Source organism: Elephas maximus, chromosome 12, assembly GCF_024166365.1.
Source record: "Elephas maximus indicus isolate mEleMax1 chromosome 12, mEleMax1 primary haplotype, whole genome shotgun sequence".
Taxonomy (NCBI): domain Eukaryota; kingdom Metazoa; phylum Chordata; class Mammalia; order Proboscidea; family Elephantidae; genus Elephas; species Elephas maximus.
Genome location: NC_064830.1, coordinates 90,100,433 through 90,166,897, shown reverse-complemented (window position 1 = coordinate 90,166,897; position 66,465 = coordinate 90,100,433). Strand labels below are relative to the sequence as shown.

General features: G+C 43.0%; 1 protein-coding gene, 1 long non-coding RNA gene and 1 pseudogene across 3 annotated transcripts; all 3 read left to right on the top strand.

Annotated features, from left to right (window-relative positions):
* Positions 1–119: 119 nt before the first annotated feature.
* Positions 120–3,903, top strand: BCL7C (BAF chromatin remodeling complex subunit BCL7C). Its single transcript, XM_049904531.1, has 6 exons — positions 120–444; positions 956–1,034; positions 1,367–1,475; positions 1,568–1,729; positions 3,146–3,231; positions 3,695–3,903. Exons 1-6 carry the CDS (start codon positions 353–355, stop codon positions 3,818–3,820), a joined length of 654 nt encoding a protein of 217 aa, XP_049760488.1. The 5' UTR covers positions 120–352; the 3' UTR covers positions 3,821–3,903.
* A 6,683-nt stretch (positions 3,904–10,586) lies between these two features.
* Positions 10,587–47,785, top strand: LOC126087258 (uncharacterized). 2 transcript variants are annotated; one of them, XR_007519694.1, is made up of 3 exons: positions 10,587–10,778; positions 10,991–11,306; positions 39,799–47,785. It is a non-coding gene; the product is annotated as an uncharacterized LOC126087258 (long non-coding RNA). The 2 variants fall into 2 exon arrangements; XR_007519693.1 differs by lacking the exon at positions 10,587–10,778 and adding an exon at positions 10,794–10,900.
* A 17,789-nt stretch (positions 47,786–65,574) lies between these two features.
* LOC126087253 (non-histone chromosomal protein HMG-14-like) overlaps positions 65,575–66,465 on the top strand; it is a 1,442-nt pseudogene continuing 551 nt past the window's right edge.

Genomic DNA, 66,465 nt, shown 5'->3' with positions numbered 1-66,465 from the left:
TCCAGTCGCCCAGCTGCCCCTAACTCTCCCTCTCGGTGGCGGGCAGGGGGCGCTGCGCGTCCGGACGCCCCGAGGGGGCGGGCCCGGGTCGGGGCGGGGCCGGCCGGGCTTCCAAACCTCGGCTCCCGCCGCCCGCGCCGCCGGGCCGCTCCGGGGACGGGCCGGGGCGGGGCGCGGCGGCAGGAAGCGGGGCGGGGATTCGCGGAGGCGTTGGGGAGCGAGGGAGGGCGCGGCCAACTCCCGGAGGGTCGGCAGGCCTGGAGAGCGGCGCCCCTGCTTGGCGCCGAGCCTGAGCCCGCCGGACGGGAGGCGGCCCCGCCACGGGCCCTGCCTCGGTCCCAGCCCCGCCAGCATGGCGGGCCGGACTGTGCGGGCCGAGACCCGGAGCCGGGCCAAGGATGACATCAAGAAGGTGATGGCGACCATCGAGAAGGTCCGGAGATGGTGAGCTCAGCGACAGGGACGCGGATGGGACATAGCAGGGCTACCGCCCCCAAATGCATTTACCCTCCCCATGCCAGCTGTAGCCCCAGGTGTTAGGCGTGTGCCCAGCTGTGCCCCGGATTGACAGGGCTCATTCTCCCTTGCCCTGGTGATCTCCAGCCGTGCCCTCCCATAGTAGGGCTCCAATTTTTGTGCCCTGCCTCCTAAAGCTGTGACTCCCTCCATCCTAAGTGTGCCCCAGGATCTTCATTGCCATGGTCCTCACCCAGGCCCAGAGCCATGCCCCCATTTTTGCAGCGCCACAGTCCCAAGCCATACCCTCCCTAGACGCACTCTCATCTATGCCCTGAGGTCTGCAGGGCTCTCTTTGGCCCTCTCACTACGCCCTATTAACAAAACTGTCCCTCCCCTCGTGCCCCTCCCCCACCTCTGCAGGTACCCCCAGATGTGTCCAGCTGGGGGGCTTTTCCCCCAAGCCTCTCTGACCCAGCTACCCCCCATCCTCCCACAGGGAGAAGCGCTGGGTGACTGTGGGCGACACTTCCCTTCGTATCTTCAAGTGGGTGCCAGTGGTGGACCCCCAGGAGGAGGTGAGCAAGCCCCCCCTCCACCAGACCCTGCATCTGTGCAACCTCAGCCAAGCTCCTGCCCACCCTGGCCTCCACATCTAGTCCCCACTCAGACCTCAAATGCAGCAGTTTAGGCAGATGTCAACAATTATTAGCCACCCCAGCCCCCTTCTTTTTCCCTGCTCCAGAGCCCAGAATTCAGAACCTAACTCAGCATGCACAACCTCTGTCACCTCAGGCAAGGCCTTTTGCTTCTCTCTGCCTCAGTTTCCTTATCTGTACGGGGTGGGAGGATTGCAAGAGCTAACCAGAAAGGCAGTTGGGGCCCTGACCCTTACCCCTCTAACCCCTAGGACCGACGACGGGCGGCTGGTGGTGCAGAAAGATCCCGTGGCCGGGAGCGGCGGGGCAGGGTCTCCAGTCCCCGAGGGGGTGGTCCTCTCATCCTGCTCGATCTCAATGGTATGTGGGGATCCTGGGATTTAGGGGGTGAGGGGCATGGAAGAGAGAACTTGGGGCCTCAGGCCCAACCCTTCTGGTTCTTGTTCCCACAGATGAGAACAGCAACCAGAGTTTTCATTCGGAAGGGTCTCTGCAAAAGGGCACCGAGCCCAGCCCTGGGGGCACCCCCCAGCCCAGCCGTCCTGAATCGCCTGCCGGACCCCAAGATGGGGTCCCAGAAGAGGCTCAGCCCCCACAGCTGGGCCAGGAGAGAGGTAGGACCAGGTGCCTCCTGGGAGCCCGCTCCTCTGATGAATCCTGTTCGCTACAAAGCTGAACCCACCAGCTTCCCTGCATGTCTGTTCCTCCTCTTTTGTTGCCTCATCAAGGAGGCTCTTCCTTGGCTTCTGTGGAAAGTTACCACCCTATCTCTAGCTACTGTGTGTCTCATTCCTCTGGCTTCTTAGGGTCTGTAGATCTCTTATCACGATCTGAAATTTCATGTAAATTTAACTTTTTATTAGTATAGTATGTTTCTCCCCCAGTCCCACCTGATAGCAGCTTCATGAAAGTTGGGCTCATATCGATCTTGTTCACTAATTGCCTCAGAACACCATGTGACACATAGTAGGTACTCAAGGAACATTCGTTGAGTGATAATCATAAAAGCAATTAACACGGTATTGATAATAGGTAATATATATTGAGTGCTTACTGTGCGCCAGGTATGCTTCTAAGCACTTTACTCACTTTATCTTTTTTAATCTTCATCACAACCCTATGGGAAGGTGTGTCGTATTACGATCCCCATTTATAGATGACGAAACCGATGCTCAGAGAAGTTACGTAAGTTGTCGAAGTCACACAGCAAGCTCCCTCTTCCATATAGCCAGTCGATGCCTGCCTTTCCCTCCCCAGGCTCTGCCTGGCTCTGGCCATCCCATCTTTCATGCACTGCTGGCTCTAGCCTCCTCAGCAGTCACCCCCATCCAGTTGCTTCCACACAACTGCCAGAGTAACTAAACCACAAGCTTGTCAGCTTCCCTGCTTCAAAGCCTTCAGTAGCTCCCCATGGCTTTTGACTCCTCCCCAGCTTGGCATTCAGGGCCCTTCGTGAACTGGCCCCTGGTAACCTCATTGTTCTCCCCCAGCAACCTCATGACATGGGCCTACTTGCTGTGACGAGTATGTGCCATGCACTCTTATGCCTTTGCTAATACAAAAGCACTAATTGATACCCGCTGAGTACTTGGTTGTGCTAAGGGCTCTACCTGTATTGTCTCACTGAATCCTCACAACAATCTCATGTGGTAACTACTGTTGTTATCCCCATTTTACAGACAGGGAAACTGAGACTTAGAGAAATTAAGTAGTTTGACCAAGGTCAGAATATGAACCCAGGCACTCCAACCCCAGAAGTTGTGCTCATTAAGCATGAATTCCTTCTGCGAAAAGTGTGCTCCACCTGTTTGCCGGATGAAATCCTACTCACCCTTCAACATCCCACATAAATGTTCCTTCCTCTGTGCTGCCTTCTGGATCACAGTAACAGTGCGGGCTCCTCCCTCATTCTCCCATACCCTCTGGCTTACGTGGTTGGTGCTTGTTGGTATTTATTTCCCTGACTGGTTTGTGTTACTGCCACAGAGTTGCTGGCTGCTCAGGGAATGTCTGTTAACTTGACCTTCCAGATCCTGGGGGCATAACTACGGGCGGCACCGATGAACCCCCGATGCTGACCAAGGAAGAGCCTGTTCCAGAATTGCTGGAAGCTGAGGTGAGAGAGGCCAGAACACTGTTCTTTTAGGTCTTCGAGGGGTTGGAAGCTTTGGGGTTAGCCAAAGGCTCGGAGGCTGTACTCCTGGGTCCAGAAGGGGAATGTAGACATAGAACACAGGTAAAAGCTTAGAGGCTGGATTCTTGGGACCAAAAAGGAGAGGATATTTTAGCGACGGCCAATGTCTTAAGCTTAATAAAGTCCCCCATAAAGTTCTGATTTTTCCCACAAGGATTATGTTGATGCATTTTTCCGAAATATCAAATATCACATTCTTTCTCCAGAATTTGTCGTTGTTGTTTTTTCTTGTGCCTTACTTAAGCTGCATCTTGGGTACCTGGCTCTGGGCTAGACTCCTGGGTCCGGGAGGGGAGTGGAGTGGAGGCTTTGGAGAAGGCAGAGGCTAGGAGGCTGGACTCCTGGGTTTGGGTGGAGCTCACGCCTGTCCGCCCTTCCTCTCCAGGCCCCTGAAGCTTACCCCGTCTTTGAGCCAGTGCCACCTGTCCCCGAGGCAGCCCAGGGTGACACAGAGGACTCGGAGGGCGCCCCCCCACTCAAGCGCATCTGCCCCAATGCCCCTGACCCCTGAGAAGCCGGCCTGCCTATCCTGCCACCCCAGGGGCCTCTTTGACTTTTTACAAATAAAGACCCTTTTATAATTTTGTGTCATGTTGTTTCCCCGTCAGGGCTGGGGAGGGTCTTTGGTGACAGTTTTGTCACATGCTCCATTTCTCAGATGGGGTCACTGAGACTCTTTGAGAGGACCTTCCTGTAGTCACACCATGAGTCAGATGTGGAGTAGGGGCTTGAGCCAGGACCTTCCTCCCTAACACTTTCCCCACTTTGTCCTGTCCTCCTTACTGCTGACCCTTTTTAACCTTCACCTCTCCTCCTGTGAGAATCCCAGGAACCTCCTTCTCAGCCCTCCCCTGGGCCCAGCAATTATCAAGCTAGGCCCAGGATTCCCATTTCACACACGAGAACACCACGGAGGCCTAGAGGGCAGAACCAGGGACTTCTGGGCCTGGGGTCACCCAACCCATTTATTGGCGTCATCTTGTCCAGATGCTCAGCAAAGAGACTGATGCAAAAGCCCAGTCCCTGCCCTTGGAAAGCCTAAGCATTGTGCCTCCCTGTCTATGCTTAGCTGTCCCTCTACCTGGAACCCCTGCCCCACACTTCTGGTTAATCCTATTAGTTCTCAGTTCAATCACCACTTCCTCTAGGAAGACTTCCCTGATGCCAGGCTCTGTCAGTTTTTCCTTTTTAGAACTCCCGCAATTCCTGTGCTTCCCTCCCTTTATTTGATCATTTGTTAGGCTGTTTTGGGATTGTTGGGAAACCCTGGTGGCATAGTGGTTAAGAGCTATGGCTGCTAACCAAAAGGTTGGCAGTTCAAAACTACCAGGCACTTCTTGGAAACCCTATAGGGCAGCTGTACCCTATCCTATGGGTCACTATCAATTGGAATCGACTTGATGGCAATGGGTTTTGGTTGGTTTTGGGACTGTTGGTTTGTGTGTATCTTGTCTACTAGGCTACGGGCTCCTGAGGGCAGAACTGGGTTCCTAGCCTTACCCAGCACAGCTCCAGGCACAGAGCAATTGTTTGGTGAATGAAGGCTTCCCTGAGGAGGTGGCACATCAGCTGAGCTCTGAGACATGAACCTCAGTGTGGTAGATCTGAAGACAGAAGCCCCTGTTCAAGTCCTGGCTCTGTTATCCACTAGCTGTGTGGCTCTAAGCAATCCATTTCCCCTCTCTGAGCATTAGTTTGTTTATCTATGCAATGGGGACAATACCTAGGCCTTGCCTGCCCCAGTGGTTTATGGGAACCTCTAAATAATATAAGGTTCTCTCATTCTGGGCCTGCAAGAGGGGTCGGAAGTCCAAAATCAGTCTCACTGGGCTAAGTCAAGATGTCAGCAAGGCTGGTTCCTTCTGGAGGCTGTAGGGGAGAGTGTTTCCTTGCCTTTTCCAGCTTCTACAGGCCACCTGCATTCCTTGGCTCTTGGCCTCTTCTTCCAACTTCAAATCCAGCAGCATAGCACCCTCAGCCTCTCTCTCTTTCCACTTCTGTTGTCACATCACCATCTCTGTCTTTGACCCTCCTGCCTCCCTCTTTAAGGACACTGTGATTACATTAAGCCCACCTGGATAATCCAGGCTAATCTCCCTCTCTTGATATCCTTAATTTAATCGCAAAGTCCTGTTTGCTATGTCTGGTAACATATTCACAGATGGCATGGACTAGGATGTGGGTATCTTCGGAGGACCATGATTCAGCCTACCACATGCATTTCCACATGCATTTTGCAGCCATTTCCTGGACATGTGGGTTATCTCATTACTCCCCTCAACTACCCCATGAGATGATGAAAGCACTCTGTAAAGTGTCTTGCATGGGTTAATGGTACAGTGTTAAGGCCCAAAATTTAGACTCAGGGTTTGAATCTCAGCATCTCCATTCATTTCCTGTGTGACTTTAAGCAAGTGCTTAACCTCTCTGTGCTTCAGTTTTTCATCTGTAACATGAGTATAGTAGTAGAATCAGCCTGGTGAAACTATTGTGAGAATTAAATGAGCCCTGGTTTGGCACATAGTAAGTGCTCAATAAATGGCAGCTGTTTTTTTTCTATTAGCCCATTTTATAGATGAGGATACTAGGGTGCTACAATAAAGGCCAGAGATCCATGTATCAGTGAGGCTAGGGAGGGAGTTCCTGGCCCTGCATGGGATGTTTATTTCTAAGCAGCCTTGATAAGCTGAGGTTTGAGTCTTTCCAATTTCAGTCCCTGCCTCTCCTGGCCACAGGAAACCCTGGTGGCATAGTGGTTAAGAGCTATAGCTGCTAACCAAAAGGTTGGCAGTTCGAATCTACCAGGCGCTCCCTGGAAACTCTATGGGGCAGTTCTGCTCTGTCCTATAGGGTCACTATGAGTTGGAATCGATTCGATGGCAATGGGTTTGTTTTCTGGCCACAGGCCCCAGATATCTGCTCTGAGCCCAGGGCTGCTCCCACTCTCTCTGTGGCCCATTCTGTATCCTCGTTTAAAAGTCACTTCTTCCACAGCCACACTCTGCTCCCCCCTAGTGCCCACACCCTTTGGAAATTCCTCCAACCCCAGCTCTCGTGCCCTGGCTGGCAGAGCTCCCCCATCCTCCTACCCCTCTGTGTCCCAACCATTCTTGATCATTCTCCTCTCCCTGATCCCTTAAATGTCTCTTGTCCTGGCCTTGCTCTTCTCTTTGCAGACACTCTTTCTGCCGGGTCCCACCTGCCCCTTGAGTTAATGCTTCCCCACCTTCTGCCTCCACATTCTGCTCCTGACTTCTAGACTTGAAGAACCAAATGTCTGCTTGACATCTCTGCACAGATATCCTCCAGAGCCTCAGCTTCATCTCCTCCCCCTCCCTGCACTCACCACCCTTTGTGCCCATAAATGGCACCCCAGTCCCAGATGTTGGCCAAGATGGGAACACCCAGGAGTCAGAGTCAATTCTTTCCACTTCATCCAACCAACTCCCATGATCGACCACGTCCTCTTGAGTCTCTCTCTTATATAATTCTGTGGTCTTTCCCTTTCTCTAATGCCTAACTGCTTTATTGGGTTTTATAGTTTTACAGTTTTAACACCCTCCTAGTGGGTATCCCTGTTTCACTCTTGCCCATCTTAAATCCATTCTCTAGTTGGCAGCTGGGCGATCTCTCAGAAACCCAAATCTGTCCAGGATGCTGCCCCTGGTTAAGACCTTCCAGTTCTCAATACCTGCAGGATAGAGCCCACACTTTTCCACTCCCACCCTGCTCCTGCACTGCTATCATTTGAACTGCTTATAATCACCGCAAACACTCTGCAGATTCTCACTTACAGGGCATTGCTCATGCTGTTTGCTTAGCCAGCAGTGCTCTTCTGGTTCCCTCTTCAGTTGGCAGATGCCTATTTGTCTTCCAAACCTCAGTTTCCCTGTGGGGTCTACTCTCCTTTCCCTTATGCTTCCCTCTACCCTTCCGTGCCATTTCATGGATCACTACATACTGTCTTGTGGTCTGTGTCCTGTGAACTCCACGAGGGTAGGGGAATTTCTTTCTTCATACTGACATATATTTATTGTATCCCTCTATGTGCTGAGCCCTGGGGATACAGCAGGAACAAAACATGCTTTATCACATATCCATATCCATCCATCCATCCATCTATCAAATCCATCTTATTTTTTTGATACGTTTCAAAGTAAGTTGCAGACATTGGTGTACTTCCCTCTAAACACGTCAGCATGTATATCCTTAACTAGCTCTTTACCTGTTAACGTTGAGTCCATTCCGACTCACAGTGACTCTACAGGACAAAGTAGAACTGCCTCATAGGGTTTCCAAGGAGTGGTTGGTGAATTCGAACTGCTGACCTTTTGGTTAGCAGCCGTAGCTGTTAACCACTGTGCCACCAGGGCTCCCATCCCTTACCTAGAGCCCTATATTATTTATGGGAAGCCCTGGTGGCGTAGTGGTTAAGTGCTATGGTTGCTAACCAAAGGGTCGGCAGTTCAAATCTGCCAGGTGCTCCTTGGAAACCCTATGGGGCAGTTCTTCTCTGTCCTATAGGATTGCTATGAGTCAGAATCGACTCGATGGCACTGGGTTTGGTTTTTTTTTTTTTTATATTTATTTACAGTTCTTTTTTTTCCCCCCTTGAGGTAAAATACCCATATACTGAAATGGCACAGGTGTTAACTGTACAGCTCAGTGAGTTGTAACGAATGTGTATATCTGCATAACGCAAACCCCCATCAAAATATAGAACGTCACTGTCACCCCAGAAAATTCCCTCCTGTCCCTTCCTACTCAATCCCTGTCCCAACTCCTCAGAGGCAACCATTGTTCTGATCTTTTTTTAACCGTGGATTAGGTTAGCCTGCTCTAGAGCTTCATATAAATAGAGCCATATAGTATGTACTCCTTTGTGTCTGGCTTCTTTAGCTCAGCATGATGTTTTTGAGAGTCACCTGTGTTGAGTGTATCAGTAGTTTGTTCCTTTTTATTAAGTTGCATTTGATAGACTTAGGTTTAAACAAAATCATTCTGCTGGGTAGAGAATAATGGGTCCAAGTTTTCTCCCTTTCTCTAGTTCCCTGCACAAGCCTGGGGCTCAGAGCCTGGGTGAGTACACCTCAGGAAGATGAACAGCCTTATCCCTGGGACTCTAGAATGGGGAAGTCGGTGGTATCAATCCGGAGAGACAAAACCATATCTGGGGCAGGATGTTGGGTGACCAAGCATCCCAGTTTGCCTGGGACTTTCTTGATTTTTAGCACTGAAAGTTCCACATCCTGGGGAACTCCTCAGTCCTGGGCAGACTGGGATGGCTGGTCACTGTAGCAGGATCCCTCCGCAGCACCTGGGGCTCTGGGCCCCTTCCCACCTCAGGCCACACACTCTTCCTTAAACTCCTAGCTGGCCTCTCCTCCCCTGCTCTAAAACCGCCCATGGCTCTCCATGGCGATGCCTGGCAAGCCAAACGATATACTCAGCCTATGGGACTGGTTCCCAAATGCTGCCTTATATTGAAATCACTGAGGCATCTTTAAAAAAATGCTGATGCCTGGCTCCCATCCCCAGACATTTTAATTGGTTTCCGAGTACAACTTGGGGATCACAGGTATGCTAATGCGCTGCAAAGTCAGGAAGCCACTGGCCTTTGGATATGATTTGCTGGGCTCACATGGAGTTGAACAGGTTGCAAACATTTAAAATCAAGTGATTTTTATATAAAAATCTGGACTGCTAGTTATCCTAGATGAAGCCAAAGGTCTGAGACATTGAGTTGGCCTCCCAGTGTGGTGATCGTGAGGGGGTGGAGCACTGGCTGTCCCTGGAGCTTGAGCATGTGCTCTTTTTTCAGCCTCCGCCACTCCCTTACTCTTCTCGTTTCTTCACTGCATGGCCTGCAGGCTAATTCCAAGCCACTTGGCCAGTCATTTGAGGCCTTCCATGTTCTGACCTCCTACTCAGCCCGTCACTTCTTGCCCTCCAGGCATATGGGCCTCATGGTGCTCTTTCACACCTGCCTTTTGCCCATGCAATTCTCCCACTAAGCACCTTACCGTGGCAGACAAAGCAGCCCTGCTCAATTTGGTCCTTGCCTACTTCTCTTGCTCCTCTTCCCTGCACTTTCTACCATCTAACACACAGAACTCTTTCACTTTTTGAAGCTGGCCAGGCTGTTTCCTTCCTCAGCACTTGCTGCTCTCTCTGCCTGGAAAGCTCTTCCCTTCCTGTCTCTTCCGGGCTTACACTTACTTATCTTCCAGGCCTTGGCTTAGATCTCACCTCCTCTAGGAGGATTCAAACTAGGTCAGGTCCCTGGTTAGTCACTGTACTTCCCCTTTTGTTTGATATCTCACTTCCCCTGCTAGAACAAGGTCACATCTGTCTTATTTATCGCTGTCCTCCTAGGGCCTGGTCAATGGTAGCTGCTCATTAATAAATGAATAAAAGAACAAAAAGCAAGTATGTCCCCCTTTCTCTGCTGGCAAAATTCTAATCCTTTTCTGGTTACATTTCTACTAAAACATTCCACTCTCTGTTCTCCCAGAGACCCAGAGTGTCACTGAGGTCAGGTGGTCAGTGGAGTTTTAGCTCAGATCTGTCTACAGTGGGCCCAGAACTCATCCTGTGGTTATTTACCCAGTTCTGGTATGCATAATTGGAATAGGCATACTCAACAACTGTAGGAGTCCTCACATAGGTTGACTGGGTCTCCCTCCACGTAGCTGTCAAGGCAGGGCTGTGTCTGGTTTGTGACTCCAGAGCCCCATATAGGGCAGGCACAAGGGCAGAGCACAGTAACTTACTTTCCCTTCTGTTACATTTGCCTACTGATTTTCAGTTTGTAGTGGCTTTTCTGCCCATCCTCTCCTTTGTTCCTCTAGTCAGCCCTGGGAGGCAGCTGCAGTGTAGTGGAGGGAAAAGATGAAGCATAGGAATGGAGGTATTTGGGATTCAAACTGATTTGTACTAACTGTGATCTTGGGCAAGATACTTTCCTTGTCTAGATTTCAGTTGCCTCATCTGAAAAATGGAGCCAATAATCTTTTCCTCATCTTTGGGGTCATCCATCTTTGACCCACATCAAGAACAGCATAAACCATGTGTAGAGCAAGCCCCTGAGAAGCTGTACGTAAACCAAATTTTGTAAAGCATTTTAATCTTTGAAATCACAGTAGTATTGCATGCACTCTAGGAAATTGAGGAAATGTGGTGCCAAAGAGAAGAAAGTAAAATTACTTTTACTGTAATCTGAGATAACCTCAGTTGAAGTTTTTATGTATATATTTTAAGATCTGGTTAGGGAGCCAGAGAGAGGTGGTTGCAGTAAATGCAAATAGCCCCAAATGGGGCGCCTAGGTTCTGGTTCAGCTGCGATGTGACTTCAGTTCCCTTCTCTGTAGGCAGGGACCCACAAGGCGCTGCTTCCCTCACAGCCTTTTGTGAAGATCCAGGGAAACAAAGGAGGGCAACGTGCCTCCGTAACTGCTAGGCGAAACACGGTGAGAGCACGGTGAAAGCGCATCGCGGCTGTCAGGAGGGTTAAGGCCACCGAGCGTCGCACTGTGGCTTCCTAGAGAGGCCAAGGGCCGACTTCCGGCGCGGGGCCAGTGTGCGCCGCCGGGTAAGGAAGTCCTGGCTCCCGCAGCCCGCGCACCCGGGGACCGTGGGTGACCATGCTGCGCGCTGACTCTCAGTTCCTTTTTATGTGCAGCCAGGTGTGTGTGGGTGGAGGACCGCATCGCTAAGCCTCTTCCTGCCCAGCCGTGGGATACCCAGGTCATCTAGGCCAGGCCCCTGCCGGCGTCTCCTCCCGGGAGTTCTGTACTAGCCATTTTGATCGGGTGCAGCATCGTATCCCGTTTTGGGCCTCGAATTCTCAGACTGTAAAATGGATGTGAGGATCTTGGGGCTAACCGAGGACTGGCAGCTTCTTCGGATCACTTACACCGTGGACTCCACTGTATCCCTATTATACAGTCAAGGAAACTGAGACCCCCAAAGAGGAAAATTGCTTTGGAATAGCAAAGGTAGGCTTTCCCACCAGCTTCACCTAGTTAGGGCAGAGGCACAGTTCAAAGTCACGTTTGAACTTTGATATATTTGCTACTTATGATAGCACTCCTGCTGCAGGAGTCTAAGGCCGTTTTAGATAACCTCCACTAGGAAAAACTTAGGATCCCCGGTGGTGCAATGGTTAAGAGCTAGACTGTAACTGAAAGGTCGGTAATTTGAACCCACCAGCAGCTTCGCTGGAGAAAAGACCTGGCGATCTCCTCTGGTAAGTGGGGCAGTTTTACTGTCACATGGGGTCGCTATGAGTAGGAATCAATTGGACAGCATACAACAACATTAAGAGCTTACTGTGTGTCAGTTCCCTTACATGTCTTATCTCCTCTCATCCTTACTACAACCCTGTGAAGTGCAGATAAGAAAACTGAGGCTCAAAGAGGTTCTCCAGAGTATAGAAGCAGGTCTGGCTAAATGTTGCTGTTGTTAGGTGTCCTCTAGTTGGTTCGGACTCATAGTGACTATGTAGAACAGAACAAAACACTGCCTCGTCCTGTGCCATTGTTGCTGTGCTTGAGCCCATTGTTGCAGCCACTGTCAGTCCATCTCATTTAGAGTCCTCTTTTTTTCCTGATCCTCTACTTTACCAAGCATGGTGTCCTCCTCCAGAGGCTGGTCGCTCCTGATAACATGTTCAAAGTACATAAGATGAAGTCTGGCCAAACTTGCTTCTAAGGAGCATTCTGGCTGTACTTCTTCCAAGACAGATTTATTCGTTCTTCTGGCAGTCCGTAGTAAATTCAATATTCTTCACCAACACCATAATCCAAAGGCATCAATTCTTCAGTCTTCTTTGTTCATTGTCCAGCTTTCACATGCATATGAGGTGACTGAAAATGTCATGGCATGAGTCAAGCACACCTTAGTTCTCAAAAGGGACATCTTTGCTTTTCAACACTTTAAAGAGGTCTTTTGCAGCAGATTTCCTCAGTGCACTATGTCCTTGGATTTCTTGACTGCTGCTTCCATGGGCATCAGTTACGAATCCAAGTAAAATAAATCGTTGACAACTCAGTATCATGATGTTACTTACAGGTCTAGTTGTGAGAATTTTTTTCTTTACGTTGAAGTATAATCCATACTGAAGCGTGTAGTCTTGGATCTTCATCAGTAAGTGCTTCAAGTTCTCTTCGCTTTCAGCAAGCAAGGTTGTATCATCTGCATATTACAGGTTGTTAATGAGTCTTCGTCCAATCCTGAGATCGAGTTCTTCTTCACATAATCCAGTTTCTCAGATTATTTGCTCAGCCTACAGATTAAATAAGTATGGTAAAAGGATACCACCCTCATGCGTACCTTTCCTGATTTTAAACCACACAGTATCCCCTTGTTGTGTTCTAATGACTGCCTCTTGGTCTATGTACAGGTTCCACATGAGTACAATTAAGTGTTTTGGAATTCCCATTTTTCACAGTGTTATCCATAATTTGTTATGATCCACACAGTGAAATGCCTGTGGCTATGTTGGAGGGATATAAGCCCAGGTTTGTCTGAGCCTGACTGGAAAATCTATTGTTTTTTTTTTTTAATTAGCTAACATTGAGTGTTTACTGTTGTCTGCCATTGAGTTGATTCTGACTCTTAGCAACCCCGTATGTCACTGTAGAACTGCCCTGTATGGGGTGGATCACCTTTCTTTTCTCTTGTGGAGCACGGAGGCTGGAGCAGCTGGTGGGTTCCAACTACAGACCTTTCTGTCAGAGCACTTAACGATTGCGCCACCTGGGCTCCTTTCAAGTAATGCGTACTACTGAATCCTTTACAAAAGGGGGAGATGCTTAGCACTATGACGCGATGGTGAATTCATAGACCTAACTGAGTTAAATCATAAAGGTCCTGGTTCAGGTGTCTTTGAATCCCTTTAATTACCTCAAGGAGAAAGAATTGGATTTAATGCCTTTCATATATGTGTATATATACATATATATATTCACCTTTATTGAAATATAATTCATGCACCCTACTTAAAATTCACCCACTTAAAGGGTACAATTCAGTGGTTTTTAGCATATCCAGAGTTGTGCGGCCATCATAACTATCAATTTCTGAGGATTCTCGTCACCCCAAAAAGAAACTTTATCAATTAGCAGTTACTTCTCATCTCCTCCAGCCCTAGGCAACCACTGATCTATTCCTTGTCTCTATAGATTGGCTTGTTCTCTACATTTCATGTAAGCCTTTTGTGGCTGGGATAAGTTTTTTTAAAGAAAGTCTTGGCCTTAAGCTCAGAGCTTTGACCTCTGACCATAGCCAGCTAGAATTGAATAGCATTGTTTTGATTTTGTTGTTGTATTTATTTTTATCATTTTAGGGTGATAGCCATTTCCGGTTTATGGTAGTGATATCAAGTTTCCTTTTTGAATAAATTCATTTTTGTAAAAAAAAGTTCCTATTTTTAGAGGAGAAGACTAAGTAAACAATAATATAGGTGGAGTCTGTGAGTGGTGCAAACAGTTAATGGGCTTAGCTGCTAACTAAAAAGGTTGAAGATTCACGTCCACCCAGAGGCGCCTCAGAAGACAGGCCTGACAATCTACTGGCCACTGAAAATTCTATGGAGAACTGTTCTACTCTGACACACCTGGGGTTGCCATGAGTCAGAATCGACTTGGTGGCAACTAGTTAGATAGTATACGTGGTACACAAATGTGTCAGATTGGGTAGGCTGTTTCCCTGGCCTGGGGCCATCACCCTGAGTTACTACTGTATGTCAGCCTTGGGCTAGGTATATATACAAACAATCTTTCTGTTCCTTGCTATAGCCCAGCAAAGAGGTATTCTGTCCAGTGTACAGACAAGCAAACTGAGGTTTAGGAAGGTAAAGTGACTCTCCCAGGCTCACACAACTAGTGGAGAAACACAGATTGCAACATGGATGCCCTTCCTGAGTCCACAGCCCCCCAGTGACCTTCAGAATTGAGAGCCATATAAGTCAGTTACTGGCAGATGGTGACTGGCTGTGGTACTCAAGCAAGTCTCTGAACACACTCTAGCTCCATTTTCTTATCTGCAAAATCTGTTTGTTCCCAACTTCCCACTGGAAGCACACTTTTTAAAAAAATTATTTAAATTAAAAAATTTTTAAATGGCAATCTCAAAATAAAACTTAAGGACCACTGTGACGAGAGTGTTCTTATAAAGAAAGGAGCCTCACTCCTTTTTGGGGAGTCATGAAGCTCCATTTCTAAGGCCTGTTCTAAGGGACCATTTTCTAGAGCAGCAACTGGGCTGAGGGGCGCGGAGGTTGTGAGAAGGGAGATGGGGGATCCTTGAGCCCCGTTGGGAGCATGAACATGATGGTAACAATGGCTTCCATTTACCGGGCCTTCTAACGTGCCAGGCACTCAACTACGGAAGCGGTGTATGTGTGGGTGTCTCTGTGTGTACACATACATACTCTGGAGGTCATGCTTTTGTCCACTGTCCTGCTCTACCTCTGGATTTTTAGAGGGGACCTTTATTAGCGATCATTTCATTCTGCTTTCTAATTTAGGTATGAGGGACCATTTCTTTGTTTAATTGTTCAACAATCATGGAGGTACTGTTCTATGCTAAGCCCCATGCTAAACTCTTAGAAAAGACAGAAAAGACCAATTCAAGGTGTTAGCAGTGGCAATCTCTAAATGCTAGGAATACACTGTTACTTTGTTTTTGCTTATTTGTATTTCCTAACTTTCTACAATGTTTTTATGATAAAACGCTTTTCCCTGTCCTCAAAAGTATGTCTCTTGTTTATACAGTGCTCTTTCTCCAACTTAATTACGTGTCTCAAAACCCCCATGGTGGGAGAAATATCAGGTAAGGAAGTCAAGACCTTGCACCGGAAAAGTAGCCCCCTAATTCAAATGACAGCCACATCTATAGTCCCTTCTAAGTGAAGGAATCAAATGTCATGACACCTCACTCTCCTCCCCCCACAAATCTCTCATCGGCTCAGGAACTGGGATGTCAACCCAACTCTGCATAGCACTGATTTTCAGCAGGGCAGTACTGGATCTGAGTGTTTCGGAAGCTAATGGGGCTGGTTTTGGTTGTCACAATTTCTTAGAATGGTACTGGCACATACTTAGTGGGGCCCAAGGAGTCTAATCACCCTGTGATTCGCAGGGTAGCCCACACAATAAATGTCCTATGAATGCCAGTGACCTCTGTAAGTTGGCCTGGTGGCCTCTGAGGTGTCTGGGCCTAACTAGAACATCCCTACAGGTAGTGATTGAACTGACCTGGCTGATAAGATCCAGTCTTTTGGGAGTCTGAAAGCCAGGCCCAGAAAAGGTGAACTAAAGCTGAGGGGACCAAGAGGGGAATGTGGTGGGGCCACTTCCCAGGGAGTGCATATGATGTTTCTACAAAGCAGTGATGTGCTAGGGCTTCCATGCTTTCTATGGATCTCAAAGGGCTTGACCAATGGCCCAGGTCTGTGTGAGGCTCCACCATGGACACTCATCAGCCAAGAGGGCTTTATAAACCTTTGAAAAATCCTATAAAGGTTTTTCCTTTTACTAACAGTCATTGAATAGGCAATAAATGATATTTTAAATAATTTGAAACTACTTACTCTATTAATGGGTATTCTACATACCCTTCCTTGCTTTCACATACCCTTCCTTGGTTTAAGGATTCATTCTTTTGAAGAGTTATCCTGGGACAGGTAGTGTGTCTTCTAAGAGGGATATTCTTCTATGGAACGTTCACTGCCTTTTTAATTTTACAGCTTCAAGTCCTTAGGTCCTGACAAGGAATGACTTAAGATTTGTGTAGACTTGGTCTGAAATTCTCACAGTTGCCTAAAAGTTGAGTAGAAAGGAGTAAATGTATATATGTAAGAGCTCTATGGAGGTAGAATTTGTGATTAGGGAGGAATTATAACCCTGCACAGTGCCTGGCTTTTTTTTTTTTTTTTTTTTTACAGTTCCTGGCTAAACGTTTTGTTCAATTCATAAATGTCAGGAAAAATAATTAAGGTAAAGGGTCTGAGAGGGCAAGCAGTGGGCCCAGAGTCACACAGCAAGTTGGTGGCATGCTGGAACTACAACTCTGGTCCCTTGTGCTCAAGCTCAGTGCTTTTCCACCTAGTCTCTCTCCATGATTCAAAAAGCCATGGTCCGTGAGAAAACTGCAAATTAGTTTAAAAGTGGGAAGTGGAAGCTGAGAAGAGAGGGGAGGCGAAGCTGAGTTCCTAATAGGAAGGCAAATTTTAAAGATCTTTTTTTGTTATGACTGGTTTTCTGTTGCTGCTGTAACAAATTAACGTGGATTTAGTGGCTGAAAACAAACCAGGTTATCATGTGATAGTCTACAGGCCAGATATCCAACATGGGTCTGTCTCACTTGAGCTAAAAATTAAGATGTTGGCACCCAGAGGTCCCTGGAAGAAAGGCCTGGCGATCCACTTTCAAAAAATCAGCCACTGAAAATCCTATGGAGCACAGTTCTCTAATACACATGCGGTCGCCATGAGTTGGAATTGACTCCAAGGTAACTGGTTTTTCTGGTTGTGTAAGTAAACTCCTCTTTCTGGATGCCTGCAAATTGTTTTTTCTATTTTTGGAATTCAGGAATTTCATCAAGATATGCTTATCTTTAGTCAAGAACCCTGCCTGAGACTGAGTGAGTTCTTCTCATATGCAGACTCACATTTTCTCTCCATGTGTTCCTTTTCGGGACTCTTGTTGTTGAATTTACATATAACAGTTTCTCTACCCTTGTACTTTTAGTGGGTTGTATGATTTCTTCCCCTTATCTCTGAGTCTCTCAGTGTCTGTGCCAATTACCAAATGTGTCTATTTCAATTACACGTCACGAACAGGGGACATAACCACAGTCTGGGTCTGTGAACGAGCTGGACTCCCTGAGTTGGCCTGAAGCTAAGACTCCATCTATGGCCTGACTACCACAACCTTCCATTGGATTGGTGCGCCGTAAGTGGCATTTCTGGGTCCTCAGGAATAGGTGTCAATTCAGAGCCAATCCAGTAATCCCTGAAAGGTCAAGGTATTTCCTTTTCCCTAATGTAGAGACATCCTTATAAGTGGCCACAAGTCCCTTTGGGGGAAAGCTTGAAGGAAGGTCTACAACCCGTACTTGTGGCAGTGGTGCAGGGTCTGTCCTCAAGGGGACTCAGCATCCCCTTCAATCAAGGGGCTCTGGATCAGTGATTGACCTAGGTTTAGGAACTGAGTGAGAGGCTGTGACTCTCCATTGTGGCAACTCAAGTCAGGATTCTGGCTACCAGATCTAGAGCTTCTCCTGTTATGTAGATCAAGCAGGAGAGAAGGACTTCTGGAATGGGGGTTTAAGGACCTCTAGAAGTCCATTCCATAAAAGCAATGAGAACACTGGCAAAATTGTCAAAATTAACTTTTTAGAACTCTGGAAATTAATGAAAGGCTTGCAACAATCCAAGGATTGTATATTCAAGAGAAAATAGCTATATCTGAGTAAGAACAGTGAACTCTGTAGTGCCTGACCTTGATCTATTCCTATCCCCCTACTCGCCAGGTCTGCAATAACCTCCAAAACCAAAAGCTTTACAACAATGGGCGCTGTGAAGATCAGTGGGCTAGCAGTCACTGGAGAGAGCAGAACAGGTTGAAGCTCCACAAAAGCACCATCCACAGAGAAGTATTACGATGTGACCTGTCTGGTAGCTCCCTGAAAAGCTTCATTTTCAGGGTTTGTTTTTATTTGACCTGACTGAGAGCTCTCTCTCTGCAAGCAGTCGTACCCCTAGGGCATTGGTAGAAAACAATTAGTGGCAATTGTTTAACCTAGCAGCTGCCTAAGGTGGTGATACCAGTTGGACTAATAAGAGGCTTAAAAGGAAAAACTGAGGAATAAGATATCCATAACACCCAAAGCTATGGAGTCCATTTCAACTTATAACGATCCTAGAGGACAGAGCAGAACTCCCTTATAGGGTTTCCAAGGCTGTAAATCTTTACAGAAGCATCTTTCTCCCATGGAGAGGCTGGTGGGTTCAAACTGCCGACCTTTCAGTCAGCAGCCGAGCAATTAACAGTTGCACCACCATGGCTCCAATATATCCATCGGGGGCTTTTAAAAGCTCCGACATATTCCTGGGAATCCAGAAGGTCTTAAGCATGTGCAGACCTGTGTACATGCCCAGGAAAGCCACCAGGATTTCTGGAAAGACATGAGGAGGCCCAGATCTCTTCACTCTGGCTGACCTTGAGGCTCTGCACAAGCAGGAAGTAAAGGCTAAGGCACTGTTGCAAACTGCCTGCTGGAGCATTGAAAACATGCCCCAAACACACACAAACACAGCCCCCCAGAAAAGTCTGGGAGACTTATTGGCTCAAGATAGTTAAGGAAATCTCTGATATTCATTTAGCTGATGTCATCTGGTATTGTTAGGTGCCGTTGAGTCAGTTCCGACTCATAACGACCCTGCGCACAACAGAACAAAACACTGCCCCGTCCTTCGCCATCCTCCCAATTGTTGCTATGCTTGAGCCAATTGTTGCAGCCACTGTGTCAGTTCATCTTGTTGAGGGTCTTCCTCTGTTTTGCTGACCCTCTACTCTACGAAGCATGATGTCCTTCTCTAAGGACTGATCCCTACTGATGACATGTCCAAAGCATGTGAGATGTAGTCTTGCCATCCTTGCTTCTAAGGAGCATTCCAGTTGTACTTCTTCTATGACAGATTTGTTCATTCTTTTGGAAGTCCATGGTATATTCAATATTCTTTGCCAGCACCACAATTCAAAGGCATCAATTCTTCTTCAGTCTTCCTTATTCATTGTCCAGCTTTCTCATGCATAAGAGGTAATTGTAAACACCATGGCTTGGGTCAAGCGCACATTAGTCCTCAAGGGGACTTCTTTGCTTTCTAACACTTTAAAGAGGTCTTTTGCAGTCGATTTGCCCAACAGAGTGCATCTTTTGATTTCTTGATTGCTGCTTCCATGGATGTTGATGGTGGATCCAAGTCAAGTTAAATTCTTGACGACCCCGACCCTTTCTCCGTTTATCATGATGTTGCTTATTGGTACAGTTGTGAGGATTTCTGTTTTCTTTATGTTGAGGTATAATCCGTACTGAAGGCTGTGGTCTTTGATCTTCATCAGTAAGTGCTTCATCTTCAGTAAGCAAGGTTGTGTCATCTGTACAACACAGGTTGTTAATGACTCTTCCTCCGATCCTGATGCCCCGTTCTTCTTCATATAGTCCAGCTTCTCAGATTATTTGTTCAGCATACAGATTAAATAGGTATGGTGAAAGGATACAACACTGATGCACACGTTTCCTGACTTTAAACCATGCAGTATCCCCGTGTTCTGTCTCAGCGACAGCCTCTTGATCTATGTACAGATTTCTCATGAGCATACTTAAGTGTTCTGGAATTCCCATTCTCCGCAATGTTATCCATAATTTGTTATGATCCACACAGTTGAATGCCTTAGCATAGTCAATAAAACACAGGTAAACATCTTTCTGCTATTCTCTGCGCTCAGCCAGGATCCATCTGACATCAGCAATGATATCCCTGGTTCCACGTCCTCTTCTAAATCCAGCCTGAATTTTTGCCAGTTCCCTGTTAATATACTGCTGCAGCAGCTTTTGAATCATCTTCAGCAAAATTTTGCTTGCATATCTAGTAAAATGAATTGTCTAAATTCATGTGGGATGAAAATCAGGATCTGCACAAGGCTGGTTCCTTTGAGGCAGAGGTCAGGTATATCTCCACCATCACACCTCTCCATTCTTTCTGACACCAGCTGCTCCCCTCATGTCACTGTCTATTCTGCAGGTTCAATAATTCATTGCAATAGCCACACAGAACTCACAGACCAGACTCAAAGTTATGTGGTTTATTAGGGAAGTGACAGGCTACAGCTTAGAGTCAGGTTCAGTTTGGAAGTAACAGGAACAACTTGGGATTAGTGTCAGGAACGAGGCAAGGTCTGAAAGGGACCCCAAAGTGGCGAGGCCATCTCTCCCTTCTTCAGAGCAGGACAGCTTCTGACCAGGGTAGCTCTCAGAGCAAGGAGGCTCATGAAGCAGATAAGCACTCCACTGGAATAGCCCTAAGACTATTCTCAGCCAGAGCCACTGCCCTCCTCCAGTGATCGGTGAGCACACACGGCTTCTCTGCCGGGCAGCTGCCTTCTCTACTGAGTGACTGCCTTCACTGCTGTGCCTTCTTTGCCCTACTGTTGGCCTCTCTGCCGCTAGCTGGCCCAGCTCATGTCCAGTATGGCAGCTTGCTCCGCTTTTTTAGCTGCTCTCTACCATCAGACCTCTCTGCCATCAGGTCTATCTGATGTCCCAGCTAACACTCCCACTCGGCTCCCAAGTGGCTCTGCTTCTCTGCCAGCCCAGCTATTAGCCAGTGTCTCTCAACCAGGAGGCCTCCAAAACCTCTGTGTTTCAGCCATTTATATATCCTGATCTTCATCAGTCCCAACTCAGTGCCTCCCTCACCAGATCAGAGTTCAACCAATCCTAAATTCCCCATGATATGTCAGTCAACTCAGGTCTTGTTAATTACCAGACAAAAGTACCAGACCATCAAGTTGTTTACAGCTTACCCAGGAAATGTTCATCAACCCGGGGAATCTCCCTGGGCAAAAGTAAGAAACTCTCTGGAGTAGAAAATAACCTGGGAGCCCTCCCCGCCAAATCGCTTCTCCAGAGAACTAGCGCAAAGGTAACTCCTCAGAATTTTGGGGAAAAACCTCCCAAGCTGTTTTTCCAAAGAACCAAGGCAAAAGGTCACATAAAGGAAATCATTTCCCCACAACTGACCACTAAGCTAACCAAGCAGGGGCTTCAGTGGACATAAAGAATACAGACTTTATAGAGTTAGTCCAGGAAAATCAAGAGTCCTTGGGTAGTGCAGACAGTTAAGCACTTGGCTACTATCCGAAAGGCTGGCAGTTTGAACCCACCCAAAGGTGGTTCAGAAGAAAGGCCTGGCAGTCTGCTTCCAAAAAGTCAAAGCCTTGAAACCCACTAAACAAATAAACAGCAACAACAATAAAACCTCGGGTGCGTAGGATCTGATTTCCGGAGCTGCCACATTCTGATGTCTAAAATGTCATTTTTAACAAAAAAAAATAAGACATACAAAGAAACAGGAAAGTATGGGCCAAAGGAAAAAAGCTGTCAATAGAAACTATCTCTGAGGAAGCCCAGACGTTAACTTACTAGACAAAGACTAAAGGAAACTAAAGGAAAACTGAAAACTAAAGGAAACCATGTCTAAGAACTGGAAGAAAATATTAGAATGATGCCTCACCGAATCGCTTTTGTTGTTAACTGCCATCCAGCTGATTTCGACTCGTGATGACCCTATGAGTGCAGAGTAGAACTTCTCTGTAGGGTTTTCCAGGCTGCGATCTTTTGGAAGCAGATCACCAGGCCTGTCTTCTGAGACACCTCTGGGTGGTTCTGAACCACGAATCTTTTGGCTAGTAGTTGAGAGCTTAACTATTTGTGCCACCCAGGGACTCCCCTCACCAAATACAGAATAACATTAACAGAAATTTTAAAAAAGAACCAAATAGAAATTCTGGAGTTGAAGCCAGCCAACTGTGGGAGTGTGAGGGAGGCCCATGAGTTCTGTTTCAAGGCAGCACTGAACCCTCCAAGTAGAAACAATGACCAAAGCTCCCCTGCCCAAGTTGAAAAAATTTATGGACAAGAAGTTAGCATTGAAATTAAATGGTGGCAGACATGTCCAAGGACTATCGTGGCGATTTGATCCCTTTCTGCATCTTGTGGTGAATATGTGGAGATGGCAACTAATGGACAACGGAACAGTAATGGAATGATGGCAGTAAGTGGAAACAGTATCATCATGTTAGGAACCTTGTAATGAGAACAAATAATTACTTGTTCAGCAGAGAAATCAATTGCTTCCACCTGTCCCCGCTCCAAAGAGCCTGTTTTACTATGATGTAAGAATCAGCCTGTGTACATTCTTCATATCAAATTATTTTGTTAAATAAACTTTTATAATAGTCATAAAAAATTCTGGAGTTGAAAAGTACAATTAAAATGAAAAATTCACTAGAGGAGCTCAATAGCCGATTTGAGCTGACAGAAGAATCAGCCAATTTGAAGACAGGTCAATTAAGATTATTGAGTCTGAGGACCAGGAAGAAAGAAGAATGAAGGAAAATGAAGAGTTTCAGAGACCTGTGGGACACCATCAAGCATACCAACATAAACACAGTGGGAATCCAAAAGGGAAGAAGAGAGATAAGGCAGAAAGAATGTATGAAGAAACAATGGTCAAAAACTTCCAAATTTGATGGAAAAATAATCTGCACTTATGAGAAGCACACAGAATTCAAAGTAGGATATATTAGATGAGATGTGTATCTCAAAACATCATAGTCTACTGAAAGACAAAGAAATAATCTTGAAAGCAGTAAGAGTAAAATCAACTCATCAAGGACAACAGCCCCTAATAAGATTAACAGCCAACTTCTTATCAGAAACACAGAGGCCAGAAGACAGTAGGATATATTCAGAATGCTAGAAGAAACAAAAACCATCAAACAAGGATTCTTATCTAGCAAAGCTATCCTTCAAAAACAAAGGAGAAAGTAAGATATTCCCAGATAAACAAAAGCTGAGAGAATCCGTAGCTTGCAGGCCGACCCTACAGGAAATACAATGGGAGTTCCTTCAGGTTGAAATGAAAGGACTAGACAGTAACTCAAATCTACCCAAAGAAATAAGGTACATCAGTAAAGGAAGCTACATAGGGAAATAGAAAAGACAGAATACATGTATTTTTTGTAACTTTTCATCTATAGATTTTAAAGACAACTGTAAAAAGCAATAATTTTAAAATGTGTTGATGGGCTTAAAATGTACAAAGGTCTAATAGCTCAAATGAGAAGTAGGGATGGAGTGATACAGGAGCAAAGTTTTTTTTATACTATTGAAATTAAGTTGGCATTAATATGAACTAGATTCTTTTAAGTTAAAATGCTGGCTGCAATCTCCAGGGGAGCCACTAAGAAGATAAAAGATTAGAGTAAAAGAAACAACAGAGAATTAAAATAGTATACTAGAAAATATTTAACACAAAAAATGGTAGTAGTAGGTAGAATAGTGGAAGAAAAAAGATATAAGGCATATAGAAGACAAATAGCAAAACGACAGCTGTAAATAGTACCTTATCAGTAATTATATTAAATGTAAATAGACTAGACTGAACACTCAAATCAAAGGCAGAGATTGGCAGAATGGATTTAAAAAACATACAACCCAGCTATACGCTGTCTTTAGATTCATAGATACAAACAGGTTGAAATTAAAAGGATGGAACAAGATACACAAGCAGTAACCAGAAGAGATGTGTAGTGGCTACACTTAGATAAATAACAATTTAAGACAAAACTGTTACTAGAGAAAAAGGACATTTTATAATGATAAAAGGGTCAGTGCATCAGGAAGACTTAAGAATTATAAGCATGCATCTAACAACAAAGCCATAAAATACCTGAAGCAAAAACTGACAGAAGTTAACAGAGAAATAGACAATTCAACAATAACAGTGGTAGACTTCATTACCCCACTTTCAATAATAGATAAAACAACTAGATGATCAACAAAGAAATAGATTAAGCAGTACTATAGTCAGTTACCATTCTGTTTCACTCCTAGGGATACTGTGAATAATTAGCCACTGTCAAAGACCTCTACAAAGAGCCCATCTCAATGGTGGCATTCCCTACAGCAGTAACTGGCCCACTAGGAGAGCAACCAGAGAGCTTTTCAAACATGAAGGTGCTTCCTTCAGTAATGGATATCTCAATGCCTTAGAGAAGAGTGTCTTCTCAGCCAGCTCATGGAATATAGTTGGCAGGCTGTGCATGAAAAATCAGTCCAACATTCATACACCCTCAGCTTTTGGATTTCCTCCTCCACCTGATGCCAGGAAAGCTCTAACATCTTAACCTCACTAACTGTAGGCCACCACTGAGTCCAAATTTCAGGTAACCAACCAAGTAAATGCTTAGAGCCAACTTCAGGTGCACAGGCTAAAAAGTTATGTCTGGAATATCTAGTAAGTGCACCCATATCAATATTGTTCTATTTCTCCCTCATTGGTCTAACACCCTTAGAATCCATTCTCATACACTCTCCAGGTGTCTGCTGGTATATAGTAAGTAGCAATGGCTTGCAATTCCTTTGGTGCATAAACTGTCTCCTCCTGGGTCACATAGTGTACCTGTTCCCCTGAAGCATTAAGGTTTTAGTGGCAGTGGATTTTGAGAGTAAGCATCCCCTTTCAAGGCATGTACCCCAGGTGAGGTTATCACAAGGTTTTCAGGCAAAGGAAAGCTAGTCTCCTCATACCCTGGAGGGAAAGCTACCTTTTTTTTTTAATTGTAAAAATGTATATAACACAACATTTGCCAATTCAACATAGGACAAGCTACTTCTGTTGGTAAGGAAGACTCAGGGAGACTTGGGAGTTCAAGACCGTTAGTTTCATCTGGGTTCAAGCAGATGGACCATTCCAAATTCCTGGATCCCAGTCTTCCTAATCAATGCCCTCATTTTCATATGACAAATTTAATGACACTGTGAATTCAACTGTTTCTATAATTCAGCAACCAACACGATTAAATTTTACGTTTTATATTTAGCACTATGAGTCCCGAGTCTACAAGAAATGAGATTGTTTTGTATCTGTCATGGAAGTTTCTGGTTCTCAGACTGAGACTTGAGTAGAGAGTTAATAGACCTAAGCTTGTCATTTTCTCTCTGTAACTACTCAAGTGCACTGAAAAGAATTCATCCCATACCACAGTCCTTAGTTATTACGATTGCTGTCACGGTCACGGGCAGCAGCCAGTTGGACTCGCAAGGCATGTGTATCATTTGGAACTTTATCCCGATCAACCACAGTTGACAGCTTGGTTAACTATGATGTCATTGCATGGCTTGGATTACTAGCATCCCATTTTCCACTGGCAAGGAGTTTAGCAAAGTGCTCAAGCTCAAGGGTGTGACCAAATCAGTCACAAAATCCCATCTTTAGGGTCTTTCTCCTGAGAACCCTCCAAGTGCCAATAACTGTATTAGGCAAGGTCCAGTCAGAGGACAGGCGCCACACGATGGGAAAGTTTAATATAAAGAATTGTTAATAAGGGATTGGAGTAATGGAATTAGCTAATGAAAGCTAAAGACTATTCTAAAGAATACAGCATTAGCACAATCCCTAGGGCTGAAAGAGCGCTCCTAACAGAGTCCTCCACCACCAGGGCTGAGTTCCAGACCTCACTGGAAAGAGCATGGCTGTGGTTCACTGGATGGCAGAGAAGTTAGAGGTGCCTCACCAACTGACCTGCTAGAAAACTGATCGCTGGGGTACCAGGGGAAGCTGCCAGTCACTGGGCACTGCTGGAATCAGGAACTGAAAGAGTTGCACCCTTCAGAAGCCCAGTGCTGGAGAAAGCTTTGTCAATACAGAGATAAGCACCACAGAAAGCCATGCCATTGCAGGAGTTAAGCACTAGAGAAAGTACAATCGGGGAGAGCAGAGGGATGAAGAAAATCAGGCTACTGCAGAAACCTTGCTCTGCAGGAGTCCACTCACTGGGAAGCAGCATGTTGTCTGGGGTGTGTGGTATCCACATGCAAGGTGTTTTCCTGGCTAGGGGCAGTGAGTTCACCAGGGAAACTCGTGCTCTGGTCATGCATCTGGGGCAGAGCACCACTGGATATTCCCACTGACAACACCTGTACAGCAAGATCAAGAAAAGTGAAACCACAGCAGAAACTACAAAACCTGGAAGAGCACCCCTTCTCTTCTTGCAGTGACCCTCCAGTGTCCTCTACTGACAAACCTTAACATCATTCTCACTGCAAGGAGAAAGACTTTGTGTCCAACCCATTACCTCAGGACAGGTACTAAAGGGTGAATTTGGAGCCCAGGGGCGATAACTTGATAACTGGCACAGCAGTGGAGTCCCCGCATTGGCTCTCTGACTGACGGGGTAAGGCCCCTCCCAGTAGGAAGGGCTAAGCAAAAGCTCATGAAACTTCCAAGATAATAGCGTACTAGCAATATCACAACCCTGGGGGAAGTGAAGAAGTTAATGCAACCATCAAAGAATTGAAAGAAGCCCATTTAATTCACCAGTTGGCCTGTGCAGAAATCAGATGGATTTTAGGGAATGATCATGGACTACCCTAATCTTAACCAGGTGGTGGCTGTGACTGCAGCTGCTGTCCCAGATATGGTATCTTTATTGGTGCAAGTCAAACAGCCCTTGGTATTTGGTACATACACAGCTATCAGACTGGCTTCTCCATACCAATATGCAAGGTCTACCAGAAGCAGTTTGCTTTTTTTCTGGCAAGGTCTGCATATTAGTTTCCTAGGACTGCTATACTAAATTACCACAAACTGGTAATTATCACAAATTACCACAGAATTTTGACTTAAAACAACGGAAATGTTAAAAAAAATATTTATTAAACCCATTGCCATCCAGTCAATTGTGACTCATAGCAACACTAGGACAGAGTAGAACTGCCCCATAGAGTTTCCAAGGAGCTGCTGGTGGATTCAAACTGCCGACCTTTTCGTTAGCAGCCGAACACTTAATGACTGCACCAGCAAGGCTCCAAATATTTATTAGAATCTTATAAATAGAGAAAATTATAAAGAATATTCTGTAAACTTACTGCACAGATAACACATACGGACCTCTTTTGATTGTAGTAAAATATTTACAACATAATGTTTGTCATTTTAACCATTTTCAAGTATGCAATTCAGTGGTATTAATCACACTCACAATGTTGTGCAGCTATCCTCACTGTTTCCAAAACTTCTCATCACATCGAATAGAAACAACCATCACGCAATTACTTCCTCCCTCCCTCAAGCCCATAATAACCTGATCTGCTTTCTCTACACACTTGTCTCTTCTAGATATTTCATAGAAACGGGTTCACACAATATTTGTTCTTTTGTGCCTGGCTTATATCACTTTGCATAAGGTGTTCAAGGTTCATCCATTTCATAGCATTTATCAGAACTTCGTTTCTTTTATGGTGGAATAATACTCCAGTGTATGGATATACCGCATTTTATCCATTTGTTTGTTGATGGACATTTGGGTCATTTCTACCTTTTGCCTGTTTTGAATAATGCTGTAATGAATACTGGTGTGTAAAAATCTGTTTGAGTCCCTGCTTTCGATTCTTTTGGGTATATACCCAGGAGTGGAATTGCTGGGTCATGTGGTAATTCTATGTTTAGCTTTTTGAGGGACTGCCGAACTGTTTTCCACAGTGGCTGCACTATTTTACAATCCCACTAGCAATAAATGAGGGTTCCAATTTCTCCACATTCTCATCAACACTTGTTATTTTCTGTTAAAACAATGGAAATTATCTCACAGTTCTGGAGGTTCAAAATCTAAAACCAAGGTGTCTGCAGGGTCATGCACCCTCTGAAGGCTCTAGGAAAGACTCCTTCCTTGCCTCTTTCTAGCCTGTGGTGGCTACTGGCAATCGTTGGTGTTCTTGGCTTGGAGCTGCATCACTCCAGTCATTGTCACATGGCCTTCTTCCCTGTGTGAACGTCAGTCATTGGGTATAGGGCCCACCACAATCCAGTATGATTTCATTTAATTAATTACATCTGCAAAGACCCTATTTCCAAATAAGGTCATGTTCGGAGATTCTGGGTGGACATAACTTTTGGGGGATACTATTCAACCCAACCCCGTCACCATATATCTTTAGGTTGCCGCAGGGTTATGTCAGTTCTCCCACTCTCTGCCATAATATAGTCCCCAGATACCTTAATCATCTTGACATTCCACAAAGCATCACACTGGTACACTACCTTGACATTACTGAATCTGATGAGAAAGATGCAACAAGCACTTTAATTGCCTTAATAAGATATATGCAAACTAAAGTGGGAGATAAAACCCACCAAAGATACAGGGCCCAACACCTTAGTGAAGCTTTCCGGAGTTCGGCAGTCTGGAGTATGTTGACATATCCTCTCCACGGTGAAAGACAAGATGTTGTACCTCACACCACCTACCGATCCCCCATAAAAGTGGCGTAATGCGTGGTAGGCCTATCTGGATTTTGGAGGCAACATATCCCATCTATGGAGTCACTCGTAAGGCTACCAGTTTTGAGTGAGGACCAGAGCAAGAGAAGGACCTGCAGCAAGTTTAGGCTGCAGTACATGCAGCAACCCCACTCGATTCTTATGATCCAGCAGATCCAATGATACTCAGAATGTCCATGGCAAACAGAGATGCTATATGAAGCCTCGAGCAAGCACCAATAGGAGATTCAAAGCACAGACCTCCAGGATTCTTGAGAAAATCTAGGCCCTCTTCTGCAGATAATTATTCTACTTTTGAGAAACAGCTTCTGCCTTGCTACTAGGTCTTGGCAGAGACTGCACACCTAGCCAGGGGCATCAGGTAACTGTGACCTGAGCTTCCCAACACGAATGGGGTATTGTCTGACCCACCCGACCATATAAGGTTGTGTATACACAGCAGCAATCTATCATTAACGGAAATGGTATTAACAGACCGGATCTGAAATGGTCCAGAAAGTATAGGCCATTTACATGAGCAAGTGGCTCAGACTCCTTTGACCCCAACCATGTCTTGTTTGTTGCATTGTCTCCTCTTCCTCAATCCATGCCTATGATCTCCTGAGGTATTCCTTATGACCAGTTGACTGAGGAAGGAAAAAAAAAAATCAATCCTGATTTACAGATGAGTCTGCCTAATATGCTGTAATGATCCACAGTGCACAGCTGCAGCACCACAGTCCCACTCTGGGAAACCTGGAAGAACAGTGGTGAAGAAAAATCGTTGCAGTGGCCAGAACTTCGGGCAGTATATTTGGGTGTCCTCTATGTTGGGACATGAAACATAGTTAGAAGTACAGACCTACACTAACTGATGGGCAGTTGCTAATAGTTTGGCTGGATGGTTAGGGACTTGGAAGGAACAGGATTGGAAGCTTAGTGACAGGGAAGTCTGGGGGAGTAGTATGTGGATGGACACAGTTCTCTGGATGGGCACAGACTCTGAAGATATTTGTGTCCCATCTGAAATGTCTAGACATCCACTGCAGAGGAGTCTCGTAATAACCGGGCAAACAAAATGATTTACTCTGTGGATGTCAGTCAGCCTCTTTCCTCAGCCAACTCCATGCTTGCTCAAGGGGCCCATGAACAAAGTGGCCACAGTAGCAGGGATGGAGGCCATGTGTGGACTCACCAGCATGGGTCTTTCCTCACCAAGGCTGACCTGGCTAATACTCCTGCTGACAAGTAAGACAAACACTGAGCCCTCAATATGGGACCATTTTCCAGGGGAATCAGGCAACTAACTGGTGGTAGGTTGTGAACATTCCACAGCCTCTATCATGGGTGGGGCAGAGATTCATTTTCACTAGAATAGACACAAGTTCTGCACGTGGATTTGCCTTCTTTGCCTTTGTTTCTCCCAGCACCATCATCCCTGGACTCAGAGAATGCCTCACCTACAGTGCTCTTCAAGGGCAAGCATCAGCCTTTTCCCTAGTCAGTTGAGCTATTCAGCTTCTTTCCACATGCTCAAAGGTGAACAGATCAGGTAGGCTCTTCCAGAATTGCATGTGTGTGTGTTAGGGGAGAAGGTTTAAGGGAGCCCATTAATTATATCCCTCTTCTGAATTCTAAACCATGTTACTGAATCCCAGAATTAATGATTTACCCACCCATGATCATAAGCAGAACCGGACCATCGCAGGTCTCCCCTTGTATAACTTGGAACATGGAACAGAATCTAGGTTCTTAGACAGCAGCCTCACTCTCAAGGAGGAAAAGAGGAAGGAGCTGATCTAGAGAGACACTATTTCTCCTTCCTAAGTAAGTCAGGAGATGGAGAAAGGTCAGGAGTGTTATACCAGTGGACCTCCTTCCACATAAAAGGAAACATTAGGAAAATGTGTTCTCCCTACTAACATTACACAAGGGAGCTGGTATAGCCCTTTCCTGAAGGTATTCACAAGCTAAGCTCTTTCATGAAGCCAAGTGTATTAGTTTTCTATTGTTGTGTAACAAACTACCACAAATAACAGCTTAAAACAACACCCATTCACTATCTTAAGATTCTGTAGGTCAGATCTGATGGGCTCGTTTGGGTTCTCTGCTTAAGGGTTCTCAAGGCCCAAGTCAAGGTGTTGGCCAGGCTGGGCCTTTTATCTACAGAATTTGGGGAAGAATCCACTTCTTAGCTCACTCAGGTTGTTAGCCAAATTCAGTTCCCTGTGGTTGTAAAACTGTTGTTCACTGTTTCCTTGTGGCTGTCAGCCAGGGCTGCTCTCCACTTCTAGAGGCCACCCTCATTCCTCATCATGTGGCTCATTCCATCTTCAGGCCAACAATGAAGTGTCAAATCCCCCTCAGGCCTTGAATCTCTGACTTCCTCTCTGCTACCAACTAGGATAAACTCTGCCTTTAAAGGGCTGACCTGACTGGGTGATATCTTAGCATTAGCTGACTTGGACTGTAACCAAAACCAAAATCAAACCCAGTGCCGTCGAGTCGATTCCGACTCACAGCGACCCTATAGGACAGAGCAGAACTGCCCCATAGAGTTTCCTAGGAGCGCCTGGTGGATTTGAACTGCTGACCCTTTGGTTAGTAGCGGTAGCACTCAACCACTACGCCACTTGGGCTTTACAGCTGGGAAATCCTTTCACAGCAATCCCTAGATTAGTGGTTGAATAACACCTGGGGACAGGAATCATGGGGGGGGGGTAGACAAGGGGCATCTTTAGAATTCAGGCTACCACACGAAGGAATCCCTGTCTTCACCTCAGACCTTGAGAGACAGCAAGCCCTCTCTGCCACAGTTCTCTTAGATCCTAGACTGGCCTAAAAGGCAAGCAAGTCTGGCACATGCTGTCAACTTCTCAGCTGGTTCATAAATTCATACCAACTTGGTGTGAGTAGAGAAAGGTGCCCCTTCTTTAAAACGGGAGCTGTGGTGATGCAGTGGTTAAAACACTCAGCTGGTAGCCAAAAGGCTGGCGGTTCAATCCCACCAGCTGCTCCACTGGAGAAAGATGGGACGGTTCTGTAAAGATATACAGCCTTGGAAACCCTATGGGACTGTTCTACTCTGTCCTACAGGGTTGCTATGAGTCGAAATCGACTCTACGGCAGTGGATTTGGTTTGGTTTTCTTTTTTATATATATCCACATATTTTTAATTGTGCTTTAGGTGAAAGTTTAGAGAGCAAATTAGTTTCTCATTAAACAATTAATACACATATTGTCTTGTGACATTGGTTATCAACCCCACAACATGTCAACACTCTCCCCTTCTCAACCTTGAGTTCCCCGTTTCCATTCATCCAGCTTTCCCATCCCCTCCTGTCTTCTCATCCTTGCCCCTGGGCTGGTGTACCCATTCAGTCTCGTATACATGATTGAACTACATGTGTTATTGTTTGTTTCACAGGCCTGTCTAATCTTTGGCTGAAGGGTGAGCCTCAGGAGTGACGTCAGTACTGAGTTAAAACGTGTCCAGGGCACCATACTCTTGGGGTTTCTCCAGACCAATAAGTCTGTTTTTTTTTTTTGTGTGAGTTTGAATTTTGTTATACATTTTTCTCCAGCTCTGTCCAGGACCTCTATTGTGATCCCTGTCAGAGCAGTTGGTGGTGGCAGCCGGCACTATCTAGTTGTGCTAGACACTTTCTGGTGGAGGATATGGTGGTTGTGGCCCCTTGGTCCTTTGGAATAATCATTCCCTTGTGTCTATGATTTTCTTCATTCTCCCTCGCCCCAGATGGGTTGGGACCAGTAGCCGTATCTTAAGATGGCCGTTCACAAGCTTTTAAGACTCCAGACGCTACTCACCAAAGTAGGATGTAGAACATTTTCTTTATAAACCATGTTATGCCAATTGAGCTAGATGTCCCCCAAGACCATGGTTTCCAGACCTCTGCCCAGTAACTTGGTCCTTCAGGGCATTTGGATGTGTCTATGAATCTTCTATGACTTTGCCTCGGTTAAGTTGTGCTGACTGCCCCAGTATTGTATACTGTCTTACTCTTCACCAAAGTTACCACTTATCTATTGTCTGTTTAGTGTTTTTCACTCCCCATCTGTCCCCTCCCTCCTAACCATCAAAGATTCTTTCTTTCTATGTGTAAACCTTTTCATGAGTTTTTATAATAGTGGTCTCATATGGTATTTGTCCTTTTGTGATTGACTTATTTCACTCAGTCTAATGCTCTCCAGATTCATCCATGTTGTGAAATGTTTCCCAGATTCCTCATTGTTCTTTGTCGTTGCATAGTATTCCACTGTGTCTGTATCATAGTTTATCTGTTTATTGTTGATGGGCACTTAGGTTGTTTCCATCTTTTTGCTATTGTGAACAATACTGCAGTGAACTTGGGTGTGCATATGTCTATTCATGTGATGGGCTTTCTAGTATTTCTCTAGATATATATCTCTAGGAGTGGGATTGATGGATTGTATGGTAGTTCTATTTATAGCTTTTTAAGGAAGCACCATGGAAACCTTGGTGGTGTAGTGGTTAAGTGCTACAGCTGCTAATCAAAGCGTCAGCAGTTTGAATCTGCCAGGCACTCCTTGGAAACTCTATGGGCAGTTCTACTCTCTCCTATAGGGTTGCTATGAGCCAGAATCGACTCAACAGCACTGGGTAAGGAAGCACCATATCATTTTCCAAAATGGTTGTACCATTTTGCATTCCCACCAGCAATGCATAAGAGTCCAGTCTCCCTGCAACCTCTCCAGCATTTGTTGTTTTCTATTTTTTTCTATTAGTGCTGGTAATGTCGGGGTGAGATGGTGTCTCATGGTAGTTTTGATTTGCATTTCTCTAATGGCTAATGATCATGAGCATTTTCTCATGTGTCTGTTAGCTGCCTGAATGTCTTTTTTGGTGAAGTGTCTATTCATGTCCTTTGCCCATTTTTTAATTGGATTATTTGTCTTTTTGTTGTAGATGTGTCGGATTTCCCTATAGATCTTAGAGATTAGAACTTTTTCGAATTTGTCATAGCCAAAAATTTTTTCCCAGTCTGTAGGTTCTCTTTTTACTCTTTTGGTGAAGTCTTTTTATGAGCATAAGTGTTTAATTTTAAGAAGACTCCAGTTATCTAGCTTATCTTCTGTTGTTTGTATATTGTTATTTATGGTTTGTATCCTATTTATACCATATATTAGGGTCCCTTGCATTGACTGTATTTTTTCTTCCATGATCTTTGTAGTTTTGGATATTATATTTAGGTCTTTGATCCATTTTGAATTAGTTTTTGTGTGTGGAGTAGGGTATGGGTCCTGTTTCATTTTGGTTTGGCTTTCTTTAAAAACAATTTACTGCCATCTGTTGGAAATTTGTTGTAATAACTATACAAATCTATGATGACCGGGAATTGTGCAATGCACTACTGGCACAACTATGAGCGGCAGCCCTGATCCCAGTAGACCCTGTGGTCTCCAATACACCTTCTGTGTTTGTTCCAACCACTTGCCTACCTGGGCTGTTGTCTATAGAGACATTTTTTTTCCCCAGAATCCTTCTTTCTGACATTTTTCATTGGTATATTTTTCTCTGCCACTGGTCTGATCTAATTTTTTGGTTATATCCATAAGCAAATATCTAAGATCCTACAAGGAGCAAATCCTGAAATATAAGCAATAATAAGGCAATTAAAAAAAAAAAACCTGTTGAGTGATTCTGACTCATGGCGACCCCATGTATTAACAGAGCAGAACTGCTTCATAGGGTTTTCTTGGCTATGACCTATATGGGAAGTATATCGATAGGTCTTTCTTTCACCGAGCCACTAGGCAGGTTTGAACTGCCAACCTTTAGGTTAGTAGTTGAGTGCAAACCATTTGCGCCACCCGGGGCCTAAGGTAATAATAGCAGCCACTAATGTTACTCAGGGAGCCCTGGTAGCACAATGATTAAGTGCTCTGCTGCTTACAGAGAGTTTGGCAGTTTGAACCTACCCAGCAGCTCCTTGGGAAAAAGAACCGGCAATCTGTTCCTGTAAGGATTATAGCTTAGAAAACCCTATGGGGCATTTCTGCTCTGCCACATAGGGTCAGTATGAGGAGAAATCAACTTGACAGCACTAACAACAGCAATGTTACTCAGTGCCTGTATCTATATACCTGTACATACATAGATTTAGAGAGATATATAGGTTTTATACACACACACACACACACACTCACATATGTATCTAATCTTATTTAATCCTCACAGAAACCCTGCCAAGTAAGGATTATTATCCCAGCTATATGGCACAGAGGTTACGTGATACAGCTGCTAACCAAAATGTCGGCAGTTCAAATCCACCAGCCGCTCCTTGGAGACCCTATGGGGCAGTTCTACTCTGTCCTCTAGGGTTGGCTGGAATCGACTCGAAGGCAACGGGTTTGGTTTTTTATATAGATAAGGAGTCCCTGGGTGGTAGAGCACAAACTGTTAGCACTCTACTACTAGCCGAAAGGTTGGCTGTTGGAATCCATCCAGAGGTGCCTTGGAAGTCAGGCTATGGAGCAGTTCTACTCTGCACACATGGGGTCATGAGTTGGAATTGACGCGACAACAACCAGCAACAACAACAATGCATAAGGAAACTGAGAACTTAAGTTAATTGCCCAAGGTCATGAGTAGAAAGAAGTTGTGTTAGGATTCAAACCTATGCCAAGTTATCTGAATCCCATGCTCCTAACCACTGTGCTCTATTGCTTTTGTGGACGTTAGCTGAGTAACTATATCTGAATTGAGACCTCTGCCGTATACCTCTTGAATGGGAGCCAGGGCTTCTCTGTGGTGAGGCCACTGGCCCCTGTAACAGGGAAGAGGCCAGCCCTAGAATGTCCAAGGTCTATTCATGGGGAGGGTGAGAATGGCCTGAAGGGAAAGTGTAGTAGAGAGTTGTTTGTGACCAAAAGAGAAGGATGGCCAGTGGGACTAGGAAAGAAAACCATGGAAAGAGGAAAAAAAACAGCAGGGCCCTGTCTTACCATTGAATCTCTGATGCCTGGCACGTTGCTGGTGTTTAGTTTGCATTTGATGAATGAATGAATCTCAGCGGGGTAGCCAGCATGCCTGTGAGAGCTCCTCTCTGTATTCTCTGATGTCTGCTCCTGCGATCAACTCCTTCTTTTTCCTGTAAATTAGCTCATTTGAACTGGATATGCCAGGCCCTTTGCCAAGTGCTTTACCTCCATCTTCTTGTTTAAAGCCCTCACAAGGACTCTCTATAGATTATTTTGTATTTGAAAGCCTTCTGGACTAAAGAACGATATTCACTACCTTCTGTGCTCTGTTTAATGTTCAATTTATTAACTATTCAACAACAAAAATTGAAAGCCGTTTTTTTTCTTGGATATTTAGTCTTTGATTACAAATTTGATCAATTTAGATTATCTTGAATAATTTAAATGGAAAATACAAGTTCAGTATGGCTGATTCATGATTACAGAAGTTATTAAAACCCTGCCATCAAAACTCGTTATAAAAGTGCTAATACCATGGGTTTAACTTTTTTCTTACCCTGATCCTGACAGTTTCCAGAGGTTCCAATTTTTACATCTTTCTAGGGTTTCAGTAATTCTACCAGTTCTTATTTTTATACCTTCCTAGAGTTCTTGTAATCCTACTAGACCCAAAAGAAAAGGGAAACTTTCTCAGAATAAGTTGAGGTTTCAGGTTCTGGGCTGCAACATGGGGTCTGGTTGCACAGCTCTTAAGGTTTTAAACCTGAGCCACTGATCATTGGGCCTAGCGCTTTTTTTTTTTTTTAATTTTATTGTGATAAAATATATATAACAAAATTTGCCATTTTAACCATTTTTAAGTGTACAATTCAGTGACCTTAATTACATTCACCATGTTATGCAAACATTACCATTGACTTTTGCAAAAGTTTTTCACCACCCCAAACAGAAACTCAGCCCCCTTTAAGCAAAAACTCCCAATTTCCCCTCCCTCAAGTCCTTGGCAACCACTGACAAACTTGTCTCTATAAGCTTAGCACCTTTTTTATGGTAAAGTTTTGTACATGATGGAGCTTTTAAGTCTCTGTATTCTTTTCTTTTGTATGCTTTTAAATAATGTTTTATTATGGAAAATTTTAAAAATATGCAAAAGTATAAATAATGGTATATAGAATCTCCATGGACATACTACTCAGCTTTAACAATTATCAACTCATGGCCAATCATGTTTCTTCTATACTCTGCCCGCTGACTTCCCTCCTTTTTTATTTTGAAGCAAATTTCAGACATCATATAATTGCATCAGCAATTAAACCCACTGCCGTCGAACATCAGTAATTATTCCTGTATAATTCTCTAAAATATAAGGACTGTAAACCACAGTACCATGATCACAACTAAATAATTTTATAATTCATTAACATCGACTATTATTGTCCTATTTAAAAAATTGTAGTTTGTTTGAACCAGGGTCCAAATAAGGTCTATACATATCAGTTCTTTATACAGGTATTAATTTTTGAACGTTCGTATCTTTCCCAGAGATGATACATTCAAGTTTTGCATGACCATTATGATATATTGACTTGGCCTGTTGCCATTATTAAAACCTACGTATTCCATTATGTGTAAGGGAATTAAAAAAAAAATTGAGGTACCTAAAAAGATCTGAAATGGCCAGTTTGAAGATTGGGTACAATTCTTCATTTGCTGGTTCCATTTTCACCTTCTCGGCAGCCATTTTCCATACTGTTTCTAAGAGAGGAATGTCCGGTAATGATGACGTAACAATACTGCGACCCCCCCGCCCCCCCCGTCACTTACCAGTGTAATTTCCTCACTGTAACCAATCTAAGAAAGAGACGTAAACCTTCTTAAGCCAATCGCCTTACAGAGCTTGGCACAGGAAGTTGTTCTTACAAGTTCCAACACAGGAATCCATCCTTCAAGAGTTCCTGTCATCGGGAGCCCTGCCTTAAAAAAAAAAAAAAAATTTTTTTTTTAAACGAACTACCAATTGAATAATGTCTTTCGGTGATCCCAGTTTGTAAATACCAATCAAGTAACGTATTTCATATCTGTTATTTCCTTTCCTATAAAACGTGACTGCTAAGTTGCCATTTTGGATTACTGGATTCCACCGCATGGAGTTCAGTCTATTCTCAGCTCAAGCTGTCTTTCTTTCAATAAATCTCTCAATTTTACATTAATCAGAGTACAGATGGTTACTCTAAGACAATTGTTAACTTATAATTGGTAAGGTCACCAAGAGTTTTCACACATACCCTTCCCCGCCCCCTTTCCTGGCCAAAACTCATTGCCTCGAGTCAACTGCAACTCATGGCGACCCCATGTGTATTAAAATAGAACTGCTCTGTGGGGTTTTCTTGGCTGTAATCTTTATGGAAGCAGATAGCCAGACCTTTCTTCTGCAGTGCTGCTGGGTGGATTCGAACTGCCAACCTTTAGATTAGTGGTTGCGTGCAAACCGTTTGTACCACCCAGGGACCTCTTTTCCTGAGGGAGGGTCTCAAACCTGGCTGCACATTAGAATCTGAGGATCTTCTATGATAGGTCCTGAGCATTAGTGTTTTTTAAAGCTCTCCATGTTGAGAACTACTCTCTTAGCAGATGAGGTACTAAGTATGCTTAAGTTAGTCCTCATTAGGAAACATGGCTAGTTCATGTCAGAACACAGTGTTGAAACCTCCCTCCTTCTTCCTGGTTATGTCCAGTCATAGTAGGGACCTCACTTTTCCCAGGGTTACCTGACTCCCAGTTCCCTGTGTCTTGCTTGCACAGATAGAAACAAGTTCATATTTATGCCTTATAAACAGAGGAATAATAGAGGAAACAAAATACCCATATGTTAATACTCTCCTACTTATAAAACTCATTGAAATTCTACTTATTGACATCATCTTTCTTAGATTAATACAACTATTTGAAGACTTTATATTAACTTTCTACTTTTTAAAAAATTTCATTTTGTTGTTGAAAATTTACTAAGCAAAACACAACAATTCAACAGGTTCTGCATGTACAGTTTAGCAACACTGATTACATTTTTTGAGCTGTGCCACCATTCTCACCCTCCTTTTCTGAGTTGTTGCTCCCCCATGAACATAAACTTACTGCCCCCTAAGGTTCCTTTCTAATCTTTCAAGTTGCTGTTGTCACTTTGATCCCATATAGTTCCTTAAAGAGCATAATGCTCAAAACAGACATTTTTTATTAGTTAAGCTAAACTATTGTTTGGTTTTAAGAAGACTTCAGGGAATATTTTTAGTTTAAGGTTTAAATATTATCTCAAGGCAGTAGTTTTAGGGGTTCATCCACCCTCCATGGCTCCAGAAAGTTTGGAGTCTGTGAGAATTTGAAATTGTGTTCTACATTTTTCCCCTTTTGATCAAGATTCTTCTATAGACTCTTTAATCAAAATGTCCAGTAATGGTAGCTGGGTACCATCCAGTTCTGGTCTCATGGCAAAGGAGGCAGTTGTTATGGAGGCAAATTAGCCACACTTTCCATCCCCTCCTCCTATTTTTGATTCTTCTGTTGCTCCAGGTGAATAGAGACCAATTATTGTGCCTTAGGTGACTGCTTGCAAGCTTTTAAGACCCCGGGCGCTACGCAGTGAACTAGGAGGTAGAACAGAAGTAATAAACACATTATTAGGCCAATTAGCTGGGATGTCCCCCAAAACCATACCCTAAACCTCCAAACTAGGAAACCAGATCCCATGAAGTGTTTGTACGTAAGCAGCTTCAGTAGCTACTTTTTTTCTTTTGGTCATTGTTGTAAATATGTCTATCACACAACTTTTGCCAACTCAGCTTTTTTACAGGTGTACAGTTTATTGACAGCACTTACAATAATCGGCTGTGCAACCCTACCCTTAACCAATGTGATTTTTCCATCACTGACCAAACTGACACAATCCTTTGAGGCTGCAGTTATCATTATCCTCATCTTATAGTTGAAAAAACCCTGGTGGCATAGTGGTTAAGAGTTATAGCTGCTAATCGAAAGGTCGGCAGTTCGAATCCACCCAGGTGCTCCTTGGAAACCTTGTGGGCCAGTTCTACTCTGTCCTTTATGGTTGCTATGAGTCGGAATCAACTTGACGGCAACGGGTTTGGTTTTTTGTATAGTTGAACAAACTGAGCCTTGAAGAAATTATGTAATTTACCTATAATCACACTGCAAGTAAGTGTTGGAGCTGAGATTCAAGCCCAGCCCTAATTTCAAACACTGTGCTCCCATAGGTTTCCTACAAAGCCCTGCCTCAACCTTTGCCTGCTCTCACAGCAAGTGGCCCACCTGGGATTCCCAAGGCGTGGCCTTCCTAGCCTTGAGTGGGGTGAGTTGAAGAGGAAACACTACCCAGATGCTTTCTTTTCTCCCTGCAGGATCCAGGAGTGAGAATAACAAGGAGAGCCCTCCACGAAAAAGGCCTGAAGACAGAGCCCATCAGGAGGCTCCTTCCCAGAAGAGGCCTCCGGACAAATGCCCGGCCCAGTCCAACGGTGCCAGTGCCGGATACCAGAGCTTCTGGGGGAGGAAACAAAGCCCTGAGGGGACCCAGGACAAGCCCCCAGGGGAAGGGAAGGTGAGCCGTCTCCATAGTAAGGTGAGGCCCTTAGGACTTCCTTGGCCGCCCCTAAATGCCAGCCACTTACCCATGCCCCCAGGGCAGAAAGAGCTGCCCACCACGGGAACATGGGCAGGCGAGCAACCCTACACCTGCCCCAACCTATGGTCACAGCACCCACCTTGCTCTCCAATTGGCTCTCACACCGGTGCCCCAGGTGTGGGAAGGGCTTCGGGCAGATCTCAGACCTCTCCCAGCACCTGAGGATGCAGCACCAGAGGCCCTTCTGTGCCTCAAGTTCTGGGAGCACTTGGGCAGCAGTGCCCACCTCCTCACGCACCAGCGCTCCAATGCCGCCAGCAGCCCCAAGTGTGCATACAGTTCAGCATGCCTTGTGCTCCAGGAGAGAGGAGGAAATCTTGCTGGTACAGCACCAGAGGGTACATACTGCTGGGGAGCCTTCTAGTGCACAGCGCGGGTAGTGCTTCCGCAGGCCTCCAGTCTCCTGCAACACCAGGTGACACCCGAGAGCGGCGTCACTCAGAGGCCTATCCAGGTGTGTGTATGTCCAGACCCTCGTGCAGCACCTGCCCTCCCTCAGCCCCATCTCGGGAGGGTGAGGGCTATTGGTGTCACCGCCTTTGCAAACCCTATAGGACTTGGGGTGAGAACTTCCACCAGAGTGCCAGCCTTGCTGGTCACTGAGGAACAAACATGGGCGAGAGGACTTGCAGCCAGGTCACCTGCCTCTGAGCACTGCGGGACGCACGTTGGGGTGGGAAGCGCCTGAACCAGCTGGAATGAGCTGAGTTTTCTGGCGCAGCCGGGAGCTGGCTGTAACACACCTGGAGAATCTCCACCTGGAGAAGACCCAGAGCAAATGAGCCATTTATTGAGTGGCTCCAAGGGCTTTCATTAAGTTCGTGCTTCCTGACTCCACCGCTGGGTCTCTCATAATAGGAAATCACGACTCATTTATTGGGGGCTTACTCTGTGCCAGGCACTGTGATTTATGGGAGTTATCTCATTTAATCCTCACAACATCCCTGTGACATAGGTATTCTCATATTAGCATTTTACAGTTGGAGAAACTAAGTCTCCCAGTGGTTGTGGGACCTGCCCAAAGTCACACAGCCAGTACGTGGCAGAACCAGCATTCAGACCGAGGTTTGCCTGCCCGACTCCCCAGCCCTCTCTACTGTAGCACTGCTCATGCTGGTACACGGTGGGGTTAAGGCTGCAGGTTGGACGTGGCACCCATTTTTCTTAGTGGCAAGTTATATAAAACACATTTTATACTATAATGAGGAAATACTACCTGAAATGAAAATTAAGATTTGCATCAGTGATTGAAATGAAACTTGAGGCTTCAGAGAAATTTCACGCTTATGGCCAGTACTTCAAGGTTCAGCCCCTGGATGTCCAGAGTGACCTCTCTCAGACCTCTGGCTTTAGAGTTGATGACCAGCTCCTGTGCAGGGTCTTCCTGGAGGCCAAGGAACATGGCCTCTCTTCAGAAAGTTCATCAGGTTCCTCTAGGCTATGGTTTCCAAAGTCCCAACAAATATTAATCTTCAGCATTCAGGAATGAAAACCTGGAATTTTGGGGAATTCCCAAAATCATGCTTTCAGTATTTTTCCTAACTATTTCTGTATTTTTTAAAGTAAGAAATATACATTTAGTAGCAATTAGAAAGAATAGTAGACTATAACAAAAATTCAAAAAACTGGAAAATACCAGCAAACATTATTGAATAGTATTCAAATAAAATGTTTGAGTCTTCAACAAGATTCAAGCACTACACAGAATACGTGTTGAAATTGCCAATTTAAGGACTTAATTTGTTTCTAAAACTTATTAGACCACCATTCAGAGAATTTGTATAAAACATACTGTGATGTAAACACTATTAATATTTTATTTGTAAAAATGACTCACCATTAGTGGCGGGCAGGACCACAAACATATTTAATATGGCAACAGCTACAAGGAAAACACTAGATTGTGACCACTTCCCTCCTATGTGCTCCTGTCCCAGTTTCCAGAAATGTCTACCTTAACCTTGAACTCCATGTGTCAGCGTTTCCTTCTCTTGCCTTTGATTTGACATCGGTGAATTTCTTCAAACCAGTAATGCCTCTATGTGGATTGTTAAGCTTTAATTCTCCAGGAGAAATTACAATACTTTTCCCCATCTCCCCAGTTTCTTGACTCGAGATTCAGAATAACAAATTTCCCGATAAATGCCAGGAAAGATATCCCACATAGAAATACTCTGGTCCAAGCAGAATGGGCAAGGCAAGTCTGCTGCAGAAATCATCATCAAGTATATCATCAGCCCGGTCATTGAAGCTTCATGGTTTCAGGGGCCCTGGAGCCAGAAGACCTACTTATGGGTCCTAGCTCTGCCAGTTCCTAATTGGGAGACCTTAGGAAAGTCACTTTGTCTGAGCTTCAATTTAATGGGTAGAGTATTGCCTGAGAAATAATATGCCTGCTTTGTAAGGCAGTATTGTAGAAGGGTTAAAAGTGTGACTTTCAAGTGAGACAGTCATAGGTTCAAATCCAGGCTCTGTTGCTTACTACCTCTTTGGTATTTGGGCAATATCTAGTCACTCTAAGCCCCATTTTTCTCTTCTGTAAAGTGGGAGCCTATTTCATAGGGTTTTGGTGAAGTTTAAATGAGATCACGTATGAACATAACACAGAGGATGGTGCATTGTAAATGCTTGATAAATGTGGACTAGTATAGTTATTTTCTGTATCTACCTCACAGGGCAGTTGTGAGGATGAAAGGGAGATTATGTTGTTGAAGTGGTTTGTAGACTGTGAAATGGTATTCACATACTTCCCTTTCCTTCAGAGATGGGCTGGTCAGAAGCTATGGGCAGACATTAGTGGTATTTCCAAGTCAGGAGCCTGGGGGGTACTTCTGCCCACAGAAGGTAGCTGTGTTGAGGAGGGGGCATCACCATAGTGAGCTGGAAGATAGGTGTGACATGCTCTTAGATGTGGTTTAGTTGCAATCAAGTGGGCAAGCTCTGGGGCACGCTTGGTGGGGGGCTAGAAAACTGATTTTCAGAAGAAAGCTTTAGGAGTAAGGATGATGTTAAGTGGAACCTACCCACAATAGAGTTTTTTGGTAGGAATTGAATCAGAGAAACAGGGCATGTGAAAAAAGGTGGTGGGGGGGCTCTGTGACTCTCGTGTGATACTCTGCCCTTAGGGAACAGACCCATTAGCTGAACCAGTGCACCGCCCGCTGCTGTGCACACGCGTGCGATGCACACTCATTCCTTAGATCGTAGACCAAACATGGTTTAAAGTGCTTTCCAAAGATGATGTCATACAGTCCCGACAGCGGCCCCATAAAGTAAATATTAGCTCTCCTCCTATTTTGCAGGTGAGAACTTTGAGTCTTAAAAAGGTAAGCCCATTGCCCAAGGTCACACAGCTAACAAGTTGTAGAGGCAGGATTCAGACGGAGTACAAGCCCTTAACCACCACCAAGTTGCCTCAACTCACCAGGTGCCAGAGATTTAAACTTGAACAGAGAAAAAGAAAACTGAGATTTTACTAAGCGTCCTCCTCTCTTGCTTTCTGTGACAACTCTCTTCAGATACTACTCCTGTTTCTTTTGTCATTGCTTCTTTGCTTCCAGAGTTGCTGTTCTCTGCTTAGACCTTAAGTCAGGGTCCCCTGGGCTCCACTTTCAGACTTTTTCTTTTGCACAGGTCTCTGAGAAATCTTTATGCCTGCAGCTTCAGCTACTGGTCGTCTCCCATTCTAATCCAGACTTCCCCTCCGAATGCCAGCCTGCTCTAGCCCACTGCCTCCTCGGCATCTCTCCGGGCTCCAGGTGCCTGTCTGAATCCATCATCTCCCCTGTAATACTCGTCTCCTCCTGAGTTGCCCCTCGTTCTTACCATGGCCTCTTATTTCAGATACTGACATAGCAATGAGGAATCCAGGTAGCCTTCGCAGAGGAAGCCTCTTGAATCAGTTTTTGGGGCTAGAGATGGACTGCAGGGTATGTTCTTTGAGAGGTGCCAGCCACTGGGTGTAAACCTAGAGGGTGGAACTCATTAATCAGTCAGCTGTCTACTGAGCTCCCAGCATTGTGCCAGGCAGCAGTCATGAGTCAGACAGACAGGACCCCTGGCCTCAGGGAGCTTCCAGGTTACTGGAGAAGACAAACATTAAACAGTCTCCCCCAAATGCAAGCTCTGTTAACAAATGATGATAAATGTTGTGAAGAAAAAGTTCAGAGTGCTATCAAAGAATATAAACCTGAAAAACCCATTGCCATTGAGTCGATTCCAACTCATAGCAACCATATGGGACAGAGTAGAACTCTCGCATAGGGTTTCCAAGGAGTGGCTTGTGGATTTGAACTGCTGAGCTTTTGTTTAGCAGCCGAGCTCTTAACCACTGCGTTACCAGGGCTCCATAAAAACCACCCAGTGCCGTCGAGTTGATTCTGACTCATACCAGGGCTCCATGAAAGGATCTAAATTAGGTAGAGAAGTCAAAGAAGTTCATTTTGAGAAAGTGACAATGTTGTATTCCTGAGACCTGAGTTGGGGGAAAAGAATTCCCTGCAAAGGTGCACAAAGGCCCAGAGGTGGGAAGGAGCTTGGTATGTTAGGGAAACTGAAAGACAGTCATGTGGCTGGAGCCCAATATGCTGGGGGATGTGATCAAGATAAGCTTGGATGTACCTTGGGGATGGTGGCAGGGGTGGTTGTTCAGGCCTTGGTGAGGAGTCTGGGTTTTTTTGGTTTTATTTATTTATTTTATTCAAAAATAATTTTAAAAATTATTGAAATGGGAAGAAAATAATCTTACAAAGGACATCTGCATATCCTTTACCCTAAATTCACCTATGGTTAACATTTTATCCATTTTCCTTGTCATTTGCTCTCTCCATATATAGTTTTGCATATTGCTTTTTTTCTGAATTATTTGAGAATAAGTTACATTCATCATGTTCCCTTGCCCCTAAATGGCTTACAGTGCATATTTCCTAAAAGTAAGGATTGTCTTAGTTATCTAGTGCTGCTATAACAGAAATACCACAAGTGTATGGCTTTAACAAACAGAAGTTTATTTCTTCACAGTAAAATAGACTAAAAGTCCAAATTCAAGGTGTTGGTTCCAGCGGAAGGCTTTGTCTCTCTATCAGCCTTCTCATCAGTCTTCCCCTGGAAGCTTCTCTGCACAGGGACCCTGGGTCCAAAGGACACACTCTGCCCCTGGGGCTTCTTTCTTGGTGGTATGAGGTCCCCCTGTCTCTCTGCTCGCTTCTTTCTTTTATATCTCAAGAGATTGCCTCAAGACACAATCCAGTCTTATAGTTTGAGTCCTGCCTCACTAACACAACTGCCACTCATCCTCCCTCATTAACATCACAGAGGCAGTATTTACAACATATAGGAAAATCACACAATACTGGGAATCATGTACCAGCCAAATGGATACACACATTTTGGGGGGGACATAATTCAGTCCATGACAAGGATATTCTCTTATCTAACCTCAGTATGGATCCCTGGTGGCCCAGTGGTTAAGCATTCGCCTGCTAACCAAAAGATTGGCAGTTCAAATCCACGCTCCTTGGAAACCCCATGGGGCAGGTCTACTCAGTCTTATAGGGTTGCTCTTGGTTGGAATTGACTCGACAGCAACGGGTTTCCTTTTTTTTTTTAACCTTGGTGTAGTTATCCACCTCGCTAAATTTAACAGTGATGTAGTACAATATCTAGGTTATCATCTGTATGCCTGTTGTGTCAGTTGCCCCAATAATGTCCCTTATGTAGTATTTTCACCTTCTAGTACAGGATCCAGTCTAGGATATATTGGATTGTTGTTACTTCTCTTTAGTCTACTTTAATCTGGAATAGTTACTTAGCCTCTTTATATGTCTTCAGTGACATTGACATTACTGATGAATGAGGTCTCCACCTTTATTTTAATAGAATGGTCCCATTTTGGTTTTATCTGATGTTTCTTCATTATTGTATATGGGTTACATTCCTGGCTGGAAGGCTGCATAAGTGATACTGTGTTCTTCTCAATGTAATATGTAGAAGTACAGGAAGTCTAGCTGCCCCCATTGATGATGTTAGTTTTGATTCCCTAGTCAAGGTGTTGTCTGATTTTTCCAAACAGTAGTTATCATTTTTTTCCTTATAACTAATAATAAATCTATGGGAAGATACTTCAGGACCATGTTGATGTCCTATTCCAAGTCAAATGTTAAATAGATGAGATTTAACATCTATCGATGATTCTTTCCTGAATCAGTCTTTATCATGATGGTTGCAAAATGATGAAGTGAATTTGAATCTTGATGAACTTCCTAGTGCATCTTCAACTTACCAGGGGTAATGTTGTGCAGGAGACCTGCAATCCTGCCCAGAGGGTGCCCATTTGGAGACAAAAATAACCAAAGGCAGAAATTTTAAGAGACCAGAGGGAGCGGCAGATGCTCCAGAAGCCCAGGAAAGACAAGATGGTTCCTGATTAGAGAAATCAGGAAAGGCTCTGGCGGAGGTAGCATATGAACTAAGTCTTAAGGGTGAAAAGGACAGTTTTCCAATTCACAAAAGAAATATTTTATCACTCAGTGGAAAAGAAGAAATAAAAAAATAATAACCCCACTTCATATTTATTTTACTGGCATTGTAAACAGAATCATTATTGATTATATAATACTCCATTAGACCTCTTTTTCTTAGACTAATTCATTCCAGGCCTCCTGATAATCGGTTTAGGGGCTATGGCTGGTAGTGAAGGGAGGAGCAACTCTGGGGTCCATATGCAACTTAGGAATCAGTACTTGAGCCCATCCACTCATTCTTCTATTCAGCAAACATTTATTAAGGGCCCGACACATGCCAGGCCTGAGGGATACAGTGATGATCAGAACATGGTTCGTTCCCTGAGGACCTGAAGTCTGATAGTAAGGAAGTCACAAGTAGAAATAATTAACCGTAGAGCAACATGTAGAGTGCCACAATACAGGCCCACCGTGTAAAAGATAGGTGGTATCGCAGAGAAAGGAGCCTTGGGAGTAGATGAGGATATCAGGCAGAGCATGACCAGTTAGAAGGGGAGAGGATCAGAGACACATGTCAAGGGACCAGCTTCACACGGAACACTGCCAAGTACTTCCCTGTCCATAGGCATAAAAGCACATCCGTCTGCCCTTAGGATTCTGGGTGGGTGTTTTTTCCTGCTTTCTAATTTAAATATTTCCTTTCTCCTATTTTTGGGAGACTGTTTTTTACCCTTTTCCAAAATCTTAGCTTGCATGCTTAATTCATTAGTTTTATTTTTCCCTCTTTTTGACACTAAAGTATTCAATGCTATTAATTTACCTCTGCATATAGCTTTGGCTGTATTCCTTGTTTTTGTTTGTTTTGTTTTAATTATTTTCAGTCTGTGTTTTATTCTTGATTTACTTCTTGTCCTAAGGGTAATTTGAGATGTTATTTGTGTTTTTAAATTTCCAAGTGATGTGTTTTGTATTATTGTTAGTTGTATTGTGATCAAAGACTGGCTTCTACAATTCCTGCTTTTCAAAATTTGTCACAATATGCTCTGTAGCTTAATATTTATTGACTTCTGTCACTATCCATGAAACTTGAAGGTATATTGTTTGCAGGGTAAAAAAATTTATATGTTCATATCCTCTGTACTTATTTATTTTTTTGATTATTCAGAAAATCTGTTAGAATATTTCCAATAAAACTGTTTCTCATGTATCTCTTTGTATTACTAAGTATTTTATTTCATGGGACTTTGTTGTTGTTTATTCAACACATAAGAGATTAAACCTCTTGATTGTTAATTACACATGATAGTGAGGTTAAGAGCTTAGGTTCTGGAGTCAGACAGCCTGGATTCAAATCCCAGTTTTACTATTTATTAGCTTGAATTTCTTATCTATAAAATGGAAATAATAACATTATCTCCTTGGTATAGGTGTTAGATTAAATGAGATGGTGAAGGTAAACCACTTAAAATAGTGTCTGGCACATGTAAATACTCAATAAAGCTATAATTAGCTATGACAATCATTATTATATTGCCTGGCTGGCCATTACTGACATTTGAGGCCTCTGGTATAGAGGGAGAAAAGGTCTTTAGGGCCTTCTGCTTTTTTCTTGTGGGAGAAAGATGTGGCAGTGTGCTTCTGCAAAGATTTGCAGCCTTGGAAATCCTATGGAGCAGTTCCATTCTGTCCTATAGAGTCACTATGAGTTGAAATTGACTCTAAGGCAGTGAGTTTGGTTTTTTCGTTCTTTTTTTCTTGATCCAGTACACATGTGTTAAACGGAATGCAACATATACAGCATTGTGGAAAGGAGGACGAAAAAAATCTGGCAGCTTCCTAGTATGCAAAAACACTGTGGTACACTTGAATTTTGATGGTGGGATCATGTGGGTCAGCCCATGCACTAGTATGTGAGTGAAGTTAGTGGCATACTCCAGCTTTGTATGGTGGGAAGGGCAAATGGTGGTAGAATGAGAGGAAGAGAGGGAGGCCTAAGCTTTCCCTAGATGGTGCATTGAACACTGCCCCGCCTAGATTCTCTCAGAGTCCTTTTACCAGCTCTGTGAACCCAGCTTCTGTATGCTTTACTGCTAATGGCTTTCACCCTCTGCCTTTGGAGGCTTGCCCTTGGGCACTGGAGCCACTTCATCCATGGGGAGTTTTACATCCCCACACCCTCCCTCTCTCCAGGGTGACCTGTGGCCTGTAGCCAATGATTTGTGTGGAATTACAAAAGCCCAGTTCCTTTGCCTTGAAGCAGGACAAACTGTAAGTTGTCATCTATACTCCAGAACGCCTCTCAGGATCAGGCTGAGGCTGGGACTTGAAACCACACATTTTCTATCCTGCCTATTCCACTCTGTTCCACTTTTTTCCGGGGAACACTTCTTTAATACATCATTTGAACATGAATACTTGGCTCAGGGTCATCTTCTGGGAAAATCCAACCTAAGGCAAAGTGCTTCACACTGTCCTGAACAGGAGGAACTCTGACATCGAGAGAGTATAGTAGTCAGGACTGTTTTCGTTGCAAGGGACATAAACCCAAAAGGAACTCATTTAGAGGAAAAGAAAAAAAAAGTGGGGTTTAAAATGATACTAGGGTACCTTTTTTTGTTATTGTAAAATATATATAATACAGCATTTGCCAATTCAATGTTTTTCATGTGTACAATCTAGTGACATCAATTATATTAACTGTGTTGTGCAACCATCACCATGAACAAAAACTCACTGCTTCCTAAACAGTGATTCCCCCTTTCTACATCTCTCCTGTCCCTGGTAACCACTAATAAAACTTAGGTCTCTATACATTTGCCTATTCTGTATATTTCATGTGAGTGAGATCATACAATATTTGTCCTTTTGTGACTGACATATTTAGCATAATGTTTTCAAGTTTTATCCAGGTTGTAGCATCCATCAGGACTTCGTTTCTCTTTATGGCTGAGTAATTTTTCGTTGCAGGTATGTACCACATTTTGTTTATCCATTCATCTGTTTATAAATATTTAGATTGTTTCCACCTTTTGGCTATTGTGAATAATGCTGCAGTGAACGTTGATGTACATGTGTCAGTGTGCACCTCTGCTTTCAGGTCTATTGGGTATATATCTAGGAGTGGAACTGATGGGTTATAAGGTAGCTCTGGTATTTGAAATACTTTCATTTGCTGATGTGGCACAACTCAAAATGAGAAGAGCTGCAAACATCCATTAATAATTGAAACATAGAATGTACAAAGTATGAATGTAGGAAAATTGGAAGTCTTAAAAAATGAAATGGAGCACTTGAAGATAGATATATCCGAGATATTAGTGAGCTGAAATGGACTGGTATTGGCCATTTTGAATTGGAAAATCATGCGGTCTACTATGCCAGGCATGACAAATTGAAGAGGAATGGTGTCATGTTTGTTGTCAAAAAGAACATTTCGAGATCTATCCTGACATACAACGCTGTCAGTAATAGGATAATATCCATATGCCTACAAGGAAGACCAGTTAATCTGACTATTATTCAAATTTACACACAAACCACTAATGCCAAAGATGAAGAATCTGAAGATTTTTACTAACTTCTGCGTCTGAAATTAATCAAACATGCAACCAAGATGCATTGATAATTACTGGCAATTGGAATGCAAAAATTGGAAACAAAGAAGGAACGGTAGTTGGAAAACATGGCCTCCGTAACAGAAACGATGCTGGAGATTGCATGACAGAATTTTGCAAGATCAATGACCTATTCACTGCAAATACCTTTTTTCAACAACGTAAACAGTGACTACCCATGGACCTCGCTAGATGGAATACACAGGAATCAAATTGACTACATCTGTGGAAAGAGACGATGGAGAAGCTCAATATCATCAGTCAGAACAGGACCAGGGGCCAACTGCAGAACAGACCATCACTTGCTCACATGCAAGTTCAAGTTGAAGCTGAAGAAAATTAAAACAAGTCCATGAGATCCAAAGTATGACCTTGAGACTATCCCACCTGAATTTAGAGACCATCTCAAGAAGAGATTTGACACATTAAACACTTAATGACTGAAGGCCAGACAAGTTGTGGGACACCATCAAGGACATCATACATGAAGAAAGCAAAGAGTCATTTAAAAGACAGGAAAGTAAAAAAAGACCAAAATGGATGTCAGTAAAAAAAGACGTGGGGGTGACATCTGACCTCCACTATCTTCGCAAGGGGGAAGAAGAATCAAGATCAGCAGCCCAAAGCTGATTCCTATGAGGCAGAGGTCAGACAGACATTACCTCCTCTCTCCACAATCTTTACTAATTCTGACACCAACTGTCCCTTCCACGGCACTCTCTACTTCTCTGCTGAGTTCCATAATTCATTGTAATGGCCACACAAAACTCACAGACCATACTCACAGTTACAGGGTTTATCAGTGCGGTAACAGTTTACAATTCAGGTTCAGGAATGCTCAGGATACAGTTCTATCAGGACAGCCTTTTCTCACCTGTGCCCACAGGCAGGCCTTTCTCTGGCCTCTCAGCTTCTGCCCTGTTTGGACAAGTGTTACAAGACTCTTTTAGCTCTGCTAGTAAGTGCTCAGAGATGCCCCAGTCTGCTGGTAAGCCTCAGCCCAAAGGCATTCAGCCTTCTTGCTCTGTGGGCCAGGAAGCCCACTGCACCATATCCTGCCAGTCTCTCCCGCTGCCGTTTCTCTGCCACCGCTGCTGCTGTCTTCAGTGTTAACAACTCTCCTTCTCAGTCTCCTGGTTCCAACAGCTTCTCAGCTCAGGGATCCCGGGTCCAAAGGACATACTCCACTCCTGGCTCTTCTTTCTTGGTGGTAGTGAGATCCTCTCCTCCCACCTTTGGGATGGCTCATTTTAAGCCTAGCCAGATGGCAAAACTGACCGTTCCCCTCATTAGTGTTCTGTAGACCCCCACACAAGTGCGATGAACTTTATTTGCATTATTAGCAAGCTATCCAACCCCCTTGGGGGCCACAATTACCTTATTTGTATAAAATCAATCCATTGCATCCCAATTTCAGAAGAGACTCTGAAACTTGTTTTTGAACGTAAAGTATCTAAAGCAAATGGAAGAAATGATGAAGTAAAAGAGCTGAACAGTAGATTTCAAAGGGCAGCTTGAGAAGACAAAGTAAAGTGTTACAATGAAATGTGCAAAGAGCTGGAGTTAGAAAACCAAAAGGGAAGAAAACGCTCAGCATTTCTCAAAGAACTGAAGAAAAAATTCAAGCCTCGAGTTTTTGTGGGCGAAATATTGACACAGTGGCTACAACAATGGGCTCAAGCATAGCAACGATTGTGAAGATGGCACAGGACCACGCAGTGTTTCGTTTTGTTGTACATAAGGCCACTATAAGCCGGAACCGACTAGACAACACCTAACAACAACAAGAAGGGTATCCTGGCTTTTATAGAACAGCCAATTTAGAACAGCCAACTAATGCCCCCTTTGTCAATGGATCTTGATTTAATAGCAATTTGGTCAGTTATTTGATGGCCTTCAGTCTTAGTTTTTCTTATATTTCTAATTTTCCTTTTGGGTAATTGATTGTGCATAGATACATAGAGATCAACATAAGTTATGTAACAAAAACAAGTCCAATCTGCAAGTAGAAAGCAAACCTATTGTCTGTGTTTTTTTTTAAAAAAGGTGTGAAAGACAATGAATAAAAACTAGAATTCGATAGCCCACAAGGGCTTGCCATAATTTCCTATTGACAATATAAAATTGCTCTCTACAGTCACCCTCCTCTCAATCAAAAGACAATCTCAAAGCAAAGTTTTCCTTGATGTAAAATATGGCTGTTCATTATTGTTTACATAGGTGCAGCAAGAATGGTAATTTATCATATAGCCTTTTAAAACTGCTTTGCTGGAAGTTTTCATAAAAAAACAGATTAAACTGAACTTCCTGGCAAGGCCAGGAAGCCAAGTCAAGAACTTGCCACCAGATTTCACCTGTAAGTACACACATGGTTGGGTGAGTTCCTTTTTTCTCAAGGTCCCAAAATGTTGTAAGATTTCTGGGCCTGCCAGGAAGTGACCTCCCTTACTCACCTGCAAGGCTGGGAAGCTTGTAAATCACTACCAGGTTAGATTTCCTAGAATGGCTTTGTAATCATTGACTCCATAAAGTCAATCTTAGTTCCTTAAAAGTGTTTGGTTATACCTGATTCCCTGAGCATCATTCTCAAATACGACATTTAAGTCAAATCTTGGTTATTAATGGAGATTTCCAGTTATGCCCTATTAGCAAGTGGGGCAGATTCTTATTGAACTTATGCAAATAATTACATGGCCATAAAAATAAGAACACTCGTTATTGTCCAGTTCTGGAGGGATCAGGCAGGAAGAAAAGATGAATGTTTCATTTCTGTTTATATAACATAGTCTATTAAATTTTTATGAGTTATAGGTAGTTTAGGAAAAAAGAGAAAGGATTCTCTTATATTCAGAAAACAGAACATCAAAACATCAGCAATATCTTATATAGAACCCATAATAATCCTTTAATCCACTCAGTCCTACGTAATTAATTTCTGTTCCACCTGTCCTGGGTCAGCAGTTGGGAACCAATCAGCTTCTCCAAAGGACGTCTGGAAATCTTGATTCAGTCCAGCGATATAAGCAATGCCATTTAGAAGTCCACATCCAAATACCTGGCATAGTCTTTTCATGGGTCCATTTTGGTGAAAGACTCTGGCCTGTGGTTTATTGAAAACACCTTCAGGATATCATCAAAGTTAAAACTATCTGCAGATGATAAGACTTAAAAATAGCTGTGATTAATTTATTTCTAATAATAGTTCATACACGTAGAAGGCCTGATGAGGATTCATTACAGAAGTAATGCAAAGATTAAAAAAAAAAAAAACTTTAGACAAAATATCTCTAAACATAACAACTAACTTTATTTTCAAAGAAGAGTGGATATTACATCTAGTTTTTGAATATAGATGACCATTCTTAATGAAAAAAGAGCTTTAGATATAACATATAATAATCCTGAGATATAATATGACTATAAACCATATAGTTAGGGGTATACCAAGAATATACCAAGATGATGCAAGTTTCTAAACATCTGAACATTAATAAAACTCCGTTGGAAAGCTGAGTAAATCCTCAATTGAAACTCATTGACATCAATGCTGCTAGATTTAAATCAAAGAACAAAGTTGCAAGCAGATTAGCAAATAAAAAAGCAATTGAAATTATGACTGATAATACACTTTTGTTATCTGATGTGAGGCAAAGCAGCACGAGATAACATCATGAACAGCAAGGACACTAACACTCATATAAATTCCGACCTGAAGAAAATTAAGTACGTCCCCAATTTGGTAACAGGTCTTATGCAACTCATAACATTAATAAACCTTATTTAAAAAAAAAAAAAAAACCTTATTAGGGCTAGCAATTTTTCTCCTTACAAAGTAGGAACAATTCTTTTGTGACTTTTCACAAAGTTTCAGAGTTGTCAGCAGTTTATCATAGGTCACTGAGAAATACATGGATATCTATTTAATCAAAGTGATAAAGATTTTAGAAGTAAAATTTTTAGCTTTTTCAAAAGCCATGAGGCTTGGTTTTCTTAGTCAAGTTAACAGAAACTCAGCTTATTTTTAAAAATAATATTTTATTGTGTTTTTTGTGAAAGCTCACACAGCAAATTGGGTTCCTATTTAGCAATTGCTATACAAATTGTTCAGTGACATTGGTTTCATTTTTCACAATGTGTCAATGGTCTTGTTATTTGCATTCTAGCTGTTCCATTTCCAGTAACCTAGTTTCCTGGCCCCCTTACCTTCTCATCTTTGCTTTAGAGTAAATGTTGACCGTTTGATCTCATACAGATGACTTCTTAAAAGAGCACAGTACGTACTTATGATTGATATTCTTTATTCTATGAACCAATCTGTTATTTAGCTGGAGGGTGACCTCAGGGAGTAGTTTTGGTTCGAAGCTTTAAGGGTCCCTCCTGACGATAGTCTTGGGGGGTCCTCTAGTCTCAACCTGCCCAGTAAGTCTGGACTTTTTAAGAATTTGAAAACTCAGCTTATCTTAATGAGACACAAAATCTGCCTCCTAGGCAGATTACGCAGACGAGAGAATAACTTTTCATATTAGAGGTGAAAGCAATCAACAGTAAACGAAGAACGCAAGACCACCAAAACTGAGCAAACTTTGTTAAGATGTTAACACATACCACGGCTTTTCAGACTCCAGGATTATAAACCAAGGCAAATAAATTTATTTCCAAGATTTGTCCTTTAGTATGCTCTTTTATGGAAATCCTGGTGGCATAGTGGTTAAGAGCTATGGCTGCCAACCAAAAGGTGGGCAGCTCAAATCCACCAGGCGCTCCTTGGAAACTCTATGGTGCAGTTCTATGCTGTCCTGTAGGGTCACTATGAGTTGGAATTGACTCGACGACGTTTGGTTAGGTTACGTTAGGTTATGTTCTTTTATATCCTGGTACAAACTGACATTTTATTTTTAGGTCTGATCTCAGAGGGTCTGCAAGGTCAGCACTAATCTCACAATATTATTAAGATGTTATTAACATGCAATACATTCATTGTTGCTATCTTCAAATGATCTAATAAATAAGCATCTTAATTAAATATTTCTCAATTTTAGTTACTGATATGGTTAATATCGATAGTTACCCTTCCTGTCCCAACACACACACAAACTCTTTAAGGTCTTCAATAAGTTTGAAGAGTGCAAAGGCATGTGGAGACAAAACAAAATGAAACAAACAATGGTTTAGGGGAAGAAAAAAACTAATTCTTTGCCTTGAGAAACAAAAGTGTATACGGTTGTATTCCTCTGAAACTATTTCTCCTCAGTACAGTCTCAACCACTAACAAATATCGTAACTTTTAAGAAAAATAATTTAGCTCTATTTCACAAAGAAAACTGAAAGGAGTGGATAGTTGTGAACTATATGACCCACACAAGTCTTTTTAGCAGACTGGTAGGCTCATAAATACACATAACACAACTTTCCCTAGTCACACATATATTACAACTTATCAAAGTGGCAAAAATGAACATATTCATTAACAAGCCCAAAGTGATAGCCACTTTGTAACACATAAAGAGCAAAACTATGAACTTAAAATTAGGCTTAGTAATCAATGTTTCAGAATTACCCATTAGTTAACTCAAGTTAATATCAGTTTAAGGTTTCAAAGTTACCTAAAGCTCTTGGAAGTTATATAATCTTCAAGTCTAAATATCACACAACATAATTAAGGTTGAAATAAAGCTTGTCACAACCCTAAATATTTAGTAAAGGCAAGAGTAGCTTATTCTTACACCCATGTTCATTGCAGCATTATTCACAATAGCAAAAAGATGGAAACAACCTAAATGCCCATCAACAGGTGAATGGAAAAACAAACTATGGTACATATGCACAATGGGATACTACTCAATGATAAAGAACAAAGATGAATCTATGAAACATCTCACAACATGGATGAATCTGGAGGGCATTATGCTGAGTGAAATAAGTCAATCATAAAAGGACAAATATTGTATGAGACCAATATTATAAAAACTCTTGGAAATGCTTACATACAAAAAGAAACAATCTTTGATGGTTATGAGGGAGGGGAGAGATGGGCAGGGAAAAACACTAAATAGACAATAGATAAGTGGAAACTTTGGTGAAGGGGAAGACAGTACACAATACTAGGGAAGCTGGCACAACTTGACCAAGACAAGGTCATGGAAGCTCCATAGACACATCCAAACTCCCTAAGGGACCAAGTTGCTGGGCTGAGGGCTGGGGACCATAGTCTCAGGTAACATCTACCTCAATTGGCATAACATAGTTTATAAAGAAAATGTTCTACATCTTACTTTGGTGAGTAGTGCCTGGGGTCTTAGAAGCTTGTGAGGCCATCTAAGATACTCCACTGGTCTCATCCTGTCTGGACCAAGGGAGAATGAAGAAAACCAAAGACACGAGGGAAAGATTAGTCCAAAGGACTAATGGACCACAACTACCACAGCCTCCACCAGACCGAGTCCAGCACAACTAAATGGTGCCTGGCTATCACCACTGACTGCTCTGACAGGGATCATAATAGAGGCCCCGGACACAGCTGGAGAAAAATGGAGAACAAAATTCAAACTCACAAAAAAAAAAAAAAAACAGACTTACTGATCTGACAGGGACTGGAGAAACTTCGAAAATATGGCCCCTAGACTCCCTTTTAACTCAGTACTGAAGTCACTCCTGAGATATACCCTTCAGCCAAAGATTAGACAGGCCCATAAAATGAAAGGAGACTAAATGGGACATACCAGCCCAGGGGCAAGGACGAGAAGCAGGAGGGAACAGGAAAGCTCATAATGGGGAACCCAAGGTTGAGAAGGGGAGAGTGTTGACATGCCTTGGGGGTGGCAACAAGTCACACAACAATACGTGTATTCATTGTTTAATGAGAAACTAATTTGCTCTGTAAACCTTCATCTAAAATACAATAAAAAAAATTTTTTTTAAAGATTTGCTTATTCTATCATTAAACTTGCATAACTTAGGAAAAGCATACTCAAGTAGAATAAAAATGTATGCTCACATTATACTTAAAACAGCTGTTTTTATTAAACCAAAATTATTTTAAACTAGTCTAGTTTTTCCAAGGATCTATACTTTTATACAAATTATGTGAACTTCAATTTTTAAAAAAAGGTTTCTAGTTTAGTTTCTGTAACACTTCTTTTTAACATACAAAATATTAGAGGCTTAATTTTCTTAATTTTAGGAATATTCAGGAATATATAAGCACTTATTTAACTTTAAACCAATCGAATTTAAGTTCTTGAAGAAATACTGTAATCTAATTTGATAATACCATCCGGAGGAAGGAAAATGTTACATTTTTATAACCCTATCTTCTGTGCACTTTAAAAAATCTTGTAGAGAAGCAAATTTAGAATAATTTTGTCTTTTTGAAGCCTAGTTATGCCAGTAAAAAGAAATAATCCATCCTTTTTTAGTGCATTTTTCAAATGCCAATATATATATAAAAAAAGTTCCTCAAAGTAGCTTCTAAAAGCCCAAATTATAAGACAGGCACAAGAGGCAGTTTTTCTTGGAAAAAAAGAGAGCTGAGACTTACATAAATAGCTGGCAAATCAGCCTCAGCTATCCTGATGGCATTCAGGGGAAAAAAAAAAACAAAAACCAGAACGCTCTGTCTAGATCAAAGCTGAAATTCTCAAGACAAAATCTCATTCAGTTTTATAGGTGACTCACTGCAAAATTTGTCCATATGGATGCCATTTTTGGTGAGAACCACAAATTTACCAGTCTGTGGAGCCAGCTCAAACAACAGGCTTATAGGGTCTATGCCTGTGCTCTACCTTATGATTTTCCTTTTTATGATGACCAACAACAGCATAACACTCTTAAAACAGCACAACACAAAACAAGACAACACATTGTCTTAGTTACCTACTGCTGCTATAATAAAAATACCACAAGTAGGTGGCTTTAACTAACAGAAATTCATTTTCTCACAGTTTAAGAGGCTAAAAGTCTGAATTCAAAGTGCTGGATCTATGGGAAGGCTTTCTCTGTAGGCTGGGGAGAAGGTTCCCATCTCTTTTCAGATTCTGTTCCTGGGTTCCTTGGTGATCTCCAAGTGGCTTGGCATCTGTCTTCCCCCATCTCTGCTTGCTTGATTAATCGGCTCTTTTATATATCGAAAGAGATTGATTTAAGATACATTCTACACTAAGACTGCCACATTAACATAACATAGAAAACCCATTCCCAAATGGGATTATAACCACAGGTATAGGAGTTAGGGTTTACAACACATTACAGATAGGAGAATTGAAGGGAAAGAAGGGATAACAAGCACCAAGCAAGTCCAAAACCCAGTATAACAAACTACATTAGCTCTCAAGACTTCAAAATAATCGTCTGTTATTTCGGACCATCTGGGCTTTGGCCACACTGGACTCTGGGTGGAGGCCCCTCAGTCCTGGGCTTCAATCCCACCTTCCAGGCCCACTGTGATATCAACTCTGCTCCCTCAGCTTTGGGCAGCCCCATTCTCCTAGTCTATCTGAGTGGCAACCCCAACCTCTCAGTTCTGGCAGGCTCCATTCTCCTTCCCCTTGAACATGGAAGCCTCACTCCCTCAGTCTGAGTGAAGACCCCATTCTCTTGGTCTTTGGGCATGGCAGCACCGCCCCTCAGCTTTGAGGGGCAGCTCCATCCCCTTGGCACACCTGAACGGCAGACCCACACTCCAGAACTGAGTTGGTGGAGATCTGACTATTTGAAACCTAGGAGGATGTGGCTTTACACTTTGAAATCCAGGAGGCTGTGGCTAAAACATTTGAAATTCAGGAGGCCCATGGCTCCACTGTGTGATACAGGAGGCTGTGGCCCCACCCTTTGAAATGTAGGAGGCTGTGGCTCCACCATTTGAAACTAGGCCAGCCCTGCTTCCTGTGCTCCTTCCAACGGTTCCGCTGATCTCTGAGCTGCACCAGGGATGGTCCTTTTCTTTTCTTGGAGGACAACAGATGTAGCTCCTTTGGTCTGTTTCCTGTTTGTTGTATTCCACGGGGCAGACAGCTTTCTTTCCTTTTGTCCTGTCTCTGTCCCCTTCAGTCTAGGCTGATGGGTTTTCTGCTGTAATAGTTGGTTAGACCCATCAGCCACAAGCTTAATCTCTTCAACAAAAGATTGTGCACACACATCCTTGGTGAATGTTCTAGGACACATGTCCTTAGTTTGTATAACAGAATTTTCCAAATCTTTAAGTTCTGTTTTCATTTTGCATAGTTCATTTTTAAGGCCATCTCTTTCCTCTTGCATTTTACTATAAGCAGCAAGGAGAAACCACATGGCCCCTTTAAGACCTTGTGTAAAAATCTCCTTAGCCAAATATCCAAGCTCTTCACTTCCAAGTTCTACCTTCCACCAAACATTTGAACATAATTCAGACAAGCTCTTTACCACTGCATAAAAACATCTCCCTTCTTCCAATGTCTGATCACATGTTCATCATTTTCTTCTAAAGCCTCACTAGAAGCACATTTAATGTCCACATGTCTAGCAACATTCAATTGATGGCACCATATATATTCTCTAATATGACAGAGACTTTCTCTACAGCTCTCCTTGCTTCTTTCTGAGCCCTCGCCAGAATTGCCTTTGATATCCATAATTCTACCAACTGTCTCTTCGAGGCAATCTAGGCTTTTACTCCTAGGCACCTTAAAATTCTTCCAGCTTCTCCCCATTACCCAGTTCCAAAACCACTTCTACATTTTTGGTATTTGTTGCAGCAGCACCCCACTCTCAGGCACCAAACTCTGTCTTAGTTACCTAGAGTTGCTGTAACAGAAATACCACAAGTGGATGGCTTTAACACACAGAAATTTATTTTTATGGAGGTTGAAAACAAAATGTGGAAACTGAGGAAAACATTTCTGCCAAACCCAGAGTACATGGCCAAAGCCTGAGTTCACAGGACAAAAGTTTAAGTAATCTGGCTTTTAGAGGAAATAATTAGCTTGTTTCTTTAGGTTTATGTATAACTAACATCCAGCATCTTTAGCCCCTACATTTCAGAATATTACTGCCTACCCACCTGGAAACCTGCATCATTCTTCTTAAAGAAACTGACACTTTCAAAGAAATGACTTCAAGATACATTTTGACAAATACCTGAAAGACTTATGGAAACTTCCTGGACTTCTCTTGTTCCTCAGATTATAAAATCTCAATACTACCCCATTTCTTTGCCAACATTCAAACTCATGCTGTGCATTGCCTCATTCACAAATTGTATGGTCGACTAATAAATCTCTAGCATTGTTTTAACCTTGCTTCTGCTCTTAGAATTTCTTCAACATTTCTTGTGTCAGAGAAATGGAATTGTTAGGGTGCTGAAGCCTCTGAAATTCCCCAGCCTCATCAGACACAAGCTTTGGTACCAGCTGAGCTGACTGGGCTGTTCATTTCCATGCTCTTGGGGAATCACTCAGGTAAGCCCCTCTTGGATTCCGAGCTCTGCACTCTGCATAGTAACTCCCTGAGGTTTATTTTTCGATTTGTGTTTGGGTTGTCAACTTTGAAACTGCTGTCCTGATAGGTAGTTCAAATTTTAAGGGGGCTTTGGATGTGCCCTTGGACACAGCAGTTCACTGCACGATCAAGACCTATGGGCCCAGATAGTGTTTGTTTTTGTCCTCCCGGCACACGCTAACCAAAAAAAATTCAGAGAATCAGCAGCCATTATGGGGATCTTTCTCCTTGGACAAGCTTGTTTTTCTGTGCACTAAATTAGAATCTCAGGGATCTAAAGTCAAACAAGCTCAATGGAATGCATATTTTAATTGGTACTTAGAAGCTTTTAAGAGACAACAAGAGTCTTAGTTGGCCTCTTTAAAAGATAACGGTCTCTAAATTAACAATAATTTTTTTTTTTTTTTTTTTAATAAGGAGTTAAAGGAGGCACACAAACTTTGGAGTGCTTTCTATCTCAGACTAGGTCAAATGCTTCCTCTTCAGCTTCTCCCTCTGTTGTTTCACCTGCTGTTTCTTCTATGGCTCCCCCTCCCCCACCTCCACCTTTATACCCTGATCTTCTCTGAATCCCGTAATCCTTCTGCTCCAGTTTCTAACCCAATAATTCCATTTAAACCCCAATATCAGATACCTTTCAAAATCAAACCACCAGGGGAAGCTAATAATCCTCCACAGGTTACTTTCTGTTCTTGGTCTAAAGCAGAACTTCCTGTGATTGTAAAAGTGTTTCCTAACCCCTGTGAAGATCCTCAGAAATTCAGAAAAGAAATTAAAATTCTGACTTAAACCTATGATCCTGGTTTATCTAATTTATAACAATTGATAAATATGTTAGTCACACCAGGAGAGGCTCAATTCTGGATGAAGGAGATTGATTGGAAAGCCCTAGAAAAATCTTTAACTATAAAAGTCACTGCATATGCCTGAATTGTTAGATGAGGCAAGAGCCAAAGCTAAGAAGCTTCTGGACACCATTCTGAAGGCATGTCCTTAAAAAATCAATTAGGCAAAAGTTCAAAGTTGTAAGCAAGAAAAAGATGAAAATGTTTATAATTATAAGGACCATTTGGCCAAAGTTTTTGCAGAACATTCAGGTCTGACACTTATTGAAGCAGGAGCTGGATTTGCTTTTAGTTTAATGTTTCTGAAAGGCCTGCACGCAGGACTGTCTACATCAGTCAAACACCATAGATTAGACTGGAAAACCGTACCATTACTGAGCTGACCAACTTAACTTTTAAACTGTCCCAGACCCTGTTGTTGTCAGGTGCCATAGAATCGATTCTGACTCATAGCAACCCTATGTACAATAGAGGGAAACACTGTCTGGTCCTGCACCATTCTCACAATCATTGCTATGTTTAAGCCCATTGTTGCAGCCACTGAGTCAATCCATCTCATTGAGGGGCTTCCTCTTTTTCATTGACCCTCGACTTTACCAAGCATGATGTCCTTCTCCAGGGGCTGGTCTCTCCTGATAACATGTCCAAAGTATGTAAGATGAAGTCATGGCATCCTCAATTCTAAGGAGCATTCTAACTGTACTTCCTCCAAGAAAGATTTGTTTGTTGTTCTGGCAATCCATGATATACTCAATATTCTTTGCCAATACCATAATTCAAAGGTATCAATTCTTCTTTGGTCTTCTTTACTCATTGTCCAGCTTTTGCATGCATATGAGGTGATTGAAAATACCATGGCTTGGGTCAAATGTATCTTAGTACTCAAACTGGCAACTTTACTTTTTAACAGTCTAAAGTCTTTTGCAGTAGATTTGCCCAATGCAATACATTGTTTGATTTCTTGATTGCCGCTTCCATGCGCATTGATTATGGATCCAAGTAGAATGAAATGCTCGACAACTTCAATATTTTCTCCGCCTATCATGATGTTGCTTATTAGTCCAATTGTGAGGATTTTTATTTTCTTTATGTTGAGATGTAATCCATACTGATGTCTTTGGTCTTCATCAGTAAATGCTTCAAGTCCTCTTCACTTTCAGCAAGCAAAAGTTGTGTCATCTGCACATCAGAGGTTGTTAATGAGTCTTCCTCCAGTCCTGATGCTGTGTTCTTCATCATATAGTCCTGCTTCTCGGATTAATTGTTCAGCAACAAAGAAAGCAGGATAAACAAAACAAGTTAATGGCATTACAATTACAGCAATTACAAACCCTGGCCAAGCCTCAGTCCAATCCAAAACAAACTAAACCTGACATTTTGCCACTACTGTAAAAAGAAACCTGAGGCAATTTAAAGGTTACAGCCCACTACTGAGGTTTTCTTACAGAAGGGATTGATAACCCCCTGTACCAGTTACATGGACTGAAACACTCCTGTGTTCCTTTTGCAAAAATCTAACAATTGAGGTTGGAGATTTGCTCAAGATTTGAGAGCAATAAACCAAATAGTGATATCTAGATTCCCTGTAGTCCATAAAAAAAAAAAATTAACTCCCATTTATTATTAGCTAACATACCTATTGAGGCTACTTACTTTAGAGTAATGGATTTATGGAGTACGTTTTTTTAGCATCCCGGAACATCCAGATCATCAATATCTGTTTGCTTTCACTTGGAACAATCAACAATTTACTTGGATTGTCATGCCCCAAAGTTTCACAGAGTCCCCCAGCTATTCTTCTGAAGCTGTTCATGCAGACTCACAATATCTGCAATTCCCTAAGAAATCAGTCCTTATACAATATATTGATGATCTTTTACTTTGCTCTATAACTCAAGCTGATTATATTTCTGACAGTATTTATTTACTTACCCAGTTAGCTCATAAAGGACATAAAGCTTCTAAAGAAAAACTCCAGCTGGCCTCTACTCAAGCTAAATATTTTGGTCACCTTTCTGCTGAAGGTGTCACATTAAACCCCAGCTGGAAAACAGCAATCCTTGACTTCTCACCTCCTAAAACCAAGAGGCAATTGAGATGACTTTTAGGGTTTTGTGGCTATTGTTGGACATGGATTACAAATTTTTAATCAATGGTTCAACCCTTATACAAAATATTAAAGGGAAACACACCTGATCCCCTGATTCCGGATTCAGATGAGAATAAAGCTATTGACAATTTGAAATGTGCCCTGCACTCTGCTCTGGCTTTAGGATATCCCAATTATAATTTAGATTTCTCTCTGTTTATTCATGATAAAGAAGGGACTTCCCTTGGAGTGCTAATACAAAAACATAACGGTCAGCAAAGACCCATAGGGTATTATAGTTTGTAACTAAATCCAGTGGCTTGTGCCTATCCCCCTTGTTGGTGAGCTACGACAGCCACTGCAAAATTAATAGAAAATACTGCTGATACAGTAATGGGAAATAATCTTTACTTTTTTGTTTCCCCTGCAGTCGATGCTCTATTAAATTCTGGGGCAACCCAGCACACATCCACCAGTTGAATGGCTACATATGAAGCTATTCTACTTTCCTTTCCTCACATTCACATTCGGCATGTCAGAGCCTTAAATCCAGCCACCTTATTGCCTGTTACAAACTCATCTGAGCCGATGCACGACTGCTTAAGTCTTACTGAACATTTACTAACTCCCAGGACTGATTTATGAGAAACTCCTTTAGAAAATCCTGACATTGTTTCGTTTGTAGATGGGTCATATTTTAAACCTTTCCCAAATTTTTCCAAATTTCAGGCTAGCTATGCCATTTTTTTTTTTTTATGCCATAGTCTCCTCTATTGAAGTAATAGAAATGGGACCCCCCCCTCACCAAGACCACCTCAGCCTAGCAAGCAGAGCTATACGCTCTGACCTGAGTGCATATATTAGGTAAAGTGTTCTTTCGGACAGTTGATATGTGTTTGAGGTTGTACACAATTTTGGACTGCTACAGAAACAGAAGGCATCTTTAACATAAGCTGGGACTGAAATTAAAAATAGCCAGCTCATTAAAGAACTATTGGATGCATTATTATTACCAAAAGGCCTGACCATTACTAAAATACAAGCCCAGCAAAAGGAGCTTACTTCTGTAGAAATTAAAGGAAGTCGTGTTGTAGATCGTAAGACAAAAAAAGGCAGCTACCCAAATTCGTGCAAATAAAATCATGTTGTCAGAAATAACTGAATCATAACTTAATGAAATTCTCTCAATTTTCTAAGGATGATTTAATAACAGAACAAGAAAATGCAGAACCTTGGGAAAAAATATTTATGGGCCAAAAGAAGGATGCACAATAGACCCAACATCTGGGTTATGGGTTGGCCCAAATAAAAGAGTTTTCCTTCCCTCGTCTTTACACTATCCAATGCTTCATCTATTACATGAAGCTAGTCATTATGCTGGAAACCCTGGTGGCATAATGGCTAAGTGCTACGGCTGCTAACTGAAAGTTCAGCAGTTCGAATCCACCAGGCGCTCCTTGGAAACTCTATGGAGCAGTTCTACTCTATGCTATAGGGTCGCTATGAGTCGGAATCGACTTGACAGTAACGGGCTTGGTTTTACGGGTTTAGTCATTATGCCATAGATAAAATGACACAAATCATGCAAAACTATTGGTGGGGTAAATTTCAGTAAGCTGCTACAGATTTTTACAAGGCTTGCCCCACCTGTCCCTTGTTTAACCCTTGAAAACACTTAAATCCTCCCCCTAGGTATCTTCCACAGCCTTCAGGGCTTATGTCAATATGGCAAATGGATTTCATTCAATTGCCCCTTTCTCAAGGTTATCAGTTTGCTTTAATAATGATCTGTATGTTTTCTCACTGGGTAGAAGCTTTTCCCTGCAGAAAAGCAACTGCCCTTTCCGTGTTGGGGTTTTCCTTCAGAATCACATAATGATCCAGGGATATATTTCACTGGGCAAATAATTCATGGATTATGCCAAGTCTTTCTGGTTCATCAGCGATTATATTGCCCTTACCATCTTCAATCTTCTGGGTTGGTAGAAAGAACAAACGGAATTATTAAGACTCAGGTAGCTAAACTTTGTAGTTCTTTTGAAGTGCCTTGGACTAAAGCCTTTCCTTTAGTTTTACTGAAACTAAGGTCAACTCCCTTTGGAAAACATGAGCTCACATCCTATGAAATTGTTACTGGAAGACCCATGATTTTACGTCACGTTAAATTTATAGATCCAAATACAGCTCGATTAGATCTTAAATATTGTAAATCATTCATGCACTACTCTCAGGTTTATTCTTCACAAGTGGAGGCAACCTTCTAGACAAAAGTCTGCTTTAAGCTCCTAGGACCCTAAGGACCTGCTGCCTGGAGAATATAGCTATTAAAAAAGACATTAATCCAAAAACAGCTGAGAATCTCCCTGGAAGAGACCCTTTCATGTCCTACTTACTAATCCTTTTGCAACCAAGCTAGAAGGATAAAACCTTGGATAAATTTAACCCAATTAAAGAGAGCCTCACCATCCTCTTGGGGAAGCAGCCCAGCTGGGGATTTAAAACTGACGATTCGAATGAAAAATGACTAAAATGCATCCTTTCTATATGCCTATTCTCCTAATTCTACCATTAAAATTCTACCATTAGGTGTCTTCATTTCCATTCGTTCTACAAATGGCTTTTTAACCTGGGCTGATACTTATGCTTGTCATTTTAAACCTGGCTATTTCTAGCCAGCCAGGATTTCCTTGGTGGGTGTCCTCCCTGCAAGGGGCAGACTGGACAGCTCTTGATTGATTAATTCAGGAATTTAGGAGAGAACAAGAGTCCCATTCGGTTCGCCCATCGACCCCGCCGCAGGTCCCAGCAGCCCAGGCTGCAGGCGGAGCGGCAGCGGCCAGGCAGCCCAGCTTTGAGAAGGTTCTCTATGTGCCCCGGCCCGCAGACACCCGGCACGCGCCCTCCCCG

Coding starts and splice junctions, on each gene's coding strand:
- BCL7C (XM_049904531.1), top strand. CDS start 353: ATGGCGGGCCGGACTGTGCGGGCCGAGACCCGGAGCCGGGCCAAGGAT. Junction 1,035..1,366: donor TGGTGGACCCCCAGGAGGAG/GTGAGCAAGCCC, acceptor TCTAACCCCTAG/GACCGACGACGGGCGGCTGG. Junction 1,476..1,567: donor CATCCTGCTCGATCTCAATG/GTATGTGGGGAT, acceptor TTGTTCCCACAG/ATGAGAACAGCAACCAGAGT.